The sequence below is a fragment of the Gossypium hirsutum genome, chromosome A01 (assembly GCF_007990345.1).
Source record: "Gossypium hirsutum isolate 1008001.06 chromosome A01, Gossypium_hirsutum_v2.1, whole genome shotgun sequence".
NCBI classification, from domain to species: Eukaryota; Viridiplantae; Streptophyta; class Magnoliopsida; order Malvales; family Malvaceae; genus Gossypium; species Gossypium hirsutum.
In genome coordinates, this window is record NC_053424.1 from 114,435,156 (window position 1) to 114,507,244 (window position 72,089).

The 72,089-nt window shown below is 30.6% G+C and overlaps 6 protein-coding genes and 1 long non-coding RNA gene across 8 annotated transcripts; 3 read left to right on the forward strand and 4 right to left on the reverse strand.

Annotated features, from left to right (window-relative positions):
• The first annotated feature begins 4,430 nt into the window (after nucleotides 1-4,430).
• LOC107921243 (uncharacterized) lies at nucleotides 4,431-5,560 on the forward strand. The gene is made up of 2 exons (XR_001690993.2): nucleotides 4,431-4,909; nucleotides 5,181-5,560. It is a non-coding gene; the product is annotated as an uncharacterized lncRNA (long non-coding RNA).
• A 4,043-nt stretch (nucleotides 5,561-9,603) lies between these two features.
• LOC107922156 (TBCC domain-containing protein 1) lies at nucleotides 9,604-17,622 on the reverse strand. The gene is made up of 9 exons (XM_016852037.2): nucleotides 17,047-17,622; nucleotides 15,722-15,862; nucleotides 14,466-14,846; nucleotides 13,251-13,355; nucleotides 11,784-11,924; nucleotides 10,677-10,880; nucleotides 10,464-10,556; nucleotides 10,179-10,290; nucleotides 9,604-10,083 (listed from the first exon to the last, which is right to left on the reverse strand). Exons 1-9 carry the CDS (start codon nucleotides 17,536-17,538, stop codon nucleotides 10,040-10,042), a joined length of 1,713 nt encoding a protein of 570 aa, XP_016707526.2. The 5' UTR covers nucleotides 17,539-17,622; the 3' UTR covers nucleotides 9,604-10,039.
• Nucleotides 17,623-36,413: 18,791 nt separating this feature from the next.
• Nucleotides 36,414-42,196, forward strand: LOC107921236 (bZIP transcription factor TGA10). Of its 2 annotated transcripts, none has more exons than XM_016851115.2 (11): nucleotides 36,414-36,843; nucleotides 36,950-37,047; nucleotides 37,494-37,576; nucleotides 37,679-37,813; nucleotides 37,921-37,995; nucleotides 38,071-38,130; nucleotides 38,213-38,290; nucleotides 38,366-38,441; nucleotides 38,521-38,792; nucleotides 39,325-39,564; nucleotides 41,778-42,196. In XM_016851115.2, exons 1-11 carry the CDS (start codon nucleotides 36,698-36,700, stop codon nucleotides 41,928-41,930), a joined length of 1,416 nt encoding a protein of 471 aa, XP_016706604.1. In that variant the 5' UTR covers nucleotides 36,414-36,697; the 3' UTR covers nucleotides 41,931-42,196. The 2 variants fall into 2 exon arrangements, with proteins under 2 accessions (XP_016706604.1, XP_016706605.1); XM_016851116.2 differs by having other exon boundaries at nucleotides 37,924-37,995.
• Nucleotides 42,197-52,277: 10,081 nt separating this feature from the next.
• LOC107921760 (zinc transporter 1-like) lies at nucleotides 52,278-52,980 on the reverse strand. Its single transcript, XM_016851576.1, has 2 exons — nucleotides 52,584-52,980; nucleotides 52,278-52,393 (listed from the first exon to the last, which is right to left on the reverse strand). Exons 1-2 carry the CDS (start codon nucleotides 52,978-52,980, stop codon nucleotides 52,278-52,280), a joined length of 513 nt encoding a protein of 170 aa, XP_016707065.1.
• A 2,879-nt stretch (nucleotides 52,981-55,859) lies between these two features.
• LOC107922408 (60S ribosomal protein L6-1) lies at nucleotides 55,860-57,499 on the forward strand. The gene is made up of 4 exons (XM_016852436.2): nucleotides 55,860-56,253; nucleotides 56,348-56,454; nucleotides 56,892-57,073; nucleotides 57,188-57,499. The coding sequence occupies exons 1-4, from the start codon at nucleotides 55,997-55,999 to the stop codon at nucleotides 57,341-57,343; spliced, it is 702 nt and encodes a 233-aa protein (XP_016707925.1). The 5' UTR covers nucleotides 55,860-55,996; the 3' UTR covers nucleotides 57,344-57,499.
• A 4,010-nt stretch (nucleotides 57,500-61,509) lies between these two features.
• LOC107922423 (protein ABHD18) lies at nucleotides 61,510-64,808 on the reverse strand. Its single transcript, XM_016852455.2, has 5 exons — nucleotides 64,019-64,808; nucleotides 63,196-63,280; nucleotides 62,926-63,095; nucleotides 62,562-62,836; nucleotides 61,510-61,945 (listed from the first exon to the last, which is right to left on the reverse strand). Exons 1-5 carry the CDS (start codon nucleotides 64,392-64,394, stop codon nucleotides 61,769-61,771), a joined length of 1,083 nt encoding a protein of 360 aa, XP_016707944.1. The 5' UTR covers nucleotides 64,395-64,808; the 3' UTR covers nucleotides 61,510-61,768.
• A 1,948-nt stretch (nucleotides 64,809-66,756) lies between these two features.
• Nucleotides 66,757-69,031, reverse strand: LOC107921447 (cytochrome P450 93A3). Its single transcript, XM_016851295.2, has 2 exons — nucleotides 68,123-69,031; nucleotides 66,757-67,477 (listed from the first exon to the last, which is right to left on the reverse strand). The coding sequence occupies exons 1-2, from the start codon at nucleotides 69,020-69,022 to the stop codon at nucleotides 66,860-66,862; spliced, it is 1,518 nt and encodes a 505-aa protein (XP_016706784.2). The 5' UTR covers nucleotides 69,023-69,031; the 3' UTR covers nucleotides 66,757-66,859.
• Between the last annotated feature and the right edge of the window lie 3,058 nt (nucleotides 69,032-72,089).

A 72,089-nucleotide genomic window follows, 5' to 3' on the forward strand; every position in this document is an offset into this window, starting at 1 on the left:
TGTAATACAAATGCATGAGGTGTATGCAAGACTAAAGAGACGTCGCTTTTGATTCAATTTCATTTTGAAAAATTTGTTAGAAAACAAAAATCTTTACATAAAACAGATCATATATACGGCTTGGCTTAATGCTCAAAGTTTTAATTCTCTTAAGGAGACAAGCCAGCTCACGACCCCGGTCTGACTCTAACTCATACTTCACACCTAACACATCAGCCTGAACTACTAAAGTCTGTAAATGATCGGCCATTTCTCATATCTGAGCTATAGTTTCGCCCATGATATGATCTCTATCCCTGACCTGGTCTGGTGATCAACGGAACTGTTCCTTCCACTGCTCATTATTCGTCTCAAAGAATTCAATTCTAAGTTTACAATTCTGTAATGCAGACTCGAGTTCTTCTACCTTTCCTTTTAAATCCTCGATCCTACTCAGGCTTGCCCCTAGCTCAATGTCAAAGTTGCGACCACGACTTTGATGCGGTGCCCTTTCTAAGTCTACTACCCGAGCTGCTAATCTCTGCTTCTCATCTTGGCCTTCAACCAGACTCTTCTTCAAGGTGTTTTCACGTGCTTGAGCATCATGGTACCTCTTCTCCTACTGATTGGCTCCAACCTTTTCTTCCTAAACTTCTTGTCGTCACTGCTCCGATGTCTTTCCCAATCCAGCTGTTCTCATCGACATACGTAGCTTCTTATAGTCAATCTTCAAACTGTCTAAGTCTTCTTCGGCCTTCCTCTTCCTTTTCCTTAACTTCTCGGCCTCGAGTCTCTGAACATCGGCATCTAACCTCAAGTGTATCTTTTCCTCCTCCAATTGCTCTATCTTTTTTTCTAACTCCGAACTTCTCTTTTCGAAGTCCTGCTTTATGATCTCTAACTCGGAGGGGACTACTTGCGTGTATTCTTCCATTGGTCGAGTGCCTTCCTGTCTTGGCCAGGGGATATTATCATTAATTCTTCTCCCCCACCAACCATCATATTCGGGGGTCGTCATTGGACCTACAGCAACTCTCTTCATTTGGCGAGTCTGATTCCAAGCATTAGAAATCTCCTTAATTTTTTTCTTGTAGTTAACTTTCCCATACGTGAATTTTCATTGAGCTCGTCCATACGTTACCGGTATGAACTGTCTCGATCTGTATTGCCTCAGCACGAGCAAAGGAGCATACCCAACGGCTCCTCAAATTCCGAGCAGAGGGACCTAGTCAAAACTCCCACATCGGTAAAGAATTTCATCAGAAACTAACCAAGGAGCTCTCCTCTCAATATCCTCCTCTTGGAGATTTTGAAGGAGCGAGATCCAATTCTTTTTTGATATGTCATCCCTCTTGGATGTGGCCGCTATCTCTTTTAGCGGGGAGTAATTCTCGAAAAAATCGCTAAAAAACTTTATCCACCTTCCAAAAATGGCTGTGGAACCAAGCTAATAATAACTGCGCACACCCTATAAATCTGCCCTCGCCAGCCCTCCTGCATGCATTCAAAAATCTAAATGTCTCAGCCAAAATTGCAAGAACAGGTGTGACTCCTTTGTCGAGTCTGTTAAAGAGATCTGAGACCGCCTCATCTACATACCCTAATGCCCTATGGAAAATCATCAAACCATAGATGCTCAAAGCAAAAACATCAACCCTCTTATTCTTGTCAGGATGCACTAGAATCAAATCTCTCAAATTGCCCCATGGGAAGCACTTATACTCCTCCTTTTGCTTGACCCTTGTTGCAACCCACTACTCACTCATCCCTGTAATGTTGATCAATTTCTTCAAAAAGGCTGGGACATAAGCGGCTATCGAATAGGCCTTATCAACTTGGATCTTCGGACAATGAAGTAGAGCTATATATTCTTCTACGGTAGGTACCAAATCTACCCTCCCAAAGGTAAAACAACTGTAGGCAGGATTCCAATACTGAGCGAAGGCCCGGAATAAATGCTCGTCTACCTTGATGTCAAGTAAGTAAGGCAAATCCTCATAATTACCATAGAACAACTGCTTGGTCTCTTCATCCCACTGGTCCCATATCTCTTTTAATTTCTGAAGATTATTTTGCGTCACACTAATGCGGGTGTAATCACACAATTCTGATGTATACCCCTCGGCTAGACTGTCCCCTTTCCCTAGTTGCGTTTTCTCTGACCATATACGGACAGCCGTATTATCTTCCACTTTATCAAGAAATTCGTTCCTCATGATAAGCTCCCTAAATTAGTAATCGAGCGTGAATTGACACCTCTTTAAAATGAAATGACATGCATTCATGGCCAACATAAAACACAAGTCTGTATTATATACCAAAAATAAAATTCAAAGCAAACGAGAAAAATAATCAAGCACCTATTTGGGTGATTGCTAGTGTTTGACGTAGTTCTACTTAGGATAAGCTCCTAAGGCTCACTATATGTGGTTTAGTTTTAAAGAAAGGGTATCTGAACCAGTAGATTCCTTGATCCTCACCCATTATATGCTCATATAGACCGAGTTCAGTTCAGGGGAATACATTTCCTTATGGCTGCACGGAGGTGAAAACCTCACGAAGACATAGGTACGGATGTATCCCGAAAACGATCCACTATCCTGCACGAAGGTGAAAACCTCACGAAGGAAATAGTTTTCACTCCCACTTAAAAGATGTGACCACAACGGTCATGCAAGATGATGCAATGGGATATAAAAACTCAAAATACAAAACATGAATAAAATGATGAACCATAAAACCAATAAAGTGCAATGAAAGGATCGTATGTTAAAAACCAAATTTTAAATTTCTGACAAAAGGACAAAAAATAATCAACTTTTACGGCTTGACTCTCTTATTTGTCCCCAGTGGAGTAGCCAAGCTGTCGAAACCATTTTAAATTTGAAAAACGGGAGTCGACTTAAAAACAAAAAATGGAGTCGCCATCGATCTTTTCCAAGGTGTAATCGAATCACCTTGAGTTTGATCATTTTAATAAAACATTTCAATTTATTAAAACGATGATTTTGATTTACGAAATTCAAGAATAAAGGTTCGGGAGTCGGTTACGCACGAGGAAGGGTTAGCACCCTCGTAACGCCCAAAATTGGTACCGAATTGATTAATTAATGTCTTAATGTCGAATATTTGAAAAGATTTTAGAATACGATCCTTTTATTTTTTTTAAAAAAAACACTTGAATAAGTTAAATGGAATGCTAAGACCCTTTTATCTCGAAAAAATAAAATGTCACACCCAGTAAGTTAGGATACAATATTTCAAACCCACAAAAATAAGTTTGTCTTTTAATCTTCAAAACTCATGCATTTCAAAAAAATATTTGGTTATTTGGGGCAAATGAAAAATCGGTACCTAGTAAGTTATGGCACAATCTCTCAAAATTTCAAATACAGAATATTGCCTTTATTTTTTTTGAAACATCCCTACCTCGAGAAAATAAAGTGTCATATCCAGTAAGTTAAGACATAACATCTTGAATTCCCAAGAGTAAGCTTTTATTTGAAACTTATTTGTTTTACTTTAAGGAAGGGTATTCGATTACTTAGATTCGACAAGGAAAATCGAAACCCAGTAAGTTAGGGCACAATTTTCTCAAAGCTCCCAAGTACCGAGTATTGCCTTATTTAAAATTTTGAATAAAATGCAATAAATAAATGGAATGTATTTTTATTAAAAAGGATAATTCGATAACATAAGGAATGAAACACGTGGTAATAACATTTCATGAATAATCTAAAATAATAAGGAAATATAAAGGAACAACTTAGAATACATGCAATAGCAGCATATCATATACTATATAAATACCCCCATTTATAACCAAGGGCTAATAAAATAGAAACCAATTTTAAAAGAAGTTTCAAATAAATCACACAAATAAAATATAACAAGTTTTAAAATAAAATAAAATGAATAATAAGAAAAAGGAAAATTTGGAAATATTACTGTACAAACTATACAGAATTTTTAAAACATGTATAAATACAAGAATTTAAAAATAAATAGAAAAAAAATAAAAGAAATAATATATTAAATAGTAATGTACAAATGAATTTTAAAATAAATATCATAAAGTAAATAATTTGAATGAAAGTTTGAACTGTATGAAAAAAAAATATGTGTAATGCGTAAATGAAATTCCAAAATAAATAATATGCATAAAAGATTAAAAGTAAATGATATACAAAGTAATATATATACATGAAAAACCTAATATAAATAATATATATAGTAGTAATAATAATATATGAAGGTCTTTCAGATAGACAAATATGCATATGAAAATAAAATAAATACAAAAGTGTGAAATCAAAATAATTCAAAATAATATGTTAAAACAACATGTTTATTCTAAAAAAAAGAATAACTAAAACTTAATTGAGAGAAAAACAAAATCCAATGGATAATTTATAAACAAGACAAATCATTAAAACAGAATTTGGGCCGAAATTAAATGCACACAAATGTTCAAGGACTAAAATCGAAGATGCCCCAAATCTCAAAATACTGCGCTAAGGGGAGGGCTAGATTGAAATAGTGTGCAGATTACAGGGACAATTTAAAAGAATTTAAAAAACTTAAACATGGCTCGATTGAAAGCTAGCGCGAAGGAGGGGGACTGATCGCACAAATTACGCATTTAAGGGTTAAATTCGCGTGGATCCAGTCAAAACGCATACTGACTCTACCCCCAATGCTGATTTGTTTTATTACTCAAAATTAAAACCTGTTTTAATTCATTTTTTGCTTAAAAAAACGTTTTAACTTTGATTTTTCTTTTAAAAAAAAAAAAAAACCTAAAGTTTTGGAATCCCTCACTCTCCCCTCTACTCTACGCTGAAAGGCTTATGCCCAAGCCTTCAACTGCCCCAAAATTCCCTTGCGACCAGCGAAGCAGAGCCCTCCGACGGTGCAAGCACGACGCGCGGTGAGTCCCTCTCCTTCTCTCCTATCCTTTAGTTCGTGTTGTGGATCCAAATGGAAAGGGAAAAAATGAAAAAAGACGAAACAAAATAAAGCTGTAGTAAATAATCACCTTTGAAAATATTCCTTAGTTGCTTTCTACTAATTTTTGCGTGTATTTTGTATACAATCTGTAACCAATTTCTCTAGAAAAATAAGAGTAAAAAAACCTCCCCTTTTACATATGTTTACGAAGGCTTTTATAGCCCTTTTTTACGTGTTTTACATGTTTGAAGGTACGATTGAGCACGTCTTTGATGTGGCGTGGTGGATGAGCGCAAGACGCGGAAGGGCTAGCGACGTTCGGTGCCTGGGGACTGCTTCGATTGCGGCGGCTGAAGGTTGGCTGCTAGGGTTCTGCCGAAAATGATTTTTTGGTTTTGGGCTAAAAATTTGGGCTAGGGTTCAGGTATTTTAGGATTGGGTTTGTGTTGGGCTTGGTTGAATTGGGTCCGAGGGTGTTTTGTTTTAATTTAGTATTGGTTTGGGCCCCGGGCTAAAATTGAGCCCAACATAGGTCATTTATAGAGTCAAGCATAAATTAAATATATAAATAAAAGTCACATCTTAAACATAAAAATATGACATAATAAAAAACTAGCAACTTTTTCTTTCATAACCATCATCATAAACATGCATGAAATTTAATTCAAAATCTAATCATTCATTCTCATAAAGCTTTCATTTACAATTGCTCATGTCATTTCTCTAAATAATTAACAAATGGAATAATATAAAACGTATGAACTACTATAGCAACATAAATAAATCAGTTAATATTCATTTTCATGAACAAATGAGATGCTTAGAACAATATATAACTCATGCAATCAAAACTTAAAAAGAAGACAATCTCAAATATTTAAATCATATATCAAGTTGATTTAATATTTAAAGATGTACTCTCTTTTTTTTGCGTTGAGTCTTGATGATTTTATCAAGAAGTAAGCAAATTAAACTCTAGAAGTAGACTCTGAATTTAATCAAAATCTATTAATAGCAAACTTTGAGAGTGGATCTTATTTTCCAGGTGTACAACAGGTACATAGCTAATGACTTTTTCTCTTTTGCAAGTTTTCATCAATAATATTTTTTCACATAATCTTAATTGAGAACTTATTCTGAATTCTATAGAATTATACTTACAGTTTAAAAAAAAAACTTGCAACTTTAGGTGCATCCAACTATAAAGAGCTTTATATAAAATTATCGTATTCTGTTGCTCATAAGTAGATCTTTTACAGTCAAATATTTTGCTTTAAACCCCTTAATGGTGATGATGATAAAAGAATATCACAAAGATAGTAACAATCAATTCAATTTAATAACAAGAGTAATCAAAAACTCAATCCTCCCTTTTTTTCATCCTTTCAAAATAGATATTTATAACAATAGTGATTCATATGAAATATAGTCTTTTCATCATTCACAATCCCAATATGATATTCATTATAATGAATATCTTTTAAAACTAATGCATTGACCCTCTCAAATTTTTTATTTTTTATATATTAATATATTAGCTCTTCTAGAGTTTTCAACTAATTTTATACTACCAAATATTAGAATAATATTTGTTTGTTTTAGTACCAAATAAAATAAATATTTTCTATCTGTAATGATAGAATTCATTACTATATTCTCATATCCTTTTTCAAAAAATATTAATAGAAACAAAATATTTGGGCATACATCACATATGCGGCTAATAATTTTTCATATCAAATTGATAACATAGGTTATCTTTACCATTCGAATAGTTATCTTGAAAACTCTCATTGTTCTCTTATTTATTATTGTGTTCCCACTTTTAGTAATCTATGATTATATCTTTTATTTTCTTTATGTTTGCATTCACTTCAGGGAATGCAACAAATATGGTAGGACAGACTTCTAAACACTTCCATTGATTTTTTATTTCATAATCTTCATCGCAAAACATGCGTGGATTTCAAATCAAAATCTATCTATCATGATTAGTCTCCAATTAAAATAAACATGATATAATAAATAACTCATGATAAAATATACCTGAGATTCTTTAACATTATTGTTATCACCCTGGCTATAATCACGAGCACTATTACAAATAGTAAAACAATTTAGTTTTAGTAATAACATTTATAATATAATAGTAAAAAAATCATTTAATAAACAAAATCAAAATTTTCATGTACTATGCTTGAAAATTATCCGATACACATTGCACCGAATTTCAATTCCACATATATGTTATAAATCTTATGATGCTCTAATCGAATATTTATAAATGCAATTTAAAAGATATAATACAATAATTTAAAACATATTTAATAATAATAATTTAATTATAAAAAATTTTAATCATTCAAATATCATACATACTATAATTTAAAAAAAGAATCTTAGCTTAAAAGAAACCTTAAAGTAATAATATTTTTTTCATAAAATAATTTTACCAATAATCAATCAATAACAGAGAAAAACATACAACATAATGATTATATAAATTTCTTTGCATAAAAAGGCATAAAAAATTTAGAGATATATGTGTACCTGAGTGGTTAAAGGCTCTAATAATTACCCATAGGCCTCAATTGAAATAGAGCAATTCTAGGAAGCAATCGAGAGTAATAAATTTTGGGATATTTTTGTGACTTATGGAGAAAAACAATTAAAAGAGAATCGTGTCGATAACGTGTTATAAAATAAAAGATAGAAAATAAAGAATAAAGAGAATGAGATAGCAAAAGAGAGCGTATTTTATTGATCAATCAGAATATTTACAATACTTCTCCAAAGCCTCTATTTATCAGCATAAAAAGCATAAATGAAGTAAAAATCTACTTCTAACAACTATTAGAATTTAAAGTACATCAAAACTTATCTTAATCTTAATGGACATTCACTTAATAAGATATTCATAACAAATATACAGATATTAACCTACAGCTTATAGTAAAACTCCTATTGATTATGGAGCTTTGGTCAATAAAGGTTGCCCCACTTAAAAAATTAAATTAAATAAAAAAATTGACATGTATTTTTATATATATTTGAAAAGCTTTGGATGATGTAGTGATTATTTCAATTTTTTTAATTTTAGTCTATATTTTCATAAAGTTTTTAAAACTAGATTGGTTATTAATTTTGTTGTGTCATCGGTTCGACGATTTGATCAATTCATATGATTCAATTAAATAAATCATTAAAAAACTCATAAGAATAAAAATATTAAAAAAAGTTCAATCCCTGGTTTAATAAGTTTTTTTGCTGTAGTTCAATTAATCTGTATCGGTTTATAAGTCAATCAGTTTGGTACCTCTATCCGGAATGACACCTCAGTTGGTTCCTGATTCAACCTATCCAATTGACTGATCCAATTCAAACAACCACATGGTACACCTAAGATTTAAAAATTGATACATATTTATACACTTGTAAAAAAATAAATTACTTAATAAAAATATAATAATTTGATTTTATTCAAAATTTAGCTCTAAAGTATATTATTTTTCCACTTTGACCCAACTCCAAAAAGTTTCAAAGTGAATAATGCCATCTACCTATCACATTTTTATTAGCTATCATTGTCATTTTTTTATTGAGCAGCATTAAATTTTTTGAGATAAAATGATAATTTAAATGCTCAAATAAACTAAAAATAAATTTAAATACCAAAACGAAAAAACTAGTATATTTCAAACCTAAATCGTAAATGAAGCCGGATAATTTTAAGTAATTGTGAAGATTAAAAAATAAATTTACTGCCAATGTACAATATAATAATATACCCCACTACGTTGGATTTAAATTATTAATTAAAATAAAATTTTCAATTATACTGCATAATTGTCGATTAAAATATTATTTTATATTTTAAATATTTTGTGAAAATAAATTTAGAATTAGATCAAGATAAATTAGCAAATTATTGGATTATTTGAAATTGCAAATATAATGTGATAGAATTAAAACATGATCCATCGTTCAATATGCAGATCAATCACTTCGTAATATAATTTAAAAATTAAATAATAAAATATTTTTACCTGTATACAATTACTATGACAAATAGTATAAATAATTACTAAAAAATATCAAAGTATGTCAAAAATTAAATATAGAGATAAAATCTCAAATTTCAGTGTAGTATAGGGACCAAAACTGAAGTTTGGCCATTGTTATACAATTAAAAAGAGTAAAGGTAAATAGGACCATCATCTTATAATGTAAAAGAGAGAGACAGAGAACAACATATGTCCCTCAAGATATCAAATAATGTCAAAAATTAAATATACAAATTAAATATCAAATTTTAGCATTGTAAAGAAATCAAAAATTAAATTTGACCATTATTATAGTAAAAAGATTATAATTACAATTGTAGGACACCTATCAAAGGGATCAAAATTGCAATTGAACCATTATAATATAATGAAAATAAGCAGGACAAATATATAGCTTATAGATACACATAAATTTCTAATTTAAGTATAATAAAAGGACTAAAATTAAAATTAAACCTTGTTAAAATGAAAAAGACAAAAAGAACCTTCCTCTTATATACATGCATATAGGTATACAGATTCCAATTCCATCTTGATCTTAAATTTGAAATGAAACATAAAAATGAATATAATAATCCTTGATCAATATATAAACAGAAGAGATCAAACGAATGCAAACAGTTCTATTTTTTTTTTATGTCCAATAAATTTAAAGAAGTCGATGAAAAGCTAGATTACACACTTCTCCAAGATGAGACTGAAGTAATAAAATTCACTCGTGGCTAGATCAAGGGGATGACAAAATTCACAAAACACTGCAGACCTAGGTTAACAAATATTACACTACAAAAGATTATTTATCTTTTTCATCCAAAAATATTACATTCAGATTAGCATTGTCTTTTATCTAATTGCTTCCATTCTCTGCCCATGACTCCCTGCCAATCCATTAAAAAATTTTGTTGCCCTTCCAAATTACAATATGCTGATTCTCTTCTCAGCTTGTCTCTTGTCCCCCAACAGAAATGACCCGCCCATCTGGCAAAGGGCTGGAAAATGAATTAAAACCATAAACTTGTCTAATCATGCCGCGTAACCTCAAGGTTTCAATCACCTTGTAAGCAGTATAGCTGACGTATGTTACCGGAAGCTGCCACATTATTATAAAAATGATATTGAAGTTCAGAAACACCAGTTAAGATTGTTACAGTTGGTAATCACAGGAGACCAGAGACAGTGGATTACCATATAACCAGTCCTTGAAGTATACATGCAGCGCGCATGACAGTTCTCTTTTGCGATTTTCTTCAAGCGGAGCTTCTCTCAATATTTGCTTTATCTCACTCAAATTCTTTTGCTGTCGATCATATCAGGAAGAAAACAAAATTTCAGATAAGTCATTATCAGAAAGATCAATAAAACCAGCCACTACTTCGAAATAAGCAACATTGCTTTTATCTCGACCGTAAAATTAACTCAAACTATAAATTCAATGCTTTGTCAAAACAAGTTGGGCTTTAGCGCATTTACATTTCTCAGTTGAGATTTCAAGTATGCATCAGGTAAGGGGAATGGGTTATCCTTTGTCGACCCAGCTGATTCACCTTCAAACCAGTTTGGAATCTGCGTATTAAGAAATGTTCATGTCAAGCACAAACAAGATCAAACTATAAACAGGTAATATAAACTAAAGATTTATTAATATCCAAGCTAAGCTAAGCTATGAAATGCCAAGAAGCATACCAGGAAATTTGTGAACTGATCAGGATCTAACTGTGCAGCTGACTCTGCTTGCGCATCAGAAACACCTGCAGGATGAGATAATGAATCATGTGGATCAACCGCTCCAAGTGCCAAAGGTTCATCCCATCTATTCATAGTGGCCTGAATGCCAACTTCAGTCATGTGCTCCTCCAACTGAGAGTAGAATGTATTATACGGTGCCACCTGATGAAATTTAATAAAAGAATTTACAAAACAGTCAATCTTGATAGCACCAAAAAACCAACTCAAAACAACACCAAGATGGTTCTGAAAGGTGAAAGCTGTGTTAAAAATGAATAACAAACGTTATTCTGCCAACTAGAAAAAGAACAGGGAAAGCCTTCTTGGGGTTGTTCTCCACTGATGTTCTGGAAGAGTTCCATATTCTATTTTGCCGCACAGTTAGATGTTAAATATGCTATTTCTTGAGGCGTTACATAAATGGTTATGTCAGAGCAATTTGCATTACTATGGCCAGAACAAAATCCCCCAGACCCATCAATTGCAAGCTGACAGACAGACAGAATAGACAGCAACAATAGCTCACAAATGATGGAATAGAACATGAAAATACCAGGATCAGCCTAAACAAACTTTAAAAAAAAATTTAAACTAATGGCAAGTTGTCAAAAATCTGCTGACGGTTGAGCATTTTGTATGTTAAGGAAATTTTGTACAAGTGGATTTGGACTTGGTGTCACAAAGCAGAGACATGATGGAGCAAGGAGAAGTAGAAGGAAGAAAAATGGAAGGATGGAACTAAAACATAAAGCACATGCCATGACCGAGCCAGCAGCATCAACCACCAGGCTAGGCAGTGAGTTTGGCTGACTTGGGTGAAGTTGAAAGGACAAGGAGCTCAAGAAGACAAAAAGACACAAATAATTCTGGAGGAAAGAAAAAAATTAGACATTAATTTGACTAATTGGGTTTCTTTCTATTGTAAATAAACAAATTTTCAAAATTAAGACCAATTGAGCATTTACTTTGACATAGTTTCTAGCAAATTCCCATCTCACAATCTCATATGTGATCGCATTATATTCTCATTGCTCTCAGAAAAGAGGATGCTTGTGATTTACTCACCTGTAGCTTGTGGTTATCACCCACAACAAGGGGGCGCTGATTCACTCCCAAAAAGAATAGACATTCACGACAATTTGCAATGCAGACTCGCTTTGCAGCTATTATCACATGAACTCGCTCACAGTGTTCAACTCTTACTGCCTGTAAAAATAAATAAATAGATAAATCATTATATGTTCATCCATGAATGGAGAGCATATCATTACTTGAACAGGAAATGAATTGATAGCTAATAGGGTGTAATAATCAGATTGATTGTTTTACAAGAAAGAAGCATATTCCCACACGAGAAGAAATACTGCAAACAAGAAAAGAATACTAGAGGAGAAACCATAATCGCCACATGCAGATACCATGTAAGGCAAGCAAACGTATGTAACAATCTTAGCAATACAAACTGATTGAGTGCATGTGAATGGCCATATTCAGTTCATAAAAATTCCTTTTTTGTGATTTCAGCATAGCCAAGAAATGGAGCAGAGACTAAGAGGGACTATTCTTTTACAAGTTCTGACACAATCGTTGAATTCTGTATTCTTAATAACAACCTACTAACAGCACCAGATGATAGATCTTCAAACGAAGAATACTCTTTTACATTCACTCAAAGACATTCCAAACAAGAAGAATTCATAGATTACTGACAGACAGAAGCTAGGCGGATGAAATGGAGAACACACATGGAACTATATCCTAGAAGTCAAAACACAAGGAATCAAAACAAACAGTAAGATGCTAGATCACCTTTCAATTGAGTGCCTTTGATGACAAAGAAACAACTAGGTAACTTTGTTAATAGAGACGGATATTTTCCAATCAATAGAATAGTCAATAACCACACTAATGAAGAGATCAAAGAAAAATCCAGGCTTATGTTTTAAAATGAAGAGATACCAGCTGAGTAACTTCATCAACAGAGACAATTTCTTCTATAAGTTCGGACACACTTGTTGAAAGTTGTATTCTTTATAAAAATGCTCTAACCAACATCAGATGACCGATTTTAAAACAGAGACGCCTCTTTACATTCACCCCAAGACATTCCAAACTATAAGAATAAATAGATTACTGATTGAAGCTAGGCAGTTGAAACAGAAGAAAAATAATAGCCATATCATAAAAATCAAAACATAAGGAATAAAACAGTAAGATGTTTTCGATCACCATTTCAATTGAGTGCCCTTGATGGGAACAACTAAGTAACTTCTTTAACAGAGATGGATATTTTCCAGTCAGTAGAATAGCGAAGAGGAAGTCCATTAATTGAAGAGATATCAAAGTAAAATCCATTTCCAGAGTTTCAGTTCAAAATACCATAGATATGTTCAGATTCCAGAAAACAATGATGAACTAAAAAGAGGAAAACAAATTTGTACCCAAATTACACATTTAGTGTAGCAGAGAATATTTCAACTGGTTCCAGAATTTGAGCAACATAAGTAATTGACAGCACAAAGGCAATGATACCTTCCCAACAGCTCCAAGGACTATAGTAGCATCAGAGCATCCATAAATGGTAGCATATCTCAAAGGTGCTAAAATGTAAATGACTGAATCATGGCAATTAATGACCTGAAATTTTAAAATAATGTGAGGTTAGAGATGTTTTATATCACAAAGTACATAAATATCAAACGTTAATAGAGAATTAGATCAAGGTTGTTGCCATAAGCCAATTAGCATACAACCTCAAAATTGAAGGTCCCATGTCGTACCCCCACTCATAATAATCAAAATAATATTTTATTTTAATAAAAGCAAGCTAAGCAAATAATTGGATACAAGGCCAGCTTTACTTAAAAGACAATGTGTTACTTGCAAATTTAAATCAATAATAAGATGATGATCAGAATGGCATTGAGGAGATTGACTTTCAAGAGGGGACAGATATGAAAGAGCCATTTTTGGGAAGAAAACAAGATTACTGCCCAGAAAAGGACCAGTACCTAAATGGACAAAAGTTTTTAGTGTCAAGCAAGTGAAAGTTATAAACCTACATAGTGGGTCACAAGAAATCAAAAACCTTTTTAACAAAGACGGTGCCAAGATTCAACAGACTTTCAGCTGGTGTCTAGTACGCAAGAACAAATGCGGTTTATATCCGAAGCAAGGTTGGGATAGATACAGAAACCCCACTCAATCTAAGAATTTTGCAAGTATGAGAAAACACTAAGGTCCCTTAAATTAAAAAGGATTAATTGCACCAAATATGAAAACATGCCTCTACTCTCATCTTTCTTGTTTCAAGTAACCAAGTCACCTCATGAAAGAGAGTTGCAACTAAAGACTTGTACCATTATCACCCTTTTTATCTCCATATGATTAACATTCCAGAAAAAAGGATGAGGGAAAACAGAACCAATTTTAAGCCCACCTAAATTGGTATCTTTGTCTCATCTCATCCAAAAAATATGCAGCCAACGGGCATCTATCTCAATATTTATAAGATGGTTGCATGCAATAACCTAATTTGAGTTTCTATAAAACATGCACCCAACAGATTCCATTCGGTACTTAAATGACTCTAAAAGTTGGGAGATCAACACAAGAATCCAGACTATTAATGCATCTACAGAGGTGCAAGTCACTTATTGCATTTAAACAGAGTAAAAAGGCAGTACAGAGTGTACACCCAAAAGAATTTCGAGGTTTTCCTAAATTGCAATGCAAATATAGACTAACCTTCACAGAAGAATGTTTGAGATCAGATGCCTGCTTTACATAGGATGATTTAGAGACTCCCTCAATGAAGCAACAATTCCTCGCACTTGGTGAGGCTCTAGCTGAACTTGAACTAGCGTCAGCCATTGCAACATCCTGATCAGAGCCACCTTGAGGACCATTTTCTTTTGCAGATATTTTGTCAGTGATATGCTCCAAAGAAGAAGCTATATTTTCTAGAAGCCAATCAAGGACTTGTGATGCTGGAACGGGAACAGCAGGCATGTCTGGATCTGAATTAGCAAAAAATGGAGCAGCTTGGCTTAAAGGAATTCCTTCAGATCCCTTATCACCAAATTGAATCAAAAATCCAAGGTGTTCAAATCCCTCCATGGTTAAAACCTGAGAGAATCAAACCAAGCCATAGAAACTAATAACAAGCAAAAACAAATGGAAAAGTAAGATATGCAACAACTAGAAGGTGTGATCACTAATACACAGTAACAGAGTTAAAACATCCTAGCTGATAACAAAGAGGAAGAATAGAATAATAAGAACAGAACAAATCAGAACATAATAAAACAAGAAAGACACACTATAAAGGAAATACGTAAGTTGGAAAGAGTAGAGAAATAAGAACAACAGGTTCATAAAATCTCCAAATTATATTCTAAACAATTTACAAAGAAAAATTCAGCTCAAAATCAGTGATTACTGCAAAGCTGGCAAGGAGTTCTTCCTTCCTTTATAGTCAAGATTGTTCATAATTTTCGTTCCATCATATACCCAGGGGTAGACCTAAAACAAACCATCCTAAAGAAAACAAACCAAAGCATAATGAAAAAAAAGTGCACAATGAGGATCCCAATATTTCATAACAAATGGTCTCGACAAGTTATCTAGTGAGACAAACTGGGTTGCCTTCAAAAACTAGAGTATAAACCACATTCATACATTTTATAAACAGTAAATTTATATTCCAGGTCATTAGTATTCTGCAACAATATTTTGCTCTACAAAGTGCAACCAATAAATTACTTTTTCTGTGCTTTCACCTTTTATCTTGTGAAACTAAAGTTAACACATGTTAGATCTCTAAAATTGCATTCCATTAATGAACAACAAAGAACATGAAGAATCAAAATGCAACAAAAATCTCTAATAAACAAACAAATGCAATTCTTGAATTATATTTGAAATACTTCAGTCTTGTTCCAGTTGGAATAACAAAACAAAACGGAAAAAGAAAAACCATGTACAGATAGCATATTACAAACCAGAGACTCTTCGCCTTCCCCCTCCACAGGCTCTGACAAAAGAGAGATAATATTAGCCAAGTGCTTTTGAAGATATGACAATTGATGAGCCTCTTCATCAGCCTGTGATGGCATAAACCGACGTGTGTTGCTGCGGACAAGCTGTGATGAGAGGAACCACCAAAGTTAAGTCTAAGGGTTTAACTTCCATAGAACATAACACTGCAATTAACTTCTAACAGTAAATAGAACCACGATTATTACAATGTCCACTAATGGTAAAATCCATATTCATGAGATAGATAACTATATAAAAGATGTGACAAACAACCATGTCCTACCATTAAGTTTCTAAAGTTAAAAAGCAAAAAAATTTACACTCCCCTGGAACACAGTGCCAAATGCATTTATCATATTAAAGAGCAAGCTTAAAGTATTAGACAGATAGAAGTAGAAAGATGAACAATAAGACCCAGCAAATTAAAACAATTCTATTCATAAATACAGGCCGAGTGCTCACCCCTATTCCTTAGGAGTAAAAAAGAAAATATGCTTCAAACAGGGAAGCAAAAACAAGAGGAAAAATATATTAGAAGCAAAGAAAAAGGAGACTATAAATAACCTTAAACATATTGTTACTTATTTTCAGCTATTTGATTTTCAGCTCTTAAAATGTCATTAAAGAAAAGGTAAATAATTAAAAGCAAATTGTTAATTAGAAGTAAACTGATAAATAAAATGGAACACCAATGCTGACACAAGTGTTATACATAACTGTGTAGATGTAATCAAGCATTCTATTTCCAAAACGAATTGTATGTTCAATTTTAAGATACTAAAATGTTTTTGTTTTCGTATATGAATGTTTTCATAGAAGATTTATATGCACTTATCCATTTTTCGTTTTTATTTCAGGATGCAAAAGCAAGAAGCCAAAATAACACTGAACGGTATTTTGTCAAAACAGAAGAAAACTAGTTCCATATAAATGCGTAATCATGCATTTATGATATTGACTTAATTCTTCAAAAATGTCAATTAGCTTTTGCATCTTAAAAGAACTCATGCTTCTAATTTTCCGCAGAGACTAATATCATCTTTCAATTACCAAAACATAAACGGAACAACAGTTCGTTCTTTCCCAAATGCCAATCAAGAGTCAAATTTTCGTGAATTCAATCAGTTTCTAGCATCAACGGCACTCATTTTCCTAAAAGTAACATGAATCTAAATAAATTGTATAAAATGACACTGAAATTATATCAACCACCACAAATACAATTCAAAAAACATCAACCACATTTCACCACAAAAAAAAAAGACAGCGAATTGATCAAATTCCTTACCTGCAAAGGTGAAAGAGCCGACAAATAACCGTCAAAAGCTGAGGTGGAAGGCCAAACATCCGCAACGGCAGCAGAGTCTTTGTGCGAGCGTGGCAAAAGCCTCTTATACGATTGAATGTACAAAAACAAGATCAGATCACTCAAATCGGAACCAACAGAGTCTACATCGTCGGGGTGGGCATTGACGAGTCGGTCGGGCTCCGAGTGGAGCACCGAGGCGAGAGTATCAAGGATGAGACGCGCATGTTCGGATGAGATCTGGAGCGCATCAGCGAGGGCATCGGAGTTGACTCGATGAGTAGAGGAAGAAGAAGAAGAAGCGAGCTTTTGTTTGAGAGGGATTAGGGCTTGGAGGGGGTCGGTGAAAATGAGCTTCTGGATAGGTAAGAGGCCATGCTCGAAAGGCTCGCGTCGTGGGTGGAGTAGAGTGATGGGGCTAATAATTGGATTAGGGTCGCTCTTTGAAGTAGATGGTTCCATGGGGTCGCTCATCGCTTTGAAGCGGAAAAAAAATAAATAAAATGGAGGTGGAGGGTTTTGTTTGCAGATCTTCCAGAGATGAATGATGTTGTTGAAGAGGGAGAGAGAGTGTGTGAGAGGTTTCTTATGTTGAGGTCGGGTCTAGCCGAACTGATTACGTGGCAACATTTTAGTGGCTAAGATGCTAAGTGGATGTAGATGCAATCAAAGTATTTTTACATTAATTAATTTTGCAATTAAAACAAATTTAAGCAAGGGTTAAATAAAACTATTCCTTTTTTATGATTATATTTTATTAGCTTTATATGATATAAGCATCCACCAAACTGAAAATTTGAAGATAAGTAAAGATACAAAATGTTAAAATGCAAAGCCAATTTGGAATCATACTTGTAAACAACATCAAATGATTACTTATGGCTCGGTTATCCTTCAAGATAAAAAGTCTATTTGAAATTTGAGAAAATTTAACTAAAAATATTAAACTTAAAAAATAAGATTGGATAAAAAAATTAAGCCTAATTAAAATATGGGACAAACTTAGACTTGAACATTCAATACCCAAACCTGGTTCGACCCATTTTTAAGTTTATAATATTTTATATTATGTTATTTTTATATATTATGTAATTTATAACATATTAAAAAAATAAATCTAAACTAAATATATGATACTATTATAATGTAAACATTAAAATAATGTTAAGTTGACTATATAAAACATTGAATAAATAAAAATATATTAATTTAAAATAATAATAATTAAAAATAATATGAATGGATCTAAAATAAACTTAAATTAATTTTTTACAAATATAAGTGGGCTTGATAAAATTTTTAGACTCATATTTTAAATCAAGTCGGACTTAAACAAATATAAAATATATTAATATTATACTTGAATCCAACTAAATCCAATTCAGCCCATAAAGTCCCATGAAAAGTACATGCTAGTATAAGAAAAATGGATATGGTATGTGAACAAAACAAAGGATAGTAAAAACCGTGCGCAAATTGCAAGCTCCATCACCACGAAATGTGTTGGCATCATTGGAGGCGTCAATCTTAAACTTGGATGACCCATCGTTCGCAAGTTTGCTCATGAAGGATACGTTGTTGCCATCTTTGCTAACAACAAATAATCTTAATAGGGGTGACGCAATTAAAAAAAATTGATAACTAAAATAAAAATAAAAATAAAAATTTAATTCAATTTGAAAAAATTGAAAAAAAATTAAATTTTAAATTAATAAAATTGAGTTATTCGATTTTTTCGAGTTAGCTAGAATAAGTAATTTATGTTTTGAGTTTAAGTCGAGTTGAATTTTATAATTTGAATAGTTTAAATAATATATTAGTGTAAATACCCCTTTGTTCCTTGTCAATTTTGAAAATGAACAAATTGGAATCTCTTTCAATAAAAATTATGAAAAATTTAAAATATTTATAAAAATTTCAAAATTTATATTTTTTAAAAAAGTATAAAATTTTTAAATGAAATCTAAAGAATATATAAAGAAAATTTTAAATTTTCTAAAATAATATTTTTGGGACCTAAATAAGTACTTTTTTTCTTCTTATTTTGCTTTGACAAAATTTCCAAATATATATAGTTTCAAATTTATGTGCTCTAACATAAAATTAATTGTATTGTAACAAGATTTCAATTAAAAATTTTTAATTTTTTAATTTAACTCAAACTATTTTACTCAATTCGACTCGACTTGAATTTCATTTCACTCAACTTGATTTGAAAAAATTTCAAATCGAGTTAAGATGATAAAATAGGACTCGTCAACTTAATTAACTTGAAATTTCTTTTACTCGATTTGATTAACCGTTTACCTCTACCTATCCAGATAGTTTACCCATTAAATTGTACAGTTATTATTGTTTGTTTTGTGAAGTTAAACAAAAAATAATTAAATATATTTACACAAAGAGCTTAATATGATAAAACTATTATGATTTAAACAGGAAAAGAATTGAATTGTGTAAATTATTTGATAAGTCCTAAAATATGTAGGCTTAGCAATTGATCCAATTAAAGTGAGGATGACCCTTGAGAAGAAGCCCAAGCATTAGAGAGGTAGGGCATGCCCAAGCATAAAATATCTTTTATGTAATACTGAGATTAGAGATAATATAATTCGAACTCGTGTCAGATAAGTATTTAATAAAAATTTAAATCACGTAATTATTTTTAAGATGTGATATTTAATAAATTTAAATTTTGGTTCTATATTTCCTCGACTACGACATCCTTTGTACCAGAATGAAAAAAAAACGAGTGTGATTTAATATGGGTGTGGAAATTTTCAAGTTTCTAAAAATAGTAATATTTCAAATTTCAAACAAATCCAACAACTAAGAAGAGATTCAATAAATCACTCAAGTCAGAAATTATAAATTAAACCATTTACGATGCAATAGTTTATTAATATTAATCTTATTTTTTTCAATATTTAAATAGGAGAATAATACGTTTCAGTGTACTTAAATTCATATCTTTTTGTACTGAAAATAATATCAATACCAATCGAATTAAAATTTAACATTAAAATAGAGTACAGGGTTTAGAAATGAAGTGTGTAAAGTGGGATATTGATTAGGAAAAAAATGTACCAAAACTTTATCTCCATGACGCATCAGCCCATAAAGAATTACTATATTTAGAAACTTGAAATAATTTTGAAGGGCCCAGCCTAAAGCAATATTATCTTTGATAAATGTCAATTAGTGATTTAAAAAGGCCCATTCCTACCATAATTCAATCACCCATTTCTATTGCATTTTTATTTTTGGAAATTAAGAATAGCAAAACATTGCCAAAAATAGCAAATAATTTTATCATCACCGCCCACTTAATCATCCAAGTTTGTGGTTGAGATTTCCAAGCCTAACCCTTTTGCCATTTTTATCAAGCAAAGGTATGGGAGCAGAGATTTTTGGCATTTTGAAGCTCCAACTTTTAGAAATTTCTTTTCATGTTGAAAATGAAGTTCAAATAATGGTTAGATTTATTTTAAGGAAAAAAATTCTAGCAATATTTTGAATTAAAGTTATTTTTTCTTCAATGAAACTTTGTTAGGAATGGTAAATTTCTAACTATTTTTTTCTAAATAAAATTACAATTCGTTGTATAAAGATAGCAATAAAGAAGACAAGTAGAAAATGTGAGATTCGATTCACCTAAATAAGATGAGAGTTGATACTGATAAAAGAGATGAAGGAGGAGGAAATAGAAGAGGTAAGCTTCAAAGAGAGAGAGAGAGAGAGAGAGAGAGAGAGAGAGAGAGAGCACCATTTCTTTGTACGCCCTAGTTTATATAGAGGGTCATCTTATGTCCTATAGCGCGACATAAAGGTATAGAGGTTCATATAGTTATGAGAGATGGTCAGGTGCCAAACGAGCACTACTATTGTAAGTTGGTTGTCGTTATAGTACATACTATATGATCCCACTTTTGTTGTAAATTGTCGTGCTCTAACAATTCTCTTCTTAAAGTACCAAGTGACAGATGAGTCCACTTATCCTTGTACGAAAGGTTTTGAGTAAGTAGAGATCCTCAAAAGATATCCTATGACAAGTTATTACAAGAGGTTCAAATAAAAGCATTAAAATCGTCACGAAAATTTCAAGTGAAACCGTTTATAAATTTACCCTGTGTCTCACTATGTATAATCCTCAAATGTTTTTAATTTCTTATGAACTACCAACTTGTTTGGTTGTAATTTTTTTTATCAATTAAAGATTAATATACCTACATATGCTATTATTTGATACCTGCAGTTAGAGAATGTTGACTTCCAAAAATTAACCAAATTGTTTATGTTGAAAAGCAAGTATAGGTTAAATAATATTTTTTTTTTGAAATCACAGGTCAATAATATTAAATACAAAATCATAGATTAGATGAATTAATTAAATAATCTATGGAAGTAGGTATGTATAGACACATGTACATGTACATGTACATGTACTCAACTGCCTTAAACCATGCCTCTTTTGATTCCTATTTTATTAGACAACCCTATATTATTAAGTAGAGTCAACAACAACATATACCAACACTAATCATATAACTGAGATTTTTGTGCGATTTTATACATGAAATCATGATTTAATTCAATTTTCATAAATTATCGACACTATTGTCATTGTAACATCATTCTACGTTTCTATGTTGCATACCTAAATAAATATATTTATTCAATATAAAATAAATTAATGAATTTATTTCTTTAGATGTGTATAATTGAATTAAAATTAAATTTTCATATATATATATACATTTAAACCACAATTAAAATTTCATGTGTATAATTGTAATAAGTCAAAGTTGATGTGTTAATTGTACATTCAATCAAAATTTATGTACCGTTTTAAATTTTATCTCGAAAAATACATGTACAAAACTTTACCAATCGCTTAATTTCATTCATTAAATAATCTTTTTATAAGTGCCTTATGTGTATATGATTTAATCTAATAAAATATAAATTACAATCATAATTAATTATTAATGTATATAAAAAAAATAAAATTCCATTTAAACCTAAATCATCATAATTTTACCATTTTATTACGTAAGCTTTCAATAAATAAAATTTCAAGTTTGACTTTTGAGGATGACTGCTTCAAGCAAATAGTAAACATCTCCTTTATAATTGTAGTGTCCCTTTTGATAATAAAAGCATGGAATATTTTGGTGTCAAAAGTAAAAATATTAAAAAGTCAACTAAACAATAATAATGGAATTAAGATAAGATTAATATTGTATTATACTTTCAAGCAATTCAAGAAACTGTAAACAAGTAATATGGTTCATCTGTGACCTGTAATGTGATTGGAAAATTCGCTTCATATGCTTAATACATATTTTCAAAGAGGACAACAAGGTAACGGATAATTTGACAAAAATGACATTCTCAAGACCTTTGGGCAAATTTATATTCATGCAATCCCCAGATGAAGTCCTTTAATCTTTACATGATGATATATCTAACGTAGTGTGACCTTATTTTATTTTGTTTCGGTTTAATCCCTCTTTCGTATCAAAAAATATATATTGTATTATACTATACCATCATTTTCTTTATAAAAGATTATATAGATAGAAAATAATTTATCTTAAAATTATCTTAAAAAATTTAAATTTTAGACAGTAATAAAATAATAATACTTCATTAAATTTTAAAGATTTTAAAATTAGTATTATACACTCATCTATATTTAATATTCTCGAAATTAAATAATTTTTTTTATGAATTATAATAATAGGGTAAAGCCCAGATAACCAACGCGACTAGCATAACTCGAATCTAAACTACAGCTGAAACAATAAATACTCTTAACTATCAGATAACCACATGAGGTTTAAAATTTTCAATTTTAATTGATTTGGTTTGGTTTTTTTTTTATATGTTGAGACAACAACTTTATAAAAATTGATGAAAGAACCAAAAGTAAAAAAATACCGCCAATGGCATTTTTTTATAGTTTGAGTTACTTGTTTTTTTTTAATTACATGTTTTGAAATGTTTTAGTTAAAATTAAATTAATTTAAAGAATATATTAAATATGGATGAGTATATAATGCTAATTTTAGAGAAAATTAGTAGAAAAGGCTGGTTTAAAAAATAATTAGGAAATTAGTTTTTTTTTTCCAAATTTATGAAAATAGACCGATTTTTTTAGAGAGAAACAGAAAACGAGTCCAACAGGACGTGTTTTCTTCCCACACATTTTCAACCTCAACCCTATTAGGGAATCCCATGAAAAAAATTCAGAACTCGAGAATCCCAAAATAATTTTCAAACATCCCATCCCAGGAATCTTAGACAATCATGGACTCCCGCATAATTTTTTTTTTTGAAAATTTTCTCCCTGGTTGCTTATATAAAGGGGGTTTTGCTTCCTTCTACTCTATTAGCTCTCTCGTCCATCGTCCCTTAGAAAATTTTTAATTGTTATGTTTTGTTGAGTGTTGAGATTTTGGGAGGGAAAGTTTGTTTGTGTTGGAGTGTCAAGGAGACATTGTGATAGTTTTAAGGTATGTTTGAATTTATGGTAATGTGACAGTGGAGAAAAGCTGAAACACGACTCGGGGCGGCAGTGATTGCTGTGATTAAAGAACTCATTAATAACAACAATCGTTGTTACCACAACTTGAATTTCAACTTTTCTCCACCGTCATAGTCACTCCTCTCCTTGAAAGTCTTCTTGCCCCCAACTCTGTCACAGGTTTCAAACAATGAGGCTAAGGATACTATTTTGATGGAGATGGAAAAAATGAATAAATTGATTATATTGGAAAACCTCTTTTCTTCCTTATGATTATGATCTCAAACTTATGTATGAGGTTTATAAAGCATCATCTTCTAGTGGCATGAAACATGAACCTGTGACCGCATAATCACCATCAATTGAGAGTCCAAGTTGCAATGCGATATCTTCTAAGGTGATAAAATGTGTAGGTCTCCAAGTGCAACTATATCAGCGTGAACTCAAATATACCTTAAAACAATCACAATGTCTCCCTAAAACTCCAATACAAACAAACTTTTTCTCCAAAAATTTAAACACTAAAAAAAATAATTTTTTGATGGAAGAAAACACGTCTTACAGTAACTGTTTTCTATTTCTCTCTCCAAACTTGACCTATTCCCCAAAATTTAGGAAAAAATGGCCTAAATCCCTAATTAATTTTTAAAAACAACATTTTAATTTACCCCTAGTTTTATGTCTCTAAATATTAATGAAGTGTGATTATTTTATTGGTACCTAAACTAAGGTTTTAAGGATCATTCTAATATAAATTATTCCATATATATAATCTTATAACATATAAAATTTTAAATGTTAAAAATTTAAGATTGTAATTTCACATGAATTGATATAGTTACAAATATATGATAAATTCTTTTAGGGATTTAAATATTTCTTAAAAATATTATGTAAATAATTGAAAAGATAAAATAGCCTTACAATATTATTTATTGATTTATGTGGGATTAGTTTTTTTATATATTTTATATTAAGTTGATTTTAATTAACTCATGATATCAAATTCAAGTGAATATATTATTGTAATAGATATATAGTATAAATAATATATAGATCAAATATGTGAATTATAAAATTTTCATTTTTTATTATATTTTATGTATTATTAATTATATAAACTTACACTATAGGTATTGGCATTAGCCGCTAACCATGAAGCATGAAAGGGCCATGGAGAGGGGCTTGTCGGAGCACCCAACTACTCTCATCTAGGTTGACGGAGGCTCCGATGACAGGAAGAATGGAGGGGACCGACTCTCAAAACAAAATAAATGAAAGCGAAACAAAGTTGGTGATTGGCGATGAGGTGAAGTGAGGTTGGAGGTGAAAAAGGACAATAAAGAGAAACGAGAAAAGCGTCATTAGTTAAGCATAGAGGTGTTTATAGGTCGGGTCAAGTTTCGATTGGGTATAATTATGATATTAACATATTTTATGATTGTCCAAACCCAGCTCGACCCAAAGTATGAGCTTTAAAATTTTGCTCAAACTCGCTCATATTTATAAAAAGACTAACTTAAACCCATTTTAAATCTGTTCATATATATATTTTAAATATTTATATTATTTTAATTTAATAATTAATATTTTTATATATTTTTCTATTTATTGAACTTTTTAATATAATCATCTTAACAATGTTTTAATGTTTACATTAGAATAGTATTATATATTTAGTATATGTTTATTTTTTAATGTGTTATAAGTTGTATAATATATAAAAATAACATAATATAAAACATTATAAACTTAAAAATGGGTTGGGCTCAGGCATTGATTATTGAAACCCGACTTAAACTCATATTTTAAACGGGTCTAATTTTTTTGTCTAAACCCTCCCAGATTTTGGGTAGATCTTCGAGCCTGGATGGGTAGTCAAGCAGCGTTAGGTGCAGAGGTGAAGCTAACAATTTTTAGGGAGGCTAAAATTAAATTGTATATTTTTACAATAATAAAAATGTAATTTCATCATTGTAATACCCTAAATCTTTATAATTTTTAAAGGATTAAAATTAATTTTTTATATTTTTTGGGGGGAAAGTGCAATTTTACGATTACTAATTTAAAATTTTATAAATTATAAAAGAATCTAAATGAAAAAATTTTCATTTTAGGGAGAACCAAGACCCTCCTCTAACTTCGCCACAGGTTAGGTGATAGAAAGGTGAAAAAGAAATTAGAATAATATTTCAAAACGAAAATTAGGGTTTTTCTTCTACATAATAAACATAACTTCATGTTATGAGGGGAACTTAATTGTCATTGTGAGGATGGAAATGTGGACTTAACCAATGAAAGGAGTTGGTGGAAATTGTAGCCACTTCAATTGCCTTTAACAATCATCCTACTTTTTTGTAGCCTCTTACCATATACCTAAATCCAAATAGTTCCGGGTTTTAGTACATATTGTATAATATTTTGTATAAATTAAAGCAACTAGTTTTTGTTTTTGAGTACTCAATTTAATTAACTTGATAAAGACTGTCCATATGGGAAAAAAAAATCTGTAAATAAAAAAATACTGATGTTTATTTTTAAGTATAATGGACGTATCTAAACTCCAAATAAGATTTTATATATATATATATATATATTTTTAGTTTTATTATAATATACCAAGATAGAATGGAGCATTTTCTTATATTTTAGGATAGGGTTAAATTATTTTTTAGGGTTTAAATTTGATCATTATTCTCATAATGTGTATAAATTTTTCTTTGTTTAAGTTAGTCCTTGGACTAGACAATTATTCTCCCATCGAGATTTGAATCCTTTTTGTTCAAATTTATCCCTAAATTGGTCCAAACTAGTCTATTATATTTTCTTGAAAACCCTAAATGTAAGAATAATTATCAAGTTTAAGCTACAAGAACAATTATTAGTTTCCGAGATTAACTTGGACAAAAAAAGTTTAAACCTCAATATAGAAATAGTTGACTAATTCATGCCCCAATATGAAAATAATCACCAAATTTAAAAATTAACTTAGATAAAAAAAAATTCAAACCTCAATATTAAAATTATTATCAAATTCATACTCTAAATAATAGTATATAATCCTATTTGCATCGGAAGGTGAATTAACTTGGAAATACCCCCAGCAAGAAGATATGGATACACGCCATATAGCTATATATTTATGCATAAGTCACTTTCAAACTGGTCAAAATACCATCCCGACGGTGATTTTCTCTGAAAATTGACTGACTATCTACGTATGACGATGCCCTTTCCCAGTGTTCATTCAAGCTAAGTTTGCATCGCTTGTCCTTTCAACTATTCTATATGTCGTATTCACTTCACACGTGTTTTTGCCATCAAATACGAATAACATTTGCTTTTCACACCAGCTCCAACAATAATAATAATAATAACGGTGAATTTTTGTTTTCTTAACAAAAAATAATAATTATATATGTATTTTTTTATACAATGTATAAAATTATTTCGTTTTTGTAGGTTGGTTGGGCATATTACTCTTTCCTTGTGCCTATTTCGTTGTAGGGCATTGTTTTACAGGTACAACCTTTGTAACTTCGTGGTACATTCATGGATTGGCTAGCTCCTATTTGGAAGGTTGCAATTTCTTAACCGTCGCAGTTTTTACTCTTGCTAATTTTCTCAACCCATAAATAGAAGGATAACGCGCTTTAATGTACTTGAACTTACATCCTCTTATATTAACAACAGTGTCCATACCAATCGAACTAAGACTCAATCGACAAACTGCCGAATTCTTATAATTACATGCGAATTAAAATATATTAAAGCTAAGCAATATTAGAATTAATTTTCATCATCAATTCAATTTATTGATAAAACTGTCTCAACCATTTAATTTATCTCACCAACTAGTTATATATACCATTAATCTTTTTTATAACAAATTTTATTTATTTGTCAAGATTTTGAATGTTGTAAAAATGAATATTATATATCTATAGCATAATTATGTTATATTTATATATTATTTTTAAAATTTAAAATTAAAAAATTGTAATGTATGAATAATTGATCTTTTAATTTTATAAAAATGTTATTTTAGCCTTCCATTTAATTTTTTGCTTCTTTTAGCTCTTAAACTTGTTTTGTTTGTCAAATCACCCCAAAATAAATGAAAAAATTAATGTTTGTTAATTTTGTTGTCATGACAATCCACAATTATGTCAAGTTAGCATTTAATTATTTTTTTAAAAATATTTTTTTGAATTTTTACAATTTTAAAAAATTAATTAATTTCTAACATGGCATCCATGTATATGTCACGTTAGCCAAAATTAATTTTATTCATCTATTTTGGGGTGATTTGACAAACCTTACAAGTTTAATGGCTAAAATAGGCAAAAAAAAAATAAATGGAGGACCAAATAAGTCATTATGCCTATTAATAGTTAGATTTAGATAATATCTTTAATAAAAAGTACAAATTTACTTCCATTTATTAAACATTATTTTTATTTAATAAAAAAATATTAATAATTTTTATGTAAAATTTAAATATTTTATTGAAATAATAACTTAAGAATAGAATTCATTAATTTTATTAAGGTTGAGGCCTTAGAAATTCTAAAATCCGATATTAAAGCTTTAGTCTACGTAAATCGTATATAGATATTTTCAAATTTATTACGATTTAAGATTCACTATAAATTTATTTAAATCTAAATTCGATTGTTAATTCCTATATATATTTGTTAATAGCATTTTTCGAAATATAAATATAAAATTTATAGATAATTCTAAAAAAAATATTAAATAAATTTATTAGTTAAAAAAATAAAAGTCTTCATGTTGGTAGTGGTTGGAAACAAAAGGAATTAAAAATAAAAAATAAATGGGGGAAAGATGGGCCCCACACTCCTAGAAATGGGACAGCCGTTGGATTGTTTATAGTTTTACTTTGATGTTGTGGGCTCCACTTTCCCTTTCCGTTCTTCTTTTTTTTTCTTCTTGCAAATATCAATTTGAGAAATCTAATCTCACACGTGTTTTGCAGTCAACAGTCCTACCTTTCTCCTCTGCTTTACACGTGTCTATAGGAGATCTGCCTGTCCACCCGGTAATAACAAATTTTACTTGTTTCTGTTTTTAATTTTTAATTATAAATTTATTTAAAAATAAATAACTAAATTAACAAATTAGCTGGTTGTGTAAATGATAAGTAATTTCCACGTAAGAAAGATAAATAACTTAATAAATTTTCTCATTCCTAACTTTCTTTCTAATTTCATCCTTTGTTTCTTTTTTCTCAATTTTGTTTGTTTGTTTTTCCTTCTTTGGAAAACAAAATATAATTTGTTTGTTTCTTCTGGGATTCTATAACGCTTGTTTCATCGTTACAATTTTATATCCAATTATAAGTTTATGTAATCTTAATTAGATCTAATCATGGGTTGAATTCAAGTCAAATCAATATCAAAATTTATGTCTATTTTTTAAGTTCGGTTTAGCTCAAAAAATAGATTTAAAATTTTATCAAGTCCGTTCTAGATAATAAAAAAATACTAAATTCGAACCCGACTTGATCCGACTATATTAAATTTTTATATAAAAATAAATTTAAAAATAATATATTATATTAAATACGCTAAAAACATTAAAATAAATGTTTCTTAACAAATGAAAAATACATTTAAATGCATCTATACTTAAATAGCACTAAGATAGTTGTAATTTATCAAGTAAATGTCTCTAAAATAACAGCAAAATTAACAATAAAATAAAAGCTATACAATATTCAAACATTATAATAGTAAAATGGTGGCAAAACTATAGCAAGAAAAAAATTTTAAGTAAATTCGTGCTGGGCCTGGGTGGGTGGCTCGGCCTTGATCAAGTCGACTCTTAATAAATTTGAAATTTAATCTTTATACTTTTATTTTTAGGAATTTAGTCTTCTTTACTTTTTCAAGTTTCAAAATTTAAGTCCAATTTTTAATACAGTTAAAACTATTTTGTTAAATTCAAGTTCATTGCAACATCATATTTTTTATTTGCATTGCTACCAAGTGATTTTTTTTTATATTTCAAAATGTCACACCAATAAATTTAACAAAAGAAATTTAATAGTGTTAATAATTGATATGAAAAGAAAAGAGATTAAATTCTTAGAAATAAAAATACAAAGCCTAAATTTAAAATTTATGAAAAATACAAAACTATGACATATTTTAACCTTTTATATATTTTATATTTTCAAATATATATATATATTATTTAAATGATTTTTAACTCCACAAATATACAATAAACCACCAATGCAAAAATCGTTGTCCTCTCCTTCCTTTAAATTCTTAAAATATGTCTAAATGAAATTTAATTCCCATAATATTTTTTTATTGAACAACTCAATACTTATATGTGTCGAAATCTTTATCTTGTTGCAATGTCAAAAATTTCAAGCCCGAAATCTTTAAAAACTACATAAAAGTAAATAGATTTGATCTCGACATATATGAATATCAAGATTTACCTAAATCAAATTTAACAAATATATCAAATATATATTTTTCTGAATAATTTCATTGTAAATTCTGATTAACTATGTGAAGTATTAAAATAGAGAGAGTTAACTTTAAAACCCTCAAAATAAGATAAGTAAGTAAAAAAAAAAGAGCAGAGAAATCACACAAAGTTGGATTTAAAAGTAAGTAAGTAATAAAAAGATTGAGTTATGTTTAAGCTAAATATTGACACAAAATAAAATGACTTATGCTACCTAACATAAAAAAACAATAATTATATTGAGATAAAATAAATTTAATATAGATAAGTAAGACTTTGTTATAGATATATGCATATTCTTGAATGAAGGATGGATGAAAACGAATTATTACTTTTTAAGTAAAATTGTGATGATAAAGTGTAAACTATATAAAAAAATCAATCCAATAAAGACAAAACGATATATTATTTCAATTAAATAATTTACGAGTCTCAAAGTAGATAAAATGGATGAAGATATCCATTGGAGATTACTTCAATGAATTCTTATAGTTGATTATGAGAGTTATAGACAATAATTTTGTAAATGAATAAAAAATATTTAAAGAAAAATGTGTAGTAAAATACATTCACATATATAAATTTTCATCAACATGCATTGACCTATTATTAATGAGTGGGAATTTAAGGAATTTGACCCACATGTCTTGAAATTTAACATCATTAAAGTGAACACATTGAGAAGGTGTGAAATGTTGGTCCACATATTATAAATGTATGGACCATTCAAAAATCCAAAACCCCCCACACAACAATATTTTTTACCTTTCAACATCTATGTTCACCTTGAATTCAATCTACACGGGCTATCATTTCTTTTTCTCAATAATTTATTAAAATGAATTATAGCCGAATAATTTATTGTTGGCATGTGGGGATAAAAACAAACTAATAAGAAATTAACGAGGACTTCAAGGTGTGTATCAATACCACTTTCTTTAAGGTTCTATTTGCCCCCACCTATATTATAGTATGCAAAAGAGTTACTAGCAAATGAATTTTGGGGATACAATGAAGCCCGATGACTTGTCTATATTCTGCATTCACAGAAACAATCTATTGAGCACTGAGTGGAGCATAGTAATGATATCAATTTTCTATAAAGAATTATTGTACATAATAATAGATTTAGCCTTCCAATGTTTATAGATTCTGTTAATTTGGTCTTAGTTCTAAAAATTCAAACAAATTTAATTAATCCCAAATGCTTTACACATTCTATTAATTTATTCTTGGTTTTTAAAAATTCAAAAATAAAAACTTTTAAAAAATAATAATTGTTTAAAGGTTTATTTTTGATAAAAAAATACGTATAGAATTATAAATAAATTATCAATAAATGAATATCCAAAAATAATATTTAAACCAAATTCTATTTTTTAGAGTTTTTTTTATAAATAATAATTTATTTATGATACATTTGGCTTCATTCCTTAGTCATTGCCAAATTTATCAAGCGTTGGACATTGCCTTTGTCCATAACAACTGGCACCAATAATTCTTATAACTTTGAACTCCTTGATTTTCACATCTTCCATTGTTGTGCCATCAAACCAGGAATTGGTTGTGAAGCTACTAACATAGTTTTCCACCTGTTAGAGCTCTAAAATCTCATCCTCACCTATATATTTTCAATCATTCCCACCTTTAAGCAAAACTTCAAACGCAATAAACCTGTTTTGGATAACAACTTAAAGACATAGATTCTTACCCTTTTTCACCTTAGGCTATAGGTTTTTACCCAAACTGAACATGGTGGTCATTATTGTTGAAAAAAAAGGAAAAATTGAATCTGCTTAAGTTTTCTTCATGGTTTTTTCCTTAAATTGTCTTATTTATAAATATTTTATAATATTGTACGTGTTTTTATCAAAAATAAACTTTTAAAATAATTTTTTTAAATTTTAAACTTTTAAGAATCATAACCAAATTGATAGAATCTATATACATCGGATGACTAGATTTATTATTATGTAGATAAAAAAAATGCCATATCAACATTCCATTAGTAATTGAAATAGAAATTTTTAAACCCGAACGACAAAAATGTAAATATGCTAATAGACAATGTTTCAATTTATCAATTATTCTTTTTTATCTTGTACCTATTTCATTTTACATAACTTTCTTTGGGTGGGAATAAATCATTGACTTTGGGATTTGAATTCATTCCATTTATCAATGTTTGAAGCATATATTCAAATTAATTTGATTTATGGTAGACAATACTTTTAGGAATGCCATTCAACTTTTCAAAGCTTTAACCTTTAAGGAATACTGTTTAATTTTTTTTAATAAAACAGAGACCAATTATAGAGATAAAACAATTCCATTATAAGTTGAGATCCCATTAATCTAAGTTTACTCAATAATATTTGTAAGAATTTCTTTGAACCTAATAGACTCATACGGATTCTTTTACATTGTACCAGTCAACATGTGAACTGTAGCATTAGTTTCTCTTGCTATCTTCTGTAAAACCACTTGCCACTTTCTACTACAAAGTTCATTTATTCTAATCACTAAATCCCTATTTGACTTACCACGAGAATTGTTTGAGATTGCTGAGAATAGTTTAAGCGTTTTTAAGTGTGAAATAGAGTGATTGTATTTTAGTTTAATTGGTATTGTTGTTATTAAAGTTTAATTTATAAATTGGTATTTAAATTATATATTTTTTCATTTTGGTATCTAATTTTATTTTTTGTGTCATAAGTGGTACCTAAACTATTCTTCTGTTACCTATTTTATATCAAAATGTTATACTAACATGATAATTTATTATTAGTTGGAACTTTTAGGTACGAACTTGGAAAATTAGTGTAGTTTAAGTACTAATTTGTGGGTTAAGCCCTTTTAGATATAGATTTAACAGTTGGACTAACAGAGGTACCAACTTGAGAAGAAAAAAATAGTTTAAGTATCACTTGTGACCCCCCAAAAAATAGGCCCAAAGATGAGAAAAACGAGTATAATTTAGGTACCAATTTGTGAATTAAGCCTTGTTATTACAACAATAAAGAGGAAGTGGGCTTGAGCACACTTAAATATCTATTTCTTCGAGATCGAAAATCTTACTAAAAAATTAAGCTGAGAAGATAATTAGTTTATTAAAAAACTATATTAAGTCTAATAAAGTACCAATTAATTTGTAAAAAAGATAAAAATAATAATTTACATCTTAAATATATATTGCTTTATTTTCTCTAACTTTTAAAAGCATTTTATTTGCATAAATTGCTTAGTATTAATCGATGATTTAAAGTTGAAATAAATAAACCAATTTTTTATTGTTAAAATATTAAAAATATGATAAATTACATTAACATTTTGGTGATTACTTTTTCACGATGCTTAAAACTATTTACCGTCTTTCCTTGATCCTCATATAATAAGATAAATGTGTTTTAGACTTTTAGTGCACTTAAACCCACGTCTTCTTAACAATAATATTGATACCAACTAAACTAAGACTTAGTCAACTTTAGAGAAACTCTAAAATGAAAGTTAAGACCAAATTCTTTGGATATTCATTGTATTATATTACAAATGTTTTATATTATTTCTCTAATTTTAATAGGATTTATATTTAATTTATTGAAAGTGTATATATTTAGTGAATAAAAATGATAAATTATTAAAAATAAATTCATTTTGATTTAATTATTTTAAGGGAAATTATTTGGTACATTGTTAGTGAAATTTTTAGACTTCACAAGCCGAGTTAGAGGTTAACAAGTGTCCTATACGAATATAGTAAAATATTTAAAAAAAGAGACATGTCAAATTTTCAAGACTGCCTGTAGAATAAAAAAAAATACACTACTAATGTATAAAATATTAATCCTTATTTTAAACGTATTGTATTTAATTCACTAATTGTATATAAAATTATATAAGATCAAGTTAAAAAACTATATATTTTAGTGATGACATATCAACATATATCACTTTCATTCAAGTCATGATAGTTTTATTACACATCATATGTAATAGTTAAGTAAATTGACTTTTCTTTTAAAAAAAAAATTATGCATCATGTTTTCAGTGGAAGTGATATATATCGGGGTCACTAAACTATACAATTTTTTATATGTTCAATATATTAAATTTAAATGTTGATGTTAGTTTTTAATAAGGAAGAAGGTAAGGAGGAAAATGTGATTAAGAGGAGTGTTGGTTTGCCTGTAACAAGTGGAGAGCTAGAGTTCAAGTGCCGAGGGAGAAGGAGAAGGTGAAGGAGGAGGAGACTAGGTTGATACTTAGGTTTTTCTTAGGGAAGAAGGGGCATCATTAGCCCCTTGTGCTTTGGGGCTTAAATAGAGAGGTAACCCATTTTTTTTAGTGCCACGTAACCAACAATACAAGGAATCTACATGACCGTGTAGTGAACTAATTGATAAGGTCATTACAAGTAAGTTGTCACCATATAATGTACTGTGTGGTCCTACTTTGACATTCTTATTCTTGAAGCTATACAAAGTTGCTAAGACTCAATGGTCCCTATAAAAATTGTGTAGGGAGTAGTAGTACTTTAGTGATTCCCCCAGACCTCAGGAGATGTATAGCAAGTCACCTTCAAGCTAATTCAGATATAATGTGCGAAGAGTTCTTCACGAACCACCTTAAGTGAGAGGTTGTATGCAGACATTTCCTCACAGAAGGTCTTCTATAGGCTATTTCATGTTTTTTTCTTCTTTTTTTTATGTGTCATTGCTGATGTGGAGTATACTACTAAACAAAGGTTCTTTTTATGATAGTTGCAGTGGTAATGCCAAACATAATAAATTTTACTCACTCCCTCAATTTAATTTATGTGATTATATTAGTCTAATGGAAAAAATATATATAAGAAAGAGGAAATTACAATTTACAAAAGGTAAAATGTAAAAAAAGTAGGGCTAAAAAGTAAAGGCACGAAACGGCAGTTGTTGTCGTTTGAAGGAGAGGAGAGCCGCCACCACAACATCTACGTGTAAGTTAGCATGAAAATGTCAGTTGTAAATTTGCTTTTCCATAAGGGCATTATCGTCCTTCAATTTAAATCCATATGGAAAGTCCATCAAGGTAGCCTCAAGCGGTTTTCCATCCAAAAATGGTTTTTAAATGAATTAATAAATGAAAATATTAAAGTTGTTGTTTTATTATTATTTTTTTAGTAACTAAATTAGTGTGTAATTACTAACTTTTTGTAATTATAATTACATATTATTTTAATAATAAAATTTCGCTTAATTATACTTAATTAGAGTATCCCAATTTATAATAACAACTAAGAATTAAAGAAATTATCTATTTATATTTATTTTAAATATTTTATTAAATTAGTGATACGGGTAAATTGAACACCAACTCAATTATGAAATTATTAAAATATTTTTTCAGATCCAATTAAATTTGGGTTAGTATACAAATTCTCCACTATATTTTAGTTTTGTTGATACTTTTAAACTAATGGTAAATTTATCACTCTACTTCAACACTATATTAAAATTTGCAATTTAACTTTTATTTGAGTGAATTTTGAAATTAAAGTTTAATTTTTAATTAAATTTTACTATTCGATTTTAACTTAAACTAATTTTAGTTAAATCCAAATTAAAAAGTTTTATTTAAATAATTAACTAATTAACATAATATTAACTATTAATAAAAATTGTTATTTATAGAAAATAAAGTTTTTTTATATTTTAAAAAATTTCAAGTCTTCCTTCCATCAGATTAAAATTCGAAGTTAATATATAATTTTTAATAATTTTATAAAGTAACTTATTGTTAAAATAAAAATATTTGAAATACTATTTTCTCATTAAAATTTATTTTTAAATTATTAAAATTAATATCTAATTATAAAATTTAATTTAAAAAATTAAATTTAATGGAAAAATTAATTTAAAATTAAAGTTTAGCAATAAATTTCTATCACATAAAAGTATTTTTAGAGTATATAATATCAATTAAAATAAAATATAGTGACAAATATCAATATTTACAACACAAATTTACGTCATAGTCCATTAAATTATATTTTTACAATTTTTTTTTATCTTTTTCATAATAAAGCAATAAAAATTTTGATCATGATAAAACCGAAACAGTATACAAATGTAAATTTTAATAAATATATTTACTACATAATCAGAAATCTTGTCTAATTTCTTTATATTTTTTTATTACAACTTTTCTAAAGGATACCTTAAAACCGCTTTATCTAAAAATTTGTGTCTGGAAAAAAAAAGAAAAAAAAGAAATTATTTTATTTTATTTATAGAGAGATAAAAAGGGTTTTGTCTTTCATTTATATATGCATTCAAAAGTTGTTTTTTCTCTTCTCTGACTCCCTCTCTCTCTTCAAAAAAAAATTCTTGTTTTGTTTCAAATTATAACCGACTCTTTTGTTTTCTTTTCTTTGTTGATGACTATTGAGATGATGGAGGAAGAAAAAGAAAAAGGAATAAAAGGAAGGTTGTTATGCCATTAATGGTGAATTCAATAACTCTCCTCAAAGTAGAACAAAAAGAGCAAGAAGAAGAAGAAGAAGAAGCAGCTGCTTAGCTATAGCTTGGCGTTGGCGTTGGCGTTGGCGTTGTTATTTTCATGGCTACCAGTAGAAGCAGCATGAATCACTCCATCCAACTAGACCATCATCATCATCATCAAAATCAAGACCATCATCAAAATCATCAGATTCCTTATGCAATGATGCAATCATCTTCATCATCTTCCATCCCTGCAAACTTCGTGTAAACTTTTTTTTTTTTTGGTTCTTTTTAACTATAAAAAAACTAAACCCAGAATCAACCTTTCTTCATCCTCTAGTGTTTTTTATTTTATTTTTTGAATAAGCAGAAGCAAAGAAACTGGAGCTTATGATTTAGGCGAATTAGATCAAGCCCTTTTTCTCTACCTTGATGGACAAGACCCTTCCACTATTCAAGACCAAAGACGTGAGTGTTTTCATTTCCTGCATCTTCTGTCTTGTTTTTTGTTTGGTCACAAGAAAAACATGTTCATGTTTTCAAACAGATTAAATTTCCCAGAACTTTCTTTTTGACCAGATCCTTACAGAAACAAAACCCAAAAACTAAAAAAAAATTCAAAGAAAAATAATTTCTTTTTATTTATTATAGCTTTGGACCATGACTTGTAACAAACACCTCTGTATGATCATGAATTCCTTGAAAAAAAAAAACTCTTTACGTGTACTGCCAAGTGTACGTTTAAGGGGTATGGGTTTTGTTTACCTTTCCCCCCCTCTTTTCGATGGAACAAAGCTACAAATGGATGATGCATGACGATCCCTATGTGTTTTTTTTCTTACATCTCTTGTCTTTGTCTCCCTTCCTTTTCTTTTGGGTCTTTTTTGAATAATCAGTTTCTTTTATAAATGCAGATCATAGCTCTGGAATAAAGCCTCCTACTCTCAACATTTTCCCTTCACAGCCTATGCACGTTGAACCACCATCATCAACAAAAGTAAATAAAACTTTATATATATATTGATCTACAGCTTTTATGGTAAGTAGAAATTATATATATTTAATTTTCAAAGTGGGTTTGTTTTTGTATTTGGTATAGACAAGTACAGGATTAGTTTCTCCATCAACTAGTGGTTCAAAAAGACCATCAGAGCCGTCCATGGAGTTGGCCAACCCCAGAACTGATAATATTGCTTCAGCTTCTGCTCCAAATCAGCCACCTAAAGCTGTCAAGGTATGATTGGCTCCCTTGCATCATCTTATTGAAAAAAAAAAACTGAGATTCCCTTTTTTTTATTATTTTGTTTGGAATCTATTGTAACACTGCATGTCTTAATTTAGCAGCGTGAGGGGAATCGAAAAGGACCAACAACATCCAGTTCAGAACAGGAAGGACCCAAAACACCAGACCCTAAGGTGAAACACTTTGACTCTCTTTTTATAGACATTCAATTATATTGAATCACCATATTGTAAATTTTTTTGGAACAGACACTGAGAAGACTTGCTCAGAATAGAGAGGCAGCAAGGAAAAGTAGACTGAGAAAAAAGGTCAGCTTGTAAAATGAATTAATTATACTACCTACTGGTACTGCTTTCTTTGCTACTAATTTTCTTGGGTTTTTAAACACAGGCTTATGTTCAGCAATTGGAGTCAAGTAGGATTAGGCTTACCCAACTGGAGCTAGAACTTCAAAGAGCCAGAGCTCAAGTGAGAGCATTAAACCACCCATAGTTCATTTTATATCATCTGTTTATAATATAATTGAAATCCTTTTTTTTTTAGGGCATGTTTTTTGGTGGTGGTAATATGTTGGGAGGAGAACAAGGGCTTCCTGTTGGAATTAACAACATAACCTCAGGTTGTGTACTACTATAAATGATCTCTCTCTCTCTCTCTCGTATATATTATAAAGTGAAATATGTTTTATTATGGTGCAGAGGCTGCAATGTTTGACATGGAGTATGGAAGATGGGTAGAAGAACACCATCGACTGATGTGTGAGCTACGAGCAGCGGTACAAGAACACTTACCGGAGAACGAGCTCCGGATGTACGTGGACAACTGCTTAGCACATTTCGACGAGGTGATGAACCTAAAAGGCATGGCGGCCAAAACCGATGTGTTTCACCTTGTGTCTGGCATGTGGAAAACTCCCGCCGAACGCTGCTTCATGTGGATTGCTGGATTTCGTCCCTCTCACCTCATCAAGGTACTCTAATCTAACCCAAACTACCACACACATTTTTAAAAAATCTTTAAAACTAATTGCATTAGGATCCTAATTTTACATTATTCTTTCTTATACAATTTTTTTATTCCTTGTCTTCTATAATATATCTGAGTTAATTTGCACAAAATTCAAGAAATATATTTTTTTAAAAGAAGGCATGAAATTGAATGACGAAAGGTATGGACAAGTTATTTCTGTAAAAGGATTAGGCTAGTTGTTTAAATTATAAAGCCATGTCTGTTAACTACAAATTGAGGCAGTAGAAAAGAGAGAACTTCACGTTTCTCTTCTCTTCTCTTCTCGACTCTCCACTGATCTCTTTTGTCTTCTCCTTCACGGAAATCAAGGCTTGTTTTCATCTTCCCATCTTTGTTTACTGTTCATAAATATCCAAGCAAAATGGCCAAAAGTAGTTCAGTTTCAGACTTTCAGTTCACACTTCACATTTCACAAAAAACATATATATATAACACGAAGCAAGCAAGATAAAGATAATGTTTTTGTATTTCAGGTTATATTGAATCAGATAGAGCCATTGACGGAACAACAGATAATGGGCATATGTGCATTGCAGCAATCCACACAAGAAGCTGAGGAAGCACTATCACAAGGCTTGGAAGCTTTGAATCAGTCTCTGTCTGATATCATAACCTCTGATTCACTTAGCTGCCCGCCTAATATGAGTAACTACATGGGCCAAATGGCTATCGCCATCAACAAGCTCTCCACCCTTGAAGGTTTCGTTAGACAGGTATGTATGTGTATGCCAACTTTCATCATTTTTTACCTGCCCTTGCTTTGCATTTACTAACTAGTTATCTCTCATATTATTATTATCATTATTTGATTGATGGGCTTCTGGACCCCACGCCCCATGTATGATGATGATGATCTCACCAACATGGGTTCATACCTATTCATATATACTTATGTGGGATCCAAAAGAATTTGGCCGGAAATCAAACCTAACCTCGAACCTAGAAATCATGCACATATTATCAACAAATCATATATATATATACACTAGATTAAGAGACACTCATCTCATAGAAAACGAAGTTATATATTACATAAATAATTGTTATAAAAAAATAAATAAAGTTTTGGTTGAAATGAGATAAAGTATCATAGAAGCCTTTGTACTAGGAGGTAGTTGCTTTTTACCTTTTTTACTAACAAAATGGTAAATTAATCATTGTACATTAAATAAAAAAGCAAATGATAATTCTGTTAAAATTTTTATCCATTTCTACTCTTAAAAATTTATCTATATACATCAACATGAGGTATCCATAAAACACCACCGGTCATTATCTGGTTATTCTATTGATCACACTAGTTTTTAATAGTACAAATGAATGAAATTCTTAACAGAGATAACTAATTTATTTTTTGATCTAACGTACAAAGATTAATTTGTCCACTTTTTTAGTAGAAGAGGTAAAATGCAACCTGACTCCTAATATAAGGGCCTTTATGATAATTTTTACCATTGAAAGGGTAAAGCAAAAATATTAAAAATCATAATTTCTTATATGCAAATCCCATTATGTATACACAATTTTCTATTTTTATATAAAAATATAAAAAAGATAAAAATATCCTTAAACTAATATAATTTATTCTGTAAAACAATAATATTTTAATCATTATCCAACTAAGTTTATATCTGAATAATATATAGTATATATTTCTGCCATCTCATAAAATGGTAAGGACATTTCATATGAAAGTGACATATGTATGGAGAAGTGTTTTAGGTTTGTGGGTAAAATTAAAATGTTGCCCATGCCATCTGAGGATCATCTAAAAATGACCAGGTTCAGCTTGTGTAGATTTAGGTAAAATTTCCCAGTATAACATGGCTTATCAGTTTAGAGTAAAAGAAGAAAACAAAAGTTAATTTTATGGTTAAAATTTAGCCAGTTTCTTACTACTACCAATATTAGATGCCTGAAATGTATGAGAATATCTGTCCATTGAAGAATCAAACTCTACTTGTAGTTGTAGGAGTTATGAACTTTGTCCTTTCCTCCACTCCCCCAATGCTTAGCATTTTCTAGGCAAACCAATTAATTGTATTGAAAAACAAGATTAGCACAATGCCATATTCAACTGATTCCAATTCAATTAAAGAAATTACATAAAATTAAATCGTGAAATCACATAAAATTGTATATATTTTTTATTAATTTACCCGTATTATTTGATTTTACACTCCTAAAAAGCAACACCTAAAATTATCTTATTATTATTATTAATTTCACGCACATAATGGATGTGTAAAAAGTGAAATAATTAAGGGTTGAATTCATATTCTTATATCACACAATACGATAATCTATCTTGTAATTAGTTGAAAGTGTTTGCTAGTTATAACATGAATATGAACAACAAACAAGTTCAAGAATATTTGCATTTTCAGTACTTTCACATGCTAATGGGTCCCCTCCCTTTAATAATGCATATGGAGGTCCAAAGATATGCTTGATGTCCATATGTTTGTGATGTCATGGTCGTAACTGATTGACTTGAATAGATAAATAATCTCCTTCAAACTAGCTTTTCTCCATCATTGTTACTTTAATTCATACCTAAAAGTTATAAGTAAGTCATTGTATGAAATAATTAAGGTTGAACCCTGAAATTCTTTTATCAAAATTATCTGTTGAAACCTTGTAGATCAAGCTAAGTAAATCCATAAGCCAAGAAATTGAAATGGAACAAATATCCTTGCGTCATTTTCAACCTTCTTTTTTTTTTTCCATTTGACAATCAAGTATGGTGCCACAAAGTCATGGGTTGATTAGCAGATTATTAACTTGCCCTTAATCATGTTCTCTTTCTCTCTCTTTTTTCTAAAAAAATTAAATTGCTTATAACACAAAGATTTACATATGTGCCATGTATCATTGGTCTTATTTTTATTGTATATTTGATATAAATGTATATATATATATATAGGCAGATAATTTGAGGCACCAAGCCATTCATCGACTGCATCAGATATTGACAATCCGCCAAGCAGCAAGGTGTTTGTTGGCGATAGCTGAGTACTTCCATCGCCTGAGAGCTCTCAGCTCTTTGTGGTTGGCTCGACCTCGGCAGGAACAATAGAAACCTTAGCTAGCTAGGTCTTTTTAAGTTAACTTTGATTATTAATGTCTTCTTTGATATTTTTATCAAGATTTCTACATAAATAGATAGAATAGATTTGAAAAAGTTTATAATTAAAAGTGAGTATAAGTTTCTCTCTCTCTAAATATTTTTCTTCTTTGGCCAAAGGAATATGGATTTGATTTTGCAGATATTTCTGACTGATTAAAGAGACAATGTTGAGAATAAGAAATAATAGAGAAGAGGGGTTTGAACTTCTTTTACCACTATCTATTTTCAAAGGAGGACAAAAATTGACTTAGTCTTAGAAGAAAAAATGATGCAATTGTTGAATGTATATTTGAGTTTTGTCTGGTTATAGGTTCGAATATGGGATTCAAGGACTAAATCATTGGCTCATCTTAATCCTTAAAAGATAAGAGAAAATGGATGGAAATGTTCGTATCCAAAATTGATATAGCTTTTTAAGTGAATTGCTATTGAAATAATTAGGAGTATGTGAATTCAAATGTATTTAAATGTTGTATTTTTATTAAAGGGTTAGAAAGAGTTATTTTACGAATTAACTTAATAAAAAATATATATTATTCATTGTGTGTTGGTAACTTTTGAGTAAGGTCAAGTCTATGTTTGCTTCAATCTTTTTTAAATTGTTTGTGATAATTAGCTTTAGTTTTTTTTTCATACTAATTTTGATTTTTTATATATTGAAAACCCAACTTTATTTTGTGGTTTTTAGATATTATTTAATAAAGTTTAAAAAGTTATAATTTTTTTTAAAATTTTCAAGTAAATAAAAATAATCAATAATTTATATATAATATTATTTCAAAAAAGGATTTTATATAGCATTTTAAAATTATTTTTACTATATTAAATATAAACATTCATTTCTACATCATAAAGATTAAAATTAATTATAAATTAAATAAGACATGAAATTCAATTCAATTCAATAACTATGATTGTTTTTAACATGTAAACAAAATACTTTCCAAACACTATCAATTTGGATCGAGTTTCGATTTTCTCTTTTTCCCCCAAAACTTTACTTTTGAGGTAATAAAATAAAGCTTAATACGAACTTGACAATGTAACACCCCATACCCGGTCCAATCGTTAGACCCAAGCCACAGGATATTACAACATTAAATCGGAACATTCATATGCAATTTACTCATTAATACACATTGAATCAATGTATATATGTTAAGTCTATGGTTAACATGCATTACAAGCAAAGTCGATTCTTAATCGAGCTTACGAAAGCCCTTAAATTGGCTCGAAACCAAATCAGGACCATTTTGAAACATTTACAAAAAAATAGGTAAAAATGTAAAACAAGGGTCACACGGCTGTGTAATAAGCTGAGGCCGTGTGGTGCAATACCACAGCTGTGTCCCCAAACCATGTAACAAACTGTTGTCATGTAATCCAGGGTCACTATGGTCATGTGAACCAAAATAACACCCTGAACGTGTTGAATACACAACCATGTCAACCAATCATGTGTGACACACGGCCGTGTGGTAGCTCGTATGTAGCAAAAATACTGCTTTTAAACAAGTTTCATACAATTCAAGCAAAATGACCTAAAATGTCAATTTATGTCATTCAATCCTACACCAAAACATACGTATTTCATAGCCAAAACACTAATTCAAATAATCATTAAAACATACAATCAATATTCCCTTATTGACACCAACAATTCAATAAACTCAAATCAAATACAATTCATACCAAAGCTTTTAACCATTTCATATCACAACCTATTTCATATGCATAACACCATTCAAACTTTGCCATTATCATTAACCTTCTAATTTTCAATTTGGCACCAACCACATATGTAACATCCCAAAAACTGGATTGGAAAAAAATTGAGCTAGTGGAACCGAGAGTGGTTATGTCTTCAATTTGAGTTAAGGTTGTGATATTATGACAAGTGATTTTTTTTTGGTTTAGTGGTTAAGTGTTCTAGTTATGTGTGCGAGGGTTTGGGTTAGAATCTTGTTTCTTAAAATTTTTCTATTTTACCTAAACCCTTACCTTTGAACAATTGGTTTATAAGTTAATTGTGTTCAATTGATGTCAAGAATGAGCCGATTGGTTAAATAGTTAACCTTCTGAATGCCCTTTGATTTTGTGTTCGAAACTCTACGAAAGTAATGAGAAAAATGTTTTTTTTTTCTTTATGTTGCTTTGTGAAATTATTTTATTTTGTGTTATTTTAAAATAACTAATTTTTTTTTTCAGAAAATTCCTTGTTCACGTTTGTTTTTCTTCCCCTTCTTCCTATTCTTTTTATTTTTTTCTAATAACTCTGCTACATGTTTTGTTGAGGAGATTATGTGTTCTTGGTTCAATTTAAAGGTTAGTAGGGTAAGTCTTTGCCGTTGAATTTCATGTAATGTTCGTTTTCGCTAGTTTTTGTCAAGATTGAGATTTTCTGCTCATTTTGCTCTATCTTTCTTGTTGAGTGTTCAATTGATTCTTTTCTTAAGCGAGGGGTTTATGAATCAAGTTCTTCGATGATCTAAGTTTCCATGTTACTGTTTTATGAGCGAGGGTAACTGAAGAAGTTTCGGTTTGAGGATTTTGTGTTGAATGTATTTTGACGTAATTTCGATTTAGATGTTAGTTTTAGAGTTCTGATTGCGAATTAATTTTTTGATTGAGGTGTGATTGTCATTTTAGTGTCTAGAATTCATTATTGTTGCTTCTACATCGAATCCGTATCAAGTGTGTAACGAAAACCTAAAAACTTGCGATCGAAGAGGCCAGAAAATATGGTTGTCGACGCCACATGGTCGTGTGGTAGGTCATATAACTCACTGTTTTAGAATGAGAAGCACATATGCTAGAGACACGGACATGTGTCCAAGTTGTGTAACTCACTATTTTGGAATTAGAGACACATGAGCTAGGGACACGGGCGGGTGCCAGACCATGTGAGGTATTGATATAAGCCACATGGCCTTGTGCCAAGCTGTATGGGCCACACGAGCCAAACATGTAGGTTGTGTGAGGCCACACGGGCGTGTGAGCCAAACTTCCAAAATTTTCCCTAGGGCCATAAATGTCGTTTGGATCGAATGTAGGCCTCTCATAGAGTCCGTATGATCTAGATTAAGCTACAAAACTCGATATTTGTTTATCTGTTAGTGTATAATCTATTACCTAAACATATGTTTGATATGATATAAGCTAAGTAATTATGATGTTAGCGTATAATGTGCTTTTGTTTTAGACTTATTTAAGGTATGTGATTTATTCAGGTATGATCAATGTTTTGTTAATTTGATGGTACATTTTTGTGTTACTTATTGGATGAGAACATGTGATATCCGAATATGTTGATTTGTTTAATACTGATTTTGATATATAACCATGCATGTGACATCGTGGAAAATCTGATATGATTCATTGAAATCTGTTACATCTGTTCTGCAAAGCGTGGATTCTCATGCCTTCTATTTCTATTATTGTATGAAAACATGTTTTACATGCTAATTATTCTGATTTTGTATATGCATGCCATGACACATTGCATGTGGTTTGGGATGATGTGAAAGGAGGAAGTTTCTGGCAGTTTAATATTCTACAATGTCTGGTGGGTTATCCACAATTCTGTCTGGCAGCTTGTCTACAATCATAGTGTCTTTACCACATATATCCGATCTGGGAATTTTAACTGCAATTCTAGTGGCATTGTCCACAATTATTTGTTGGTGTGATTTGGTTGGATGAGTTTTGGAGAACTCTATTGGTGTGTAGCGGTAAGATGTTTTTTGAAAAGTTTGCATTTTGATTTTCTGAAAAATACTGCATTGGCATTTCATGCAGCCTCCATTTTGATTATATGATCGTTACGAAATTTTCTGCATTACTCTGATTTGTTTATTGTATTTTGTATGATCTATGTTTGAGTTAGTTATACACTGAGTTTTATAGCTCACCCCTTTGCTTAACTTTGACTATTCAAGTAACCTTTTGACTTAGGACTGGACGGCGTGTAGGAGCTCAGATTGTTTTCGCACTCAATGAAAATATGGTTATGTTTCGTAATTATTTGTTTTGGAGTTTTGGGCTGTAATCTGTTTCTGAACTTGTTTTGGGTTTCGTTAAATTCATCGATAATTGATGTTTTCAAACATGAAATTGCAAAATCACTTAATTTGATAAAATGGATTTCAGTTTTTAGAACTAAAACTCCGAAAGAGATTTTCCAGTGCAAATTAATTAATTTCTTAAGTGTTTCCTATAAATGAACAAATAGTTTTCTAATAATTGTTTCACATATGCGTATTTGGAAAATACATACTAAAAGCAGTTTTCCAAATGAGTCGATGTAATTTCTCTAGATTCAGCCATAACTTCTTGGCCGATTTTAAGGTGTTACAACATAACACAAATTGAGTTACATATATAAGTTTGTATACAAAACTAGTATGCCAAAACATATTCACAACTTGCAAAGGTTAACCATCTTATGTACATGCCATAAGTAAACAACTTCAAAACATCCAAAGCCTATCGAATTGAGAGACGATAGGTGTGAGTTTCTTGCTGATCCGATTGACATGTTCTGGACGTCCAAAATCTAAAAAAAAGTAGTAACAGGAGTAAGTATTTAAAATACTTAGTAAGCTTATACAATAAAAACATTTACTTACCTAAATTTCTTATCACATACAAAATCATTATGTAATACAATTATACCTATCAAGAACTCAAACAACATCATTAACATATAATGGTTTGAGCTCAAACATATATATAACCTCACTTGTTCACATTTTCATTTCAAACCAAATTATATATTATACCAAATCATATACATTACTTTGCCAACATTCAATTGCATTTCATCACATCTTCATTCACAATATTACCCGATGAAACTTCGTAAAAGAACTCTATACACAAGTGAAAGTAATAGTGTCTAGTTACCCATTTGGGCTAAACCTACACAAATAATGAATCATAGTGTCTAGTTACCCATCAGGGTTGAACCTACATGAATCGGATAATAGTGTCTGGTCACCCATTAGGGTTGAACGTACACAACAAATAGCCTGGTCTGGGCTTAATATACTTGTTTTCTCCAGTCCGCAACATATGCTAGAGCTCGGAACCTACGAGGAATAATGGTAACCTCGTATACAAGACTTTTACTAATTTTATCAAGATTTATCTCACATTGCACCACCATTCATGTAACACCCCCTACCTGTATCCGATGCTGGAATAGAGTACGAGGCATTACCGAGGAGTACGAAACACTTACAGATAATTTAAATATATTTTCATAACAACTTGTCTCGATTTCATACTGTTTCATATTTAAGCTTTACTCACCAAAGTATTTGAAATATCATCTTTATGCAAATAGCACACATGAGGTACATAGTTCCATAATTATAAATGAACACATTTATCAAGCATATTTTATATTCATATATCTGTGTCTCATGTCTCTATATATCAATAACCATCATTTTTCTTATTTTTCAGATAAATCTATGTAACCATTCATAAGCATGCAATTCACTGTTTCTTCCTGTCAATCACAATTTCAAATGGCAAATTTATGTGAATGAGCTCAACCTCATTAGCTGTTTAAATTCTGTCACTTTGATTCACATACTCATAATTTACTAACATAACCTGTCAAACACAATCTTTAAATGATGAGATCACATAATTGAGCTCAATTTCAATGTTCACTAAAATTTGTCATATAAATTCAAATAATAATTACCAAAACTTTGTCAAATTGGAGAACGTCTTACGTTCATTGGTCTGCACTGGTATGCACTGAATTTCATTGATAATCACTGATGTTGTAGCATAGCTATGGTCTTTTCACTAAAATGCCATAGCTCAGCTATGGTCTTACATCTTCACTATCATTATGCCATGGTGGAACCATGGACTTATCCGTCAATTCATCACTTTTTTACTAAAATGCCATAGCCCAGCTATGGTCTTACATCTTAAACACATATCACACCGATGCCATATCCCAGATATGGTCTTACACGGAAATTACTTGTCACTTGTAGCCGAAGCTACCACTATTCACTGATCAAGTAGCCGGAGCTACCACTTCTCACTGATCAGATTACTTATTATCAAATTAGGAAACGTCTTACGAAATTGAGTACGTCGTTGCTCAGTGCCACGATTCACAACTCAGGATGGTTTTCCTCATTGAAATACCATACCTACATTTCACAACTCGGTATGGAAAATGACATACCTACATTTCTTAACTCAGTATGGATAATACCATACCTACGTTTCACAACTCAGTACGGTTAATACCATACTTACGTTTCACAACTCAATATGGATGATACTATACCTATGTTTCACAACTTAGTATGGTTAATATCATACCTAAGTTTCACATCTTGCCATGGATCAATCATGGTCTTTTCCGTCAATTCATCTTGTCACTGAACTGTAGTACTCAATTTGATCATTTATTCAATTTTCATGCTTTTACATTATTCACAATTTTATCATCAATACATATGAAATAACACATCATAAAATTCATAAAATTAACAAATAATCACTAAAATTTAGTTATATAAACTCACAAGTTCGATTTTTGTATTATAACGATAATCATAATTTCATAATAAATATTCCAACTAAAATATTATATTATTTCTAATTCAACATTTATCGATTATAATCGGGCATGTGATCAATTTATACACAAGTCATTCATATTTTTTTCCTCCTCCTCCTCTCCATCCACATCCTTAGTATAAATAACATACTTGTAAGTAACATTATCCATAATTTTCACTATTTATTTATGTGAATATTCAAGCTATCCATCCGTATCATAGTCACTAAATTATTTTTATCTTGAGCTACAGAACTCCAAATTAAGATTCGCTAATTTTCCCTGAAACTAGACTCACGTATCTTCTTACCATAAAATTTTCAGAATTTTTGGTTTAACCAATAAGTACAGTTTATTCTTTAAAGTCACTCGTGTTCTACTGTTTGACAATTCTGACCCTTCTTTACTAAAAATTAATTATCTCCTCATACAGGATTAGAATGATGTTCTCATTTGTTTCTCTTGAAAATAGACTTATTAAGGATTCTAAAAATATAAATTTAAGCCCCTTATTATTTTTCTCCATTTTTTTTATGATTTTTCAAATTCATAATAGGGAAACCCGAAATCATTCTTACCTTGTCTCACAAAATTTATTATATCTCATGATTTACAATTCATTGCTTACATCGTTTCTTTTATAAGAAACTAGACTCAATAAGATTTAATTTCATATTTTATTCATCCTCTAATTAGATTTCTACAATTTTTGGTGATTTTTCAAAGTTAGACTACTGTTGCTGTTGCTGTCCAAAACAGTTTTAGTGCAAAATGTTGATTTCCATTTTGCCCCAAATTTCACAGTTCATACAATTCAATCCTTGCTCAATTAACCCCACAATTGAGCTAATTTTTCTCATTTAATATTTTATTCTATCATTTTAAACGACTTCATAACCCTTAAAAATCAGAACTTTAGCACTAGACCTTAATTCCAAACTCTTTCACAATTAGGTCCTAAAACCAATTTCCATCAATTTTACTTGATAAAGTCATTCATATATCAAAATTAAAGCTTCAATTCTATGTTTATTCAACATATGCTTACAAAAATCACCCATAAAAACTTTAAAAATTAGCCATGGAATCAAAAACTAATGACATAGTAAGTTGGACCCAATTGTAAAAGTCCAAAATCTTTGAAATTTCAAGGAGAAATCAAGAATTAAACTTACATGAAGCTAGAGTATGAAAACAATATTGAACCCTCTTCTATGGCTGTTTTTCAGCTGATGAAAATAAAGAAAAATGAAGAGAATTCCAGATATTCTAATTTGGTCTCATTTTTATTTAGCTAATTTTGGCAATTTTTCAATTTTGCCCTTAGTTCACCCATTTCCTAATTTTTCTCAGCTATTGCCACCCAAAATATCTCCTTTGGGCTTATTTGCATTTTAGGTCATTCCTCATTTAACAATTGAACTATTTAATCATTTTAGCAACTTTTATACCTTTTTTAATTTAGTCATTTTTTATTTAATTAACCACCCAAACGTCAAAATTCTTTGACGAAATTTTAATACTACCTCACTAACACTCCATAAATATTTCAAAAAATGTTTATGGTTCAGTTTATAAATTCGAGGTCTTGATACCTCATTCTCAACCCAATTTACCTAATTAATTCTTTTAAATCACCAAATTTACTTATTCAAAAATACTTCTATATTCACACTTGACTCATAGGTATTAATTTATTAAATTTTTGACTCACTTGTCGGATTTAGTGATCTCAAATCACTGTTCCCGACACCACTGAAAATTAGGCTGTTACAATTCATAATCACTAACAATCACCATTACCAAATCAAATATAACATATTAACATTAGCAATTTAATTATACTGTATGAACTTATCTGGCAAAATTGTAGTGGTTTAGCCAGTAAGAACTAGTTTGTAATTTTTCCTTTTCCTTGTACGTCTTCCAATTATTGTAATTATTGATCTAAAGTATAATTTGACTCAATTAACTATTTCAATTAACATTTAACAGTATAAAGAAGTCATATGATATCTCAATTCCATTTATACAACAATTCTCCATATGCTGCATTTATCTCAATTTAGTCTTAAAATCAAAACAAGTTTATTTTCCACAATTAAACTCAAAACTAAGATGCTGAATTCATCATCATCCATATGCAACCCTCAAATAACAAAATTTTATGAAAATTTTAAGCCAGTTTCAACATATTATCAATTTAGTCCCTAAACTCAAAACTATTAATAATCACTTTATAAAATAGCCTTATTTCAACATTAAACTTCAAACTCAAGTTTAACATCTAAACAGCTTCAAGTACATCAATGGTAAGTTTTCAAAACTTTGATAGTATTTCAAAATAGTCCCTGGGCTAGCTAGAATAAGCTACAACACTACAAAAACATAAAATTTATAAACAATGGATAAAAAATCACTTATATGCACAAAACCTAGCTTGGCCGAATGTTAAGATTCAACTATGGTGATTTTACCTTGGTTTTTCGGTGGAAGACAAATGAAAGAGATGAAGGCTTATTTTTTCTTCTTCTTATTTTTAACTTTTGTTTACTTTAAAATTAATATAATAAAACACATAATTTTTTATTCAATTTCTTCTGCTAACCGTCCAACCTAATAAAAAATGGTATGATTACCATTTAAAACCTTAAACAATCTTTAATCATGATCATACATTTTAGCTAATAGAAATTAAAAATTAAATTTTACGTTTCTTAATTAACTAGCCAAATGTCAAAATTACCAAACCAAATCTTAATAACACTTAAATAATTTCATAAATATGAAATAAATAATATTTATGAACTCACATATTAGATTTGTGGTCCTGAAACCACTGTTTTCGACACCACTGAAAAGCTTTGTTTGGGTTTGTCCTTTGTTTTTTTTTCTTTTTATGTTCCATGTTTAGGGTTCGTAGCTACCTCTCTTAACATTATCGTCTTCAAAATTCAAACATGTATTCTCCCATTAGAAATACAAATTGTCTTACTACCATATACAACATTTGTATATAAATTTTGCCATTCATGAGGGAGGACTTCAACCATTTAAAGGTTAACTTGTCAAAGATATTTATTAATTGAGTTCCATTAAATAAGAATCCCTCCCAACCTTGTTTAGTCAAATAATAGAGGGTAAACTACTCTAGATTCCACTGAATTTTGATTTTTTTAATTTGTCACCAAACTTTTGAAACTTACAAAGATGTCACTAATGTTATCACACTATTACAAAAATATAATTTAGTTATCTGCTATCGTTGTTTGATAACATGTGTCTGACTTGGCACGTTAAATGTGTCACGTGTTTAAAAAAATTGTTTTTTTAATATTAAAATATGTATTTTCTTTTTTTTTCCTTATTCTTTTTCTCTTTTTCCCCTTTCTTCTTCTTCTTCTTTTCATCTTATTTCCCTTTCCAACAAACCCTAGCAACCACCAATTGATTCCCGCACCACCGGTGGCTTCCTAAGACACTGAACCTATCGGCAGATCTCCCAAGGTTGTCCCTTGATTCCAATGAGCCCAGCCTTAAACCTTAATCCAATGATTGCAACTGCTCGACCCTGGAATTTAGCCTTTAAAAAACCATTCAAAGCTAAGTCATGACATAGAATAGTACATGGAATAAAAAATAAGAAGTTAAAATTAAAACACATGCATGTATTACCTGGGAAATGTATCCACCAAGTCCTATGCTTCAAAGAACTGATGAAAGGTGAGTGCAGCCACCAGAGGTTTTATAGTCTTTGGACTTTCAAAAGCACCCAATGATATCCCTATGATCACAGAGTGTGCCATTCCAATACCTTAAAAAAAATGACATATATTGATTTACATATTACAGTTTCGAACTCGTATTACAATTGAGTTAGTTACAGAAAATATTGAAAACACCAAAAACAACCAAAATCATAAAATATATATTTTCATAAAATAACAAATATATATAATTCATAAAACATATTTGGAGTCTAAGAAGTTGAGTTGAATTCGAACGGTCAAGCATAGCAACAGAATCATGAGCATGGCCATGAGTAGCATGAGTATGAACATGAAGATGATTTTTGTTCTTCCCTATTTTCTCTTCATCAACATAGTTGCTCTCATGGGTTTTGTGAAGGCGAGACTTGGTGTAATGAGATGTAGCAAACACATCAACCATCAATGTACCAATCTTAGCAGCCATAGCCAATAGTTTGGCTAACGGAAACTTATCCCAAGGATTTTCACTAAGGCAATGAGATGTTAAGTTTTCATTGGTGTCAGAAAGAACATGGATGAAGCCAATGGACAATATCACACCAACGACAAAGGCTTTGATGATGAAAAAAAGGGATTTTTTGGGGAAAGCCTTAGAAGATCCACAGGCGGGTTCAGTGTCCGGGGAAGCCATCGGCGGTGGTGGAATCGTTGGCTCCTAGGTTTGTTGGGAAGGGAAATAAGAAGAAGAAAGAGGAAAGAGAAGAACAAACAAATAAATAAATAAAAAATTATTTTTAATATTAAATAAATAATTCTTTGTAAGTTGTTAAAGTGTGGTGACAAAAAATCAAAAAAATAATGGCATGTGATGTAGTTTAGCCAAAAATAAATTAATACAAGTAGTTGTACGCATTATACGTTAGTTCAAACTAACAAAAGAACAAATGATGAGTTTAGATTGGTCTTTACTTTGTCTAGTGGCTAAGTTTACAAGGCCAAAAGGGAGAAAGAATTTTCTTTGAGTTAATTATAGTTTTGGTATCCCAACTTTGACTAAATGTATAAATTGATTCCAAAATTTCAATATCATTTATTTCCTCAAGTTGTAGGGTCTATATTCAAGAGAGCTTGTGGGCAGTTTTCTAATATCATGATGCATTCATTTCTTACAAAACGGAGCTAGGGAGGAACAGATTTTGTTTTGTTAAACAAAAAAATATGAATACAACTAATCATGGGACAAGTAAATGCTAAATTTTAGGTCGTTTTATAAGTTCGGGCTCAATCTGACTTGAAAATTGAGTTTAAAACTTTTTACAAGTCCGACCCTAATAAAAAATCCTAAACTGAGTTCAATCTAGCTTGTTCGTATTAAATTTTTTATATTATTATTTTTATACAAAAATAAATTTTAAAAATATAATACATCAAATACACTAAAAATATTAAAATAAATATTTTTCACTAAATTGAAAATATATTAAAACAATATTTATTTAAATAATACTAAGATAGTTGCAATTTAACAAGCAAATGCCTCTAAAATAGTAGTAAAATTAATAATAAAATAAGAGTTGTACAATATCCAAACAATAACAACAAAATAGAAATAATATAATAGAAAAATGAGAACAAAACAACAACAAACAACAACAACAAAAAAAGAAATTTAGGCAAATTTGGGTTGGGCTAGGTCAGGCCAAAAAATTTTACTTAAGGCTTGACCTTTTTAGAAAGCGAACCTTATTTTTGGTTTAAACTCATTTTTGAGGTTTATATTTCTGTCCAAAACTTTCCATTTTTCGAGTAGATCTTTCAGTTTAGGAAGATAACCCAATCCATGATTAGATCTAAAACATATACAATACTGATAAAATTATTCAATTTTGCATTACATTTATATTGGTATTTCGATAATATAAAATTAAGACTTACCATTATAAAACTAATACATTAACATTTAATATTTAAGTATTTTCATTTAATTAGTAGCTAAAAACCACATTTTTTTAATTTAATTATTATTTTCATTTGAGCTTTAATTATGGTTTGATTTTCTTTACGGGTGTAATATTTTAATTATCTAAATGGTTAATGCATTTTATTATGTTCAACAATGTGAATAATATTTCTTTTTATTAATTACATTACATTATATAAAATTATATTATTTAATGAATTAAAATATGTAAAATCATATGCAACATATTTATATTATAAATTAATATACATAAAATCACAAATATATGGAGAATGTTATGAACCGACAAAACTATAACTTCTAGTTTATCGTATTACAAAATTAATACGAGGATAATATTTTACCATGACTTATTATATATACCGGTGTAAAATTTTTTAATTCTACAAGTAGATTAAAAAAATATATACTAAATTAATATTAAATTTATGCAATTAAAGACACATAACCACTTCTTAACCCTACTTGAAGAGCGGAAGAAAACAACATCTAAATCTGTCACTAGGAGAACTAAATAATTGGGCAGTAAAAAGTATTTTTGGGTTCGATTTCCCAAAATGTGGCTTTCATTTCAAATTGACTCTCTAAATTTTTAAATATTCTAATCATATCTTTTAATTATTGATTTTATATCAATTAAGTCATTTAATTATTAAAACGGTTAATTTGATTATTAAATGACATATCAAACCTTATGTAACATAATTTAAAATGAAGAATTTAGATAGAAGTAAAATGTTACCACTAACTTTCAAAAGTAAAAACAAAAAATAAAGTAAAATTGAAAAAAGAGAGAGTGATCGATAGAAGTTTGTAAAGTTTTGAATACCTCAGAATCAAGATTTTTACAATATTTTTTAAAAAATTTCATTTTAAACTATGCCACATAAGGTTTGACATCTCATTTAATTATTAAATTAATGATTTTAGTAATGGAGGGACCATATTGATATAACCTCATTAGTTTAAAGATGTAATTAGAATATTTTAAAGATTTGGGAACCAATTTAAAATGAAAATTATAGTTTAGGGATGTATGGTGTAATTAACTCTATAAAAAAATAATTTTAACTAAAACCTAACATGAAGAGATCATGGGTTGCGTTTTGTCGGACCTATGTATTCTATTAACATGCATTATATTTGTTCAAGCTTAGCTTAACTTGAAATACAAGTCTTAAATTTTACCCAAATTTATCTATTCTCTATATAACTAACTCAAATTTATTTTAAACAATTCGTATTATTATTTATTTAATATATATTAATCATATATTTTTTCTATTTATTAAAATTTTAAACACAGATAAATTAAAACATATTTGAATGTATATTTTATAATATTATATATTTAATTTAATTTTATATAAATTATAAAAATAAATAAAACAATATATTATAAAATAGGAATTAAGTCAAGTTAGACTTAACATAGCTAGTACTTTAAAAGTTAAAGTTTTAACGTGATTTAAAAGAGTCTAATTTATTTGCCCATTGAACTTCGGACAGATGTTTTGATATATTTTGTGTTGTAAAGCCCATAAGGATAAAAGCCCAAAATAGACTTGAGCCCAAAATACAGACAATTTTGTCACTTACTACATTACCCATAGAAAAACCCTAGCTAGAGAATCGATATATTTGATAGAATTGAATTTGCTAGACGCCACAAGGATAGCCCTATAGCAGCAGCAGCAGAAGCAGAAGCAAAGGGTTTAGAGACGAAATGGCAGCGAAAAGGAAGACTCCCGTCAAGACCAGAAACCCGGATCTGATCCGTGGTGTGGGAAAGTATTCCAGGTCTAAGATGTACCACAAGCGTGGCCTTTGGGCAATCAAGGCCAAAAATGGCGGTGCTTTCCCCCGCCATGATCCCAAACCTAAGGCCCCCGCTGCCGCTGAGAAACCTCCCAAGTTTTACCCGGCTGAGGATGTCAAGAAGCCGCTCCTTAACAAGCGCAAACCTAAACCCACCAAACTCAGGTTCTTCTTTTGAAAATAATTATTCGTTTATTTATAGATTTCTGAAGAAATGTTCCTTATTTTTGGGTTTTTACTTGTTTTTTTATTTGTTTAGAGCAAGCATTACACCAGGGACTGTGTTGATTTTGTTGGCTGGAAGGTTTATGGGGAAGAGAGTTGTTTTCTTGAAGCAACTTACTTCTGGGCTCCTTTTGGTCACCGGTGGGCATTCATATTTTACTGCTATCCTTTTTTCTTCATTGATTTGCTTACTGCTTGAAAATATTGGATGTATGATATATGTTATTCAATTGCGAGTTGGATATATGAACATGTTTGTTAAAACCCTTGTTATTGATTTCTGCAGTATTACTTCCATAGTTTCTCACTTGGTTTATTTTCTAGAAGCATTATGTTGCATTTCCATTTTGTGACTTTTATCTTATAGATAAGATTTGATGGTAACAAACCAATTTAAAATTCAATATACTCGAGATCGAGTGATGCTATCTTGAAATTTGATGCTTTTACTTGTTCGTTTTATGTATATAATGTAGTATCCGCATTTGTTGTCTGTTCGTCATAAGGTAGATTTTTTTTTTAATTCTATGGTTTGTTCGCGTGTTTTGCTTAAATTTGGTTGTCTTAAACGATGGCAGGACCATTCAAGATCAACGGTGTTCCTTTAAGGCGCGTTAACCAATCCTATGTCATTGCTACTTCCACCAAGGTTGACATCTCAGGGGTTAACGTAGACAAGTTTGATGACAAGTACTTTGCCAAGGAAGTAGAGAAGAGGAAGAAGAAGACTGAGGGAGAGTTTTTTGAGGCTGAAAAAGAGGCAAGTTTTGTTTTGGTTTGCATGTAATTATAGCTTAAGCTTTTCCTAATTGGATTCTTATATTTTAATGTGCTGATTGTCTTCTCTTTTACATTTCGTCAAACAAAATTATAGGATAAGAAAAAACTGCCTGAAGACAAGAAAGAAGACCAGAAAGCAGTCGACGCCTCTTTGATAAAGTCCATTGAGGGAGTCCCAGACTTGAAGGCCTACCTCGCCGCAAGGTTTTCTCTCAAGTCTGGCATGAAACCGCACGAGCTTGTCTTCTAGAGGGTATTTTGCATTCCCTTATGTTAAAGGGATTTTACTTTTGAATTCTTTTGGTTTAGATTATCTATGGTTTTATTATGGGGTGCTATTGCTATATGTCCAGAACCTAAATTTTGGATAGTATCTTCTGTTATGCAAGAACTTAAAGTTTCCTTATTTGTTTGTGTTCTGTGCTTATTTGATTGAAGCTTGTTCTATTTTAATGATGGCCGATGGGAACACAGTTATTTCTACCTGAATAATTTTCATATCAGTAAATAAAATCTCTTAAATATTGAACACATTTAATCACTACCTTTTTTCCATCCCTGAAGGCTGCATCTTTAATCATGAAATGCTTGCATTTGAAATTTCTTTATCATCGAAAATTATGATTTGGGTCAAAAAATTGATTTGGATTTGAAGAACTAAATTCTTTGTGTGGATAATAAATAAAAAAGTTGGACTTGAATTTGAGAAAATTCTAGTTCAATTTCAGAAGGGTTAAATTTTGGATTTCAAAATCTAAGATTGATTAAAAAACATGAGAATTCTTTTGTTCTCTCTTTTGAAAAAACTCATTTGAAGTTCAAAGTTTTTAAAATTAGATCGATAACTGAAACGGTCAAATCACCAATTCTCAGTCAATTGATTTGATCTATTTAATTTATTTAATTGAATAAATTATTAAAAATAAAAAAAATATTTTAAAATAGATAAAAATTGGTTCAATTAATTCGTTCAGTCTAATCAGTTTATGAGTTAATCAATTTACTCTCTACTCTTTGATTGATACTTCGATCAATTCTCGTTGGTTTGATTTTGAAAATAATGATGGAATTTCATGCATTTAATTTAATACAATATAAATATTTAAAAATTTTCATTTATACTATAATGTCCATAATTTTAATTAATAAATCCTTTTTAATTTATAATTTTCATAATTAGGTCACCGGTTTGTTGTTCCAATTGATTCGATCAATTCAACCGATTTGGTCAGTCTACCTAGCTCTATTAAATAAAGCATTTAAAAATTCATAAAAGAATTTGGTTCAATCGAGTCAATTGCCAAATCAACCGATCGATAGCGATTCTCAATTCAACTGGTTTAATGCCTTTCTCCAGACTGATAAGTTGATCCGTCCCCAATAGACTAGTTCAAACAACAATGTTCAAAGTCCTCTTAAATAATTACATTTAAAAATATATATTTAAAATTTTAAAATCTAAATCTAAATTTAAATTATACAGATAATAAATTTGAATTAATTCAAAATCTTAAATTTTAAATATTTTAATTCCCAAACAACATAAAAATAATTAATTCATAACTCATAGATTTTAAAACTAAAATTCTAAAATCTAAATCCAAATTTAAAAACTAACCTTCTTGATCAATTTCAAGAACATAAAAAGCATGTTCTTCTCACCAAGTAGCCTTCAATTGCAACTATGCCCTTCCTTTCAATAACTATATGCTCTTTATTGCCAATTTCCACTATTGAAAATACACTTAATTGACTTATTATTATTATTTATTTTAATTAATTTTGACATTAATTGATTTTTTTATGTAAGTATTACAATTATTGATGTGTCGGAAAACAAATTTATATGTAAATTGCATGGAAATTTTGACACGGAGAATCGAATTGGCATACAAGACGTTTAGAATTTAGGATTATTTATTTTTATTAATATTTTTGTTAAAAAATATTTTGAGTAAATTACACTAACAATCACTCAACTTTGATGCCACTGACAAAACAGTCAATCTGCTTTTAATTTAGTCACTCAACTTTCGAAAAATAACAAATCAGTCACTATTGTTATTGAGCTGACGTGGCAAGTTAAACTGTTTACGATATAGCCTAGAGGCCCATATGTGCCAAGAATAGTTTGAACTGCAAACTGCCTTTAACCTCTTTAGATCATTTTTTGGGAACTTAATAAAATAGTTATTCAACCTACAATATTGCCTGGCAGTATCTTTTAGATTGTCTTTGGTCGAAATTAACATTCCAACCTGAAGTTTTGGATTACTCATGTCACTGTCTAGGTTGAACTCAAGCCAATTATGGCCATTTGAGTCAGATTCATATGTATTATTTAACCTCTTAGAATCATTACTATTAGACAGTTCCCCTACTTCTATATCATCCATGTTTAAGCCATCTAGATTAACCCTAACCCTGTTAGACACACCATTATCAAACACGTCAAAACCAAAAATTTCTTCTTCACTCTCATTAAATTCATTGTCAATTAAACCTGTCAAACAACTTTAATATTAATAAAGGAAGTGACAGATAATAATTAAACACTTTAATACAATCTAGGCAATAATAGGAAATAACTACAATAACCAAATAATTTAGTACATACAAATTCATTTCTGTATTGTACAATAACCAAATAATTTAGTACATACAAATTCATTTTTGTCATACACATGGCGGACAATAACCAAACACTTTAATACAACCTAGGCAATGACAGACAATAACCAATACAAAAACAATTTAACATAAAGAAATCTATTTCTGTCACGTACAATAATCAAACAATTTAATACAAACAAATCCAAAATAGTATCACGCACATGGCAAACAATAACCAAAGAAATCTAAACCTGTCAAACACTTTGATACAAACAATAATCATATTTGAATCAACATTTAAAAAATGTTATTGACAACTAGGAACTTATTTAATACAATTTGATTCATATTTAAATCATATTTGAATCCAAAGAAGCTTGATATTGTTAGTCATAAAAATATGAATTGATTTGTCTCTTTCCTAAGGCACTTAGTATGCACATGGAGTTTACAAAAATTCAAATCTACAATTCAGTTTGATACAAACAATAATCATATTTCAATCAACATTTAAAAAATATTTTGAATCATATTTGAATAATTCAATGACATACACAATTTCAAATAATTCAATAAAAACTGATTTGTTAAATAAGAACTGATATATCTTTTTCCTAAGGCAGTTAGTATGCACATAGCAGACAATAAATTTACAAAAATCCAAATCTGCAATTCAGTTTGATACAAACAATAATCATATTTGAATCAACATTTAAATTTTTTATCAACATTTAAATTTTTTTAGTCATATTTGAATAATTCAATGTACAATTTCAAATAATTAAATAAAAATTGATTTGTCAAATAGAAACTGATTTGTCACTAAACCCTAAGTAAATTAATATGCACATGGCAGAGCATAACTTTAAAAAAATCCAAACCTGCCTTGCACTTTAATAACGAACGAAATCAAAATTTAGTATACACTTCAATACAAGCAATAAACATACACAGTGCATAAACTCTATGTTAATGCAACATTTTTCAATTTTGAAATCCAAAAAACCCTAAACACAAATCCCATTAATCCAAAAAATCATAAACCAAATATAGAAACTTACCCGTTACAATGGATGCAACAACATCAACTACTTCTTTTCTATTAACCATTTTGACTCTCAACCCTAACCATTGATATCTTTTGTTGTCTTCTTTTCTCGCGAAACCCAAAATATCAATCCTTCAACCTTCAATCATTCATTATTACCATTACCTTTGAAGTTCCAATCCTTTAATCGTCCAACCTTGAATCTTAAAATTGATTTCCAACCTTAAACCATGTTAATCCCAATCGAGTTTTTACCCTAAGCCAATCCATCTTTTTTTTCCCCCTAAACCCGTCTAAACATTTGACCCTTTGGCTCATTGTCCAACGTGGAAAATTAACTGGCTACGTCAGTTCAATAACGTTCGTGACTGATTTGTTATTTTTCGAAAGTTGAGTGACTGAATTGAAAGCAGAGTGACTGTTTTGCTAGTGACATCAAAGTTGAGTGACTATTGGTGTAATTTACCTAAATATTTTTAAGAGATAAATTAGAATTAGATTAGATATTTTTGATTTGACACATTAGGTTTATTATTTCTTCTTGGATTTAGATTTAGTTAAAATTCAATCTAAAAGTATAAAAAATCAGTCAAATCTAGAAATATTTGAAAGATATTAAATTTATTACTAAAAAGCCTATGGATTTGAGAAAAGATAATGAATCTTACATTCTGAAATATTTTACTAAATTTACCCTATTTTTGAAATCCAATTCTCACACATTATTCTAAACACTTGATGACACATAAAGAAAATAGACAAAAATAAACAAACTCAATTAATTGAGTGAAGAACTTAAAACTCTAAATAATGACGTGTAAAAGAAATTGAGTAACTTGCTGTGTAGTTAACTTTATAAGCACATTAGAGAAGAAATAATGTATTCACAAAGCACTACCCCCTTCTCTTTTCAATTTTAAGGGGGTGCCATCAAATTTCAGTTGCTATTAGCCCATTTTTCTGAAGTGATAAACAAATACAGTCATTTAACCACCGGGACTGACTGATGCACTGTCATACGGAGGATTCTTTCCACTCTAATCTGTTAAGCCCGTCAACGATTGCCTTTCGGAACTCATTGTTATGTAGAAGAAACGACGAGACATGGCCACCTGTGACCCATCTCACTTCTGAACCAGGCCAAGCCTTTTGAAGCTCTAGCACTGAGTGTTTTGGTATGTAGCCATCATCCTGAAAAGCATAATTGCAGTTGAAATATATAGATAGCACCATTGGCATTCTATGAAAACTATAAAACATAAGAATGGTTTATATATGTGTGTGTATATATCGGTGTTTGATTATCGTAAGACCTTATTTACAGCATGTGGAAATACCCAAGCCCCTTTGTCCTTCACAAGGGGAAGAAAACTTAATAGATGACCTTCAAATAAGAATTAACATGGATGATCCAAACAATCAACAAACTTGTTCATAACTAGAAATTTTAAATGGTCAATAGTTAAGCATTGAATGTTTTGAATCAAATCTTTACCGGCCTTATGAATTACGATGCATTTAAATGGACAAATAGTTAAGAAATTGAAATCTGAATATTACCACAAATTACTTATAGAATGCTAGACAAGCTAAACTTTGAAACAATCAAGCTCCCCACATGAATCATCCATTAAAAAGCCATGATAGGTTTATTCGCAACAAAATTTAATAGTAAGGAGTTTTCATGTTCTTAAGCAACATCCATTAAAAAACAAATGAAGAAAGTGATTCAATAACAATATCAGCAAGCTCCTTATTCATATTCTTAAGCTACGTCCATATTGTCAGATAGAGATATCGTACTTACAGTTGCTGCAACAAATATTATGGCATTAGGGTTTTTGGGAATTGGAAAACGTGTGACATCTGTGAGAGACAGTACATTTCGCATTCGTTCTCTCACTTCCTCGAGAGTCATTGCAGCCTCTTTTGCTGCAAGATCCTCTCTCAGTGCCTCCCATGCAGTGGCATGCTTCAATATACCCTCACAGAATGCCACAACAGCAGAATGTGGGGAGAGAAAAGGAAGGGTTGCAACAGGTGTGGGGTGCAGTGATCCAACCATTGCAGCATGCACTCCCCCTATTCCCATAAAGGCATCAAACTTCAAAAGGGTGTGCTAACTAACAATACAAATAGAATAAAAGCACCACAAGAACAACAATTCTTACCCATGCTAAGTCCACACACACCCATCTTGCCGAACCCTGCCTCAGAGTCTAACCAGTATAAAAGGCTCCGAGCCTCTTCAATGGTTGCTCTTCCTAATAAAAGCAAATCACTGACACACAAGAGTTTTGCACCACGCTGCAGCATAGGACGCCTTTGACCATAGAAAGGGCTATAAAAACAGTTATATTAATTAGAAAGCCTAAAAGCACAAGTACAAGAAGAAAAGCTCAGCTTCAAAAAGTAGTTGATAATACAGAAAGGACTCTGACCTCTCAAGCACCATAGTTGCAATGTTTTGTTTCAATAATGGTCCACCAAGACGCAATCTCCGTTCAAATGTATGGTCTCCTGTGCCTGTCAAAGAGGTTACATTTTATATCAATGAAGATGAGTTTTAAATATCAAATTCACAACCCAAAATCATTTTAAATGTGAAGCAATACTTGCAAGATTGTAGTATACATCTAAGCTGAAATACTTGGAATGAATAATCTAGGAAATAACAGGTAACAAATGATATAGGTATAGCAAAAAATACAAAGGTTTGACACACGAGTAAACAAAACAGCAGCACGAGAACATGAAATCTAATGAATATGTCTATGTTTTCTTATTTGAGAGTAGGACCCAGTAGAAAATAATAGGCCTCAAAAGTTGAAAGTTGAAACAACCACAATAAACTGTATTCAGTTCAATATCCACAGAGGCATTTCAGGGTGTTGATGTAATCTTCAAACAGATTTGTGCTATACCATCCACTGCTTATAAGCATTCTCTTCTCTTCTTTAAGATTTTAGATTTTGAACATTGGGCATAGCATGTAGGCTTCAGTCAAAATCTACATCAGAAATAAAGCAGCCTAGATATTCATTACTACTATCTAGAAGATGATCATTCTAAGCTCAAACCAAGAATATAAACAATCAATTTGCACTATTCAGGAAGATAAACATAAACAAACAACTAAGATTCACCAACTTAAAAAGTGAATCACTAATAAACTAAACTACACTCAAACAATGAGAAGACCAAATTATTGTAAACCAAGTTAATTAATCAACAAAAGCAATCCAAAAGTGCACACAAAGATACCTGCTAGGTGAACCACACATGCCATCTTTTGAGGTGGCACATCTTTTGGGACAAGGAAAGCAACCCTCGCATTATGACTTTCAGGAGGCAATGCACTAAGCAACTGCTCATCACAAGGGGTCCTAAACACACCTTCTCTCAAACAAGCATTTTGGGTCTCCCAAACAGTTCTCCAAATGGGTTGAATCAAGCTTGGAGGCCAGTTTTGGCCTTCAACTTCAGGGAACAACTGGCTTATCAATCTCTCCAGAAGCTCAAGCTTTGTTCCACCCCACCCTCTTGAGAAGAACGGTGGGCTAATCTTTGTTCTATGCACAAATGCACCATATACATGGTCTAGAATGTAATGAAGCATCCCTATATTAACTGTAACCATATTGTTTTTCTCTTTTTGAAGAAAACCAGATTTCAAAATTGCTTAAAAGAGAGGAAATTTGTATCTTTTTATTGATTCCGCTTCAGTATCAACAACCCAGTAATCAGAACTCAATAACAAGATTAGTTTTTTTCATAAAAAGAACATTGATTAGAATGTGGAGAAAAGCACAATACAATTAGATCTGTTGAATAAAACCATACCTTCCCCTCTAAAATCAATGAAGCAATAACATTGCAAGAGAATTTTTTTTTTCAAGAGCTGTATAGTATTCAGGGTAAGCAATTAATAAGAAAAAGAGAAAAGATTTGAGATAATGAAGTGAGACCCAAAAAGATAGAAAAAGGGCGGATTATGAGGAAAGGATGGAGCTTTCGAATTGTTTTCGGAAGCAAATAGGTTAAAATATATTATTAGTCTCTGTTCTTTTAACGAAATTTGAGATTTAATCCATGGACTTGAAAGGTTAAAATTGATTTTAAAATCTCAATCCAATCATTAAAATCTTTATGGAATGTTAAGTTTATGATAATGATTGGATTAATATTTTTAAATTTAAAAAAAATGAATCATTAACTTTTATAGTATAGAGACTAAATATCAAATTATATAAAAGTAGAGGGACTAATAGAAAATTTAAACCAAACAAATATTAGGAACCAAGCTAAAGCAAACCATACCGCCGCTCTAATCTGTGGGTGGTATTAAGGATTGGGTCCTACGTGCCACGTCATTGAACATCTATTTGCCACGGGTCATTGCCGATTTGCTGTTTTATAGTCTCAATTTCACGTCTGTGTAGTATTTGGTGGTGAGTGGGTGAGGGTCCCCACTGTATTCCCCATAATTGTAGGGGCCAGCATGGAACACAGTGGATAAGGTTGTAATTATGTTTATTTATTATTTTCTTAGTAAATAATTTTGAATAAAATAATTTAATAGAAAATTAAAAAAGTTGGTTGAGGATTAGATGTTGATGATTATATTGTAATCAATTATCTTAATACAAGGACCCAACTGTTATTTTTTTAATTTATTTTTTATTCCTTGATATATCTTAAGCAACTTTTAAAATATGATTATTTTTTATTTATTTGGATGAAAATCACTATCATAGAATTTTGTTTTTAGTGTATATAGGTGAATTGTTTATCTCAACCTTAGACATTATAACTTTATTAAAGTTTATATGAAATTAGGGTTAGGGACTTATATTTATATAATAATATTATCATTGAATAATAATCACCCATTTAGAGGTGTCTATGAGTTGGACCCAATAAAATTTTAGGCTCGGGCTTGGCCTGAAAATGGGCCTAAAATTTTGTCTAATTTCGGCTTGGATAAAAATATTAAAACTCGAGCCCGACTGAATTATTTTTTATATAATATTTAAAAATATAATACATCAAACATCTTAAAAATATTAAAATAAATGTTTTCCAACAAATTAAAAATAAATTAAAAAATATGTGTATTAAATAATACTAAGATAAATGTAACTTAACAAGCAAATGTGAAGAATAGTAACAAAATTAATAATTAAACAAAAGTAATACAATATCTAAATAATAACAATAAAATAGTAGCAACATAATTATGAAATTGTAGCAAAATAGTGAAAAAATAACTAGAAAATAGCAAGAAAATAATAAAAAAATAGTTTTCATGTTCAGGTCGAGCTAGGATCAAGTAAAAAAAATTTACCAGAAGCCAAGCTTGTTTTCTAAACAAGTATTACCTTTTTTCCCAAACCTATTTTTCGGGCATATATTTTTACCTAAACTTTCTCACTTTTTAAATAGACTCTGGCCCAATCCAGCTCATAGACAGCTATACACCTAACATCAATCTCTTGATTAAAAGTTGACTCAATCGAGTCTTTTAAAATCTCATGGCCCAAAACGAAAGCCTTATAAAGGGTTAACTCCTTTGCAGCACAATTTGAAGAAGGCTATGTTGACCAATGAGAGAACAACACTTGGCAACAAATTGCCTTATCATTGATTATAAAAGAAGTAAAGATATCATGGAAGCTTTTAATTAGAAGTTGGATTGCATTTGCTGATTGAGTCTTAATTTAATTAGTATTAGTATCATTGTTAGGATATGGTAATTTACATTATCTTTTAACAAAAAAGTCCTTAATACAGATATTGATACGTTTTAAAGATTTTAGGCCCTAATATCTTTGTATAAGTTGAAGGGTTTATCTTTCATATTTGTTTTATAGTTAATTTTTTTTTTAATTTTCAAAGTTCATAATTTATAATTGTTCCTTCCAATAATGTTATTTTCTATGTTGAAAATTTATGTTATATTCAACAATTTATATTCTAATTTACTAGGGATCCAACTGGAATTAATAAGAAAGCAAACCCAATCTGATATATCGAAAAGCCACATACATTACAATTTTGTATTACTGTGTTTGTGCCAGAAAAACACCACCTAATAGTTTCAGATCAACAGGATGGAAATGGATTTAGCCTAAGAATAGGGGCACAAATGAGGGGATGAGCTCGTGGAAGTGTAAGTCCAGGTCCTTCTTCCATATCAACACTTCCATCAACCTTCCAATCAAAGCATTGAATCATAACAGCAAGACTCGTTTGAACAACTTGCAACGCCATTGAAGTTCCAGGGCATGATCTTCTCCCACTCCCAAATGGCAACAAATGAAAATGCTGTCCCCTTACATCTATTTGACTACTTCTCCCATTCACAAACCTCTCTGGTCGGAATTCAAGTGGGTTCTCCCAGTGATTCCGGTCCCTGCCGATCGCCCATACGTTAATGAACAGTCGTGTCTTTGCCGGAATTTCGTAACCTTCAATATTACAATCCTCACTTGATTCCCTTACAATCATAGGACCAGCCGGATGAAGCCTTAATGTTTCCTTTACAACAGCTTGAAGGTAAGGGAGGCGGGTGATATCTGATTCTTGTACTATTTTGTCTTTCCCTACAACAATATCAATCTCTTGTCTTACCTTTTCCATTATGTTTGGATGATTAATAAGCTCTGATAATGCCCATTCTATTGTAACAGCACTTGTGTCTGTCCCAGCTACAAATAGGTCCTAAAAAAACATATAGGGTGTCGGTCAATAAATATTAAGTTAATTCGACTCAATTTCTTCGTAAAATTATAAAATAATCATTATACTCGAAAGTTTTTATTATATTTTTTTTATCCTTTAATGAATTAGCTTTAACCTAAATTACTTTGATTTAGGTTTTTTTAAGAAGTTTTTGGTGAAGTAACAACAACAGCTTGTTTTAAACCCTAGTCTTTTCTCATTGTCACTTGACATTTATGGCTTTGTTGACATTAATTGAAAGCTCTTTTTCTTCTCATTTTCTATGGCTTAATTTTTCTCATGGACTGACTTTAAATGTCACGAATTTGCGAACTAAAACTCAAAACAACTTTTTCTTCTTCAATTTTTAATTTTGATCGTTAAAATAACTTAGATCTTAAGTATATTCTTTTACTTTTTGATGAGTACTATTTCATTATATATTGATTGTCGAATCATCACTGAAGCTCGTCAGCTAGATTTCAATTAAAGCTTAATGAACTAGTTAATTAGATAAAAATTATAGAACAAATCACTAAATAACCAAAACTTACTAACATTCCATTGACTTTGGGTGTAGTTAACCTAAAGATTATATAATTCAAATATTATAAAAGTAGATGATAAAAGAAGGTTACCACTTACCAGGATGAATGCCTTAATGTTTTCTCTAGTTAGTCTCATCTCCGAGCTTTCATCTTGTGAAATATCAAGTAAAACATCAAGTAAATCTTTTACTGTATTATCATCCTTGTTTGTCTTCCTTGCTTCTTCATGTTCCTTTATTATTCTATCCATCATTGAATCAAACTTATCACGTACTTGTTTCAGCTTCTTGTTCATTCCTTGCAAATCCAAATTCTTACAAAACCAGATAAAATCCGATAAATTAAACTGTCCCGACAGCTTAGCTATAGCTTCCACCAACTTCCTTACCTCTTCAGCTTCATCTTCATTATTACAACATGTATCACTCATTATCATTCTCGACACAATATTATTGGTCAACCTTACAACCTCACCTCCAACATCTACTTTTTCACTAGCATTAGCTGTTTTCAGCATGAACTGCAAAAACCGGATTAATTCTTCACGTCGAACCGGAAGAAACTGATCCAACATTCGACCACTTAACAGCTCCGACATGCAGATTTTCTTCATGAATTTCCAGTACGCTCCGTAAGGAGCAAAGGCGAAATCAGCTGAGGCATATGTAAGGTAGTCAACAACGGCGGTTATCGGTCGGTTTGAGAAAGATGATTCGTGGGTTTTGAGGAACTGCTTGGCTATTTCCGGGGAGGAAGCCACGACACATGGGACAGAACCGAGACGGATATGTATTAAGGGTCCATGTTTAGTTGAAAGCTTGTGAAGGGCTTGGTGAGGTATGGGTGCAAGGAGGTGGAGGTGTCCGATGATTGGTAAGGCTTTTGGACTAGGTGGAAGACGTGTGGTGGTCCGGTTCTTGGTGAATATGGTTCTGAACAAAATGAAAGACAGTAGCCAAAGGAAGAAAACTAAGATGTAGCCTTGAAAATCAGCCATTTTTTATCCTTGGTTAATCAATTAACACGTAGACTTTTGATTTTATAAGTGGTAGGATGTTAGACTTCCATTAATTGGTTTAAAGTTTGTATTTGTCATGTAATTGAATTTTGGGTGTTGGTTTGCCATGACTAGGTCAGTGGCCGTCTCCCTTGGATGACAAGTTCAAAAGTAATTTGTTTTTTTTTATATGTAAGGACATTTTTGTAGACTTATGATTTTATAAGTGGTAGGATGCTAGACTTCCACTAATTGGTTTAAAGTTTGTATTCGTCATGTAATTGAATTTTGGGTGTTGATTTGCCATGACTAGGTCAATGGTCGTCTCCCAAGGATAACAAGTTCAAAAGTATCTGATACGAGCTCGTTTCGTATGAAATAACGAGTCGTAATATTTCCCGATCGAAATTAGATAGTGTCGGCCTTGAAATAAATTCAAGTCTTGGTGTTTAAAATTAAATGGCTTTGGAAAACAAGGGAGTTTGATGGAGTGTTGTTTGCTGGATATTTCAATGAAAACAAGTCGAACCCTTATTAGCAAATAAGGACTCGGGGCTTAAGGTTTCAAAGAAAGAAAGGATTTTGGGATAAAACCGAGACCCTCTATTTAGCAAAATAGGAACCTACGGTATGAAGAACGCCACACCAATGGTGATAAGTTTGAAACAAAGTCAGATTGACGCCACTTGTTGAAGATAAGTCAATTTGAGCTTTGGAGAATAAAGAGAGTGAATTGCCTCACTAAAATGATATTTCATTCAGAAATTTGTCAAAAGTCCTTTTACAAGAAAATGAGTAACTATTTATAGCCTAATGCCTAGTAGCCGAATGGACATATTCTAGACTTAGTTTCTAAGCAAACATTGAACAAAAATGGCCAATGTAGGTTCGGCTGAATGGTGACCATACATGAAGCTTCCAGATTAAGCAAATGAATCTTGGGAATGCATGTAGCAGCTACATTCAGCTGATGAGCTTAATTGATCATTCAATAGGCAACTCTTGCTGAAAAATTATCAATAATAAAGAGGGCACTTGAACAGCCACATTAGGTGTGAATGGACGGTTTTGAAGAGCCTTAAAATGTGAACACCAAGAACCGAATGGCCAAAATGTATCCAGCAATGTGAAGGAAATAATGGCAGCTTGAAAAACTATCTCTTTAGCCGAATGGTCACTTAGAGAACTTCAATAATCAGCACACCATTTTAATGTAGTTCATGCATGTATCATTAGGTGCATTGAATCCAACATGCATGCATCTTGCACACCACATTCGGCCAACCTTTCCCATGCATCTTCCACATTCGGCTGAACCTAAATAAAACAAATGAACCTCATTAATTTAACTCAATTCAGCTGAACATAATATGAACATACTAATTAACATTAAGCCGAATTAAATATGTACTAAACAAGACACATTAATTCGACTGAACATAGTTAATTCATGTAATATATTCAAACAAATTAAATGACATCTAGACACCTTTAATTCAACCAAATCAACATATTAAACACTGGTAATAAATTAAGACATATTTAAAAGCTGTAATGAAACTTATTTAAATGCTTATTTAAATGGTCTAAAATTCCAGCAGCAAATTAATTAGCTAGAACGAAATTCAGCTTCAAAGAAGTTGAATATGTTCAGCTCGTTTTTAAACTCCTTGCTATCATTTTCCTCAACCCGTTCCACCATTGCTAAAATAGCATCTTTGAATCGTTTAGCTAGCTCGCGTTATTGGATCAATGGGAAGTTTAATGGCTTCTTGTTCATTCTCCATTTGGTTCGTAGGCAAGCTCACATCATTCCCCTCCTCTTCAGAACGATTTGCCCTCAAATCGGAATCTGCATCAAACGGAGACAAATCAGAAACGTTAAAAGTCGCGCTAACATTATATTCACCAGGCAAGTCCAATTTATAGGAGTTATCGTTAATTCGCTCAAGGACTTGAAACGGTCCATCCCCTCTCGGAAGAAGTTTGGATGGCCTTTGCATAGGAAATCTCTCCTTGCGCATATGCAACCAAACCCAATCTCCCGGTTCGAACACAACTCGCTTACGACCTTTGTTAGCATGTTGCTCATAGTTCTTGGTCTTGGCTTCAATATTGTCTCGAACTCGTTAGTGCAATTTCTTGACGAAATCAGCTTTGCGCTTCCCATCTACATGAACAAGTTGATTAGAAGGCAATGGCAATAAATCAAGTGGAGTTAATGGATTGAAACCATAGACAATTTCAAAAGGAGAAAATTTGGTAGCTGAATGAACAGCTCGATTATACGCAAACTCCACATGTGGTAAGCATTCTTCCCAAGCCTTCACATTCTTCCGAATAATAGCTCGAAGCAATGTAGACAGAATCCGGTTGACCACTTCGGTTTGGCCGTCCGTTTGCGGATGGCAAGTGGTTGAAAACAGTAACTTCGTTCCAAGACGCCCCTATAGTGTCCTCCAAAAATGGCTAAGGAATTTTGCGTCTCGGTCGGACACGATCGTTCTAGGCATGCCATGCAACCTGACCACCTCTTTGAAAAATAAGTTAGCAATATTAACGGCATCATCAGTTTTATGACATGCTATAAAATGGGCCATTTTTGAGAACCTATCTACAACCACAAATATTGAATCTCGGCCATTCTTACTCCTAGGTAAACCTAGCACGAAATCCATGGAGATATCAGACCAAGGGGTTTCGGGAATAGGTAATGGTTTATACAAACCGTGGGGCTTAATTCGTGACTTAGCCCGTTTGCACGCAATGCATCTATTACAAAATCGTTCAACATCTCGTCGCATCTTGGGCCAAAAGAAATGTTCGTGCAATGTAGCTAATGTCTTAGCAACACCAAAGTGCCCCATTAATCCTCCGCTATGGGCTTCTTCGATCAACACTTCTCGTACGGAACCTTGGGGTATACAAAGCTTTCCTTCTCGGAATAAGTACCCATCATGTCGATAGTACTTCTCGTAGGCTCCCTTTGCACATAATCTAAAGAATTCACCAAAGTCAGCATCGTTGACATATAAATCTTTAAGAAATACAAACCCCATTAACTTAG

Coding starts and splice junctions, on each gene's coding strand:
- LOC107922156 (XM_016852037.2), bottom strand. CDS start 17,538: ATGAGCGACCCCATGGAACCATCTACTTCAAAGAGCGACCCTAATCCA. Junction 10,881..11,783: donor GTGATAACCACAAGCTACAG/GTGAGTAAATCA, acceptor AAATTTCATCAG/GTGGCACCGTATAATACATT. Junction 10,291..10,463: donor TGAAATCTCAACTGAGAAAT/GTAAATGCGCTA, acceptor TATGATCGACAG/CAAAAGAATTTGAGTGAGAT.
- LOC107921236 (XM_016851115.2), top strand. CDS start 36,698: ATGGCTACCAGTAGAAGCAGCATGAATCACTCCATCCAACTAGACCAT. Junction 37,814..37,920: donor AGCCACCTAAAGCTGTCAAG/GTATGATTGGCT, acceptor GTCTTAATTTAG/CAGCGTGAGGGGAATCGAAA. Junction 38,442..38,520: donor AATTAACAACATAACCTCAG/GTTGTGTACTAC, acceptor ATTATGGTGCAG/AGGCTGCAATGTTTGACATG.
- LOC107921447 (XM_016851295.2), bottom strand. CDS start 69,022: ATGGCTGATTTTCAAGGCTACATCTTAGTTTTCTTCCTTTGGCTACTG. Junction 67,478..68,122: donor ACATTAAGGCATTCATCCTG/GTAAGTGGTAAC, acceptor ATGTTTTTTTAG/GACCTATTTGTAGCTGGGAC.
- LOC107921760 (XM_016851576.1), bottom strand. CDS start 52,980: ATGGCTTCCCCGGACACTGAACCCGCCTGTGGATCTTCTAAGGCTTTC. Junction 52,394..52,583: donor TTCTGTTGCTATGCTTGACC/GTTCGAATTCAA, acceptor ATTTTTTTTAAG/GTATTGGAATGGCACACTCT.
- LOC107922408 (XM_016852436.2), top strand. CDS start 55,997: ATGGCAGCGAAAAGGAAGACTCCCGTCAAGACCAGAAACCCGGATCTG. Junction 56,254..56,347: donor CCTAAACCCACCAAACTCAG/GTTCTTCTTTTG, acceptor TTATTTGTTTAG/AGCAAGCATTACACCAGGGA. Junction 57,074..57,187: donor TTTTTGAGGCTGAAAAAGAG/GCAAGTTTTGTT, acceptor ACAAAATTATAG/GATAAGAAAAAACTGCCTGA.
- LOC107922423 (XM_016852455.2), bottom strand. CDS start 64,394: ATGGTTACAGTTAATATAGGGATGCTTCATTACATTCTAGACCATGTA. Junction 62,837..62,925: donor TGTGTGTGGACTTAGCATGG/GTAAGAATTGTT, acceptor TTATGGGAATAG/GGGGAGTGCATGCTGCAATG. Junction 61,946..62,561: donor TAATATTTGTTGCAGCAACT/GTAAGTACGATA, acceptor TATGCTTTTCAG/GATGATGGCTACATACCAAA.